The following is a 66,526-nucleotide window of genomic DNA, read 5'->3' on the forward strand; positions in this document are numbered from 1 at the left end:
TCCGGCATCAGAGTCGTGGTCTTGGGATGCCGTGACTCCCAGCGTTAAAACTTGAAACTTGGTTGGAACGGGTTAATTCCACCAAGTCCACTTAATAGTATTGTTTTAACTTGGAGGCTTGGCTTAAAACTGTTTTCAACCCTTTTCTTGCACTGGTTTACAAAATCATAAAAATGCTCTTTTATGCAAGGAGCATCTTAGGAGGCACTAAAATTGATTTCCTATATCCTCGTATAAAGACGAAACAAGTAAATGAGATATCGTATTAGTGACGACTGCTTAACAGGTGTTATAAAGATACGCCACTAATGTCTATTCTGATTGGGATCAAATATAGAACCATCACTGGGTCGTAATATGACACGTCACTGATGATAATAGTGACGAGTCAAGTTGTGATCCGTCACTAATGACTAAGTCATCAGTGACAAGTCGTTCTAAGCCAATCATTAGTGACAGATCAAATTATGACCCGTCACTAATGATAATGTTATTAGTAACAAGTCATCTTAGGCTAGTCATTAGTATCGCGTCAAGTTGTGACCCGTTACTAACGATAAGGTCATCAGTGATGGGTCTCTTAAGCCAGTCATTAGTGATGGGTCACAACCTGACTCATCACTAATGATCTACTCATTAGTGATGGGTTATCCTATGCCAGTTGTTAGTGACAGGTCAACTTGTAATCCATCACTAATGAACAACTCCAGTCACTAATGATGGTATTCACAAATATTTTTTATTTTTACTTATTTTTTTCCTATTTTTCTCACCTCAGCAGCACTAGAATAGGATTCATTGTACATTTCTACTTAAGTTTGATATAAGGTGTGGTGGCTATAGATACAAACGCACATTCCGAAAATGATGCAGAAACTTCTCGGAACGAGAACTCAATCTTTCAAGTCATTTTTGGCCTTGAAAAATTCTCCAGACTCGACAAAGTCAGAGAGAAACGGATGTAACTTTTTTTAGATGTCCATAGAGTTAAAAAAAAGTCTAAATCAGAGTCCGTATGCAAAAGTTATGTCCGTTTTACCGAATGCACTCCGGATCACCTATCAAATTATAACTCTCGACAAAATTTAGCAAAATTAGTCATTAGTGATGGGTCATTGTTATGATATATCACTAATGATCTTCGGCAAAGAAGGTTAAAAGGATAAAATATCTGGTTTCTATCACAATACGCGCGAGTAGGAGATCGTGGGTTCTGTTCCTATGGAACACAAACTTGAAAATAATGTGAAAAAAGTGTGGCTTGTGAGGCATATGGGATGGACCTACGTTGGGATGGCTCGAGTGAAAAATATTTTTTTGACTTTTTTTATCTAAAAATACAAAAAATATTCATCAGTCATTAGTGACGAGTCAAGATTACAACTCGTCACTAATGTTCAGTCAATAGTGACGGGTCACGATTACGACCTTTTACTAATAACTGAATATTAGTGATGGGTCACGATTATGTCCTGTTACTAATAATCACCCGTCACTAATGACCTATCATTAGTGATGCGATAAGAGTGACGGGTACGAGAGCCGTCACTAATGCTGATTATCACCTGTCCCTAATGACTTTTTTTCATTTAGTGAGAGGCATCATAAAAATATTTTCTCCTTCAAATCTCCTCCTCCAACAGATGCCCAATTTATAACTCCCTATATTCTAAAATTGGTCCACATAGGCACCTTCCAAACGTTCCCTTGTGCGCGCCTTCTCCAATTTCGCTGCTGCTCTTGCACGGGCGCTGGCTCAGACGTTCACACCCCTCTGTGCTTGAGTTGTGTGAGTTGTTGGTGGTGTTAGATCCACCAGGAAGCATGCGCCCCCATGCGTCATCGGTTGGGCCAATCTTGATGGGTTGGCGTACCCCTGCGTGCATTGTCGTTGTTGACGAAAGAGCCAATCGTCATTGTTGGTTGATTGCATGTCAAGGTGAAAGATTAGAAAGCTGGCACTCACGATTTAGTATTTCATCACTGCTATTTCCATCATTGCAGTGCTATCCATTCACCCATTCACCTCTTGGTACATGCATCATTCATCCATTCATCCATATAGGAAGGGGGAAGGAGAAAGAGGATGAGGAGGGATGTACCACATGCTGGAACAATGATGACGTGATGTCGAGTGGCAAAGCCGTTGATTCTACTGTCGAGAGGAGAAGCCATCGGTCCTCTTCTCCTCTCCCTCGTGGCATCGCCTCTTTTGCAGCCTTGCGCACCGGTGGCGGAGTCGGCCGGGCGGGGGAGAAGCCGGAGGAGAGCTGATGCTCGAGCGACGATGACGTCGTAGATGGAGGGAAGGTGGTGGAACGACGACGACGTGGTGTTGAGTGGCGAAGCCGCCGGTTCTGCTGCCGAGAGGAGAAGCTGCTGGTCCTCTACTCCTCTCCCTCGTGTCGCTGCCTCTGTTGTAGCCTTGCGCACCGGTGGCGGAGTTGGCCGAGCGGGGGAGAAGCTGGAGGAGGGCTGCTGCTCGAGCAACGGCGGCGTTGTAGATGGAGCGGAGGCAACCTAGGGCGGCGTGGGATGGCAGACGCCGGGCACTGTAGGGCGTGTGGTCTGGCTTGGGACGATGGGCGGGCAGGCTGACGTGGGAAGACGAGCGTGGGAGGGAGGCCGAGTGCAGGATGGCCGAAAATGGAGGATAGGGAGTCGACTCCCCCTTCCCAAAAGTAGCGAGCGGACGAAGATGGATAAGGAGTTGCTAAATATAGGAAGCTAGATACAGAGTGTTAAAGAATGATTTTTGATCTATAAACCTTTAAATTTAGCTCTTGGAGATAGGCTAGATACAGAGTCCGCTAAATAGATAGGTTCTTGAAGATGATCTTTAAAATCCTTATACATCTATCACCCCTTTGATATAGTGTAGGGCAAACTTGCCGAGAACTTAATGTATTCATACTTTACTTTCTTGTTGTTTCAGAGTTCAGACGAGGAAGAGTGGAACTACAACCTTTCCAGTGTTGAAGATGATTAGAAGACCGGGATCATGTTTGCCGACAAGTTGCCAATGGATTAACTTACGCTGTTGTTTCTTCTTTTGTATTTGGCCTTATGGCTTTTGTCTTGGTTTTAATCCTCATTGTTGTAAGCTATGCTCCAATAAAAATAGATGAGTAGTGATATATTCAAACGATCTTCACTGTATATCTTATACGATTAAGATGTTCATAATCGAAGTTGGTCTCCTATCTCCTCCTCTCAATTTTTTTAAAACTTCCCGTCAATTTGGAAACATACAATGACTAGGCTATATTAGCATTAAAAAAATATTAATACACAATTATTTATTTTCATCTATAGAGGTGCATCTTCAATTTTTTCTTTTTCAATTATTATTTTGTTTCTTGAATTTTTTACTCCTATCACAGTATTATTGTTTTCACGTGTGTGAAATACGTAAGTGGTTGCTAATATGAATGATGTATTTATTCTATAGTTTATGTATGAAATGATACTATCGGTAACATTTTGGAGCTAACAGAGGTACAAGACTTGGATTTTAAGGTATGAAATCCGGGTTCGTTACACCTAGGACCTTCTTTGGAATACAGAAATTCCATACGATTCCTGCACAAATTACAAAGTTACTCGTGAAACCCGTAAGGAATTGCGGGCGTTCCAAACAGGCAAGCTTTGCACCGTTGCACGCGGATCATCGATGGGGAGATGAGGCTCTCATGCAATAGCTTCTTCGTACTTAGGCGAGGTGATCAGATGGACCGCTCCAAATCAAAGCCGTTTTTATCCGAGCATATATTTGCAACAGACACGCATACTCTACGGCCAAGGGCCAACCACGACGAACGGCCAATGATGTGCTACGAGAGATCGCAAACCTCGTGCCGAGCAATTGCCGAACACAAGTACAAATCATTTGGTTTGATCATGTGCACGCCTTCGCTTTTTCTGCAGCTCTGCTCGCCCAACAGCCAACTGGGAGGAACAGGAGGGAAAAACTGAGCTCAAATTTTTACTAGACTATCGAAGTACAAGTTACAGTATTTAAACTCATAGCACACATTCATCCACACATATTTTTAAGTGCAAGCTAAGATCTACCATCTATACTTGTACTCGCGTGTCTATCTTAAAAGATGATTTTGGATTGTAACATGCAATACATATGGGAACCCTAATAAGACACCAACGCTGAGCATGCCACCGTACGACTTGCCAAACGAGAGAGAACTCAGAGAAGGCGGACCAAAGGGCCATGGAAAAACTAAGCTCAAATTTACAAATGGCAGGTAGCCTCAAAAAAGCATCAAGATTCTCTGTAGTACTGTAAGGATCTGAGTCCTCCTAGAAGAGAGAGAAGCCGAACCAAACGGCATGTAAAAACAAGAAGCGAAAGCAGAGGGGGATAGATTGTACAACGGGGAAAAGCAGATTTCTCCTTTTTCAGAGATGAAAAACAACCTGGAAACCGGCCTTTAATTGGGAGATTACAATGGATCAAGCAGTCATCAGCAAAGATATTTCAATGAGATACACAGAGAGTAATTTTTGGACCGGAGGTTCCTAGAACTTCAGAGCCAGCAACGTTTATCGAAAGTTTTTTATGCGTGAATTTCACTCTAAATCAGTCACCAGAGTGCGAAATCATCTGACATCATTCCGAAACGAGATGGTGTGTGCGAGTTCAAAATTTAACGAGGAATGATTCCAGGTTGACGATAACCATTCTGAATTTCTGATGCACCCGTCATTCACTGAGATTGCATGGCATGGAGGGCCTTGCCATCTTCAAACAAGAAGAGAACCAAGCTCACCAGCCCCAACACTTGTACCATACCACCATGACACCCAAAGCCGTCCTCAAGAATATCATCAACCTCCCTCAAATAAAAAAAGAATATCATCAACCAATCTCTCCCTCCTCCCTCTCTCTCCCTCCTATAAATAGTCTCCAATGGAGTTGTTGCCCCCTGGTTAGCATTTCCTCTCTCTATCTATCTAGACACAACTACAAGACAACCCACATCTACATGTACGCCCTTGCACAGCACCACTGAACTAGTGTGTGTGTGTGAGAGAGAGAATTGCCTGCCAAGAAACAAAAGAGTGATCAAACCGAGAAGAGAATTCCTTCCCTCCCAGCAAGGAGAGGAGTAGCAAGCAGCTCCTTCAAGGGTGAGATCTAGAGAAAGAGAGAGATGGAGATGAGGCCCGGGTGGGTTGGCGGCCTGGTGGCGGAGAGCTTCTTCGTGGCTTGCCCCGCGCACGAGAGCCGCAAGAAGAACGAGAAGAACATCTTCTGCCTCGGCTGCTGCGCCAGCATCTGCCCCCACTGCGCACCCGCGCACCGCCACCATCCTCTCCTCCAGGTTGCCACCCAATTCTTCCTTCTTTCCTTGCCATGCGTGCCCATCTCACCATGTTTCTTGGTTTCTTGCATGCCGCAGTGCATGATTCTTCCACCTTTGATTTCTATCAGTAACCATTTGGAGCGGAAATTTCTAGTAATTCTTGATGTTGCTCTGCTTGGTTCAATCGCTGGGGCGAAAAGGAGCAGCTTTGGGGGGTCTCGGTTCTTGCGCGCGAATTAATCTGATGAATAAATCAATAATAGTTATTAACAGGGCGCAGAGGCTAGAGGGATGGTGTATCTCGCTTTTGTTTTTGTCCTGTGCTGTCTTTTCAAGCGCTGTTCCTTCCTTGCTCGCTTAGATTTGGTCCGGTTTAGTTTAATCCGCTTCGATTTGATGTGTCCTGTTAGGGGATGATTGCGTCCTGTAACCACCACCTGATTTGCGCAAAACAACGATCCCATGCTTTGTAGCAAGCACATACAGTAGAAATGGTTCTTAGCTACTTTTTGATAGGAAATGATTCTTACTCGGGAGGTAAATGTAACGAATTGTTTAGGTAAATTCGGTGGGTGGAAAGTAGAAATCCTCTTGCATGCAAACCTTTTCGTCCTTTCTTTAGGCTTTGGATTTGGGGATGATTGCGTCCTGTAAGGCTGTAATTCTCACCTAATTTGCACAAGAAAGAACAGTCCCGTACTTAACTTTGTGATGGGATTATTTGGGAGCGAGGTAAATGTGATTAACTTTGTGTGGGTAAGTTCTCTGGGTGGAAGGTAGAAACTCCATCGCATGCAAATCCTCGTCTCCTGTTCTTTCTTTACTTTTTTTCCCTTTTTGCTTCAATTTGCGTGTCTTCTTCCTGCCACTTCTCCATTCTTCTTTCTTGCAACTAATCTGGTCAGTACTTGTTGGTGCTGTGAGTAACTCTGCTGTGAGTGTGTAGAGGCAAAAGTTGCTAGAGTTACTGCCTCTTGGCCTTACACTAGAAATGGCCATAGCCTTGCATGGTGAAAAATTCCACCGCATCATTCATGTTTCCACAAATGCTATGCATGCCTCCTTGTGTTCTTCTTATCCTCTTGCTTGCAGCAGAATTACTTGCTGCAAGTTCACCAAAAAAATCAAAGCTGTAACCAGATGCCATGCTGATGGTAAATTAGATTCACCCTTTGCAAGGTGCTCTTATCCTTTCGTGTGAATTATATCAAGCAATTCGGAGGTTGCTAGAAATTTCTGTTTGTGAGCATTTCCATTAAAAGGCCTGGTTATCCAAACTGTTCTTGACCCCCCCGCCGCGCTGGTGGTAAAAATGGGGTATCTTAGGAATTGTTACTGACAGGGGCAAGCAGATTTACCATATGTGCGCGCATGGTAAATTGGCGCCTTGTCTTTTTTTACCAAGCAGAGCCTCAATACTGTTCCTCCCTTTGGGGGGGCCTCGTACTACTTTCTCAAACGCACACTGAGTTGCCAGTGACAAGGCTCTGTCCTCCGTTGGTTTTACCTTTCTGCCCCCAATCTTGGATCAGATTTTGACGTACTCGCTTCTGTTTTGAACGATCTCAGTGTTTGAGGTGTAATTTGACTATTATTTTTAACTAGAATATATTTATAAAATTTAATAAGTTTAAGTTATTATAAAAATATTTAATTTTAAGATAAATTCATACGTATTATTTTTATGTTACGGAGCTAAATGTTTTAAAAGTTGTTAATGGTTAAATTTTTAATGTTTTAAAAGTTATTAATGGTTAAATTTTTAAAAGTTTGATAGGCGTAGGGTAGAGACATCTCCGATAAGGACAGTATGGTCATTGTACATGGTTTTGGGTTCTCCCACGATAAGATCATGACTAGAGTAGTGCCGCTGCCCGACCGGTCAAAGCATGGGTTTTGACCATTGTTACCCAATCGAGTTGTACTACTGATTACTATCTTAGAACCCAGAATTGTGGCCTAAACATGTTTATCACGAATCTCGATGCACTTACGTGTTTTTTTTTGCTGAAATTAGGTGCGACGCTACGTGTACCATGACGTCGTCCGCCTTGGTGACCTCGAGAAGCTCATTGACTGCTCTTATGTTCAGGTGATTACAAGTTTACAGATAGCCACCCTGCTTAGATAAAGCATTCTTACTTTCATTTCTTAACAAATTAAGCTACTCAGCAGCACTAAAACTATAAAGACTTGTACTCTGATAATATAATGCTTGTAGATTTCTAGTGGTGCTAATGGCATGCTAATTCCCTGCATGCAGTCCTACACGATCAACAGTGCGAAGGTGATCTTCCTGAAGCCGAGGCCTCAGTCCAGGCCGTTCAAGGGCTCCGGCAACGTCTGCTTGACATGTGACCGGATCCTCCAAGAACCCTTCCATTTCTGCTCCCTCTCTTGCAAGGTACTCCCTGGAGCACATTTTGGGAAGCCGGATTGAGCTTGTCACAAGTGTTACATCATCACCCAAATTGTAGCAGCTGGTATCGTGCAGCGGCCATGACATTCTTGATGAATTCCATGTGATTTGCAGGTGGATCATGTGATGATGCAGGGAGGGGACCTGTCCAACATCCTGCAGTACTACGGCGAGCCGGACCAGCTCGCCTTCCCGCGGTTCGAGAACCTCCGCGTCGATGGCTCGGACCTCGACGACGACACCGACGGCGGGCAGGTCACCCCAAACTCAATCCTTGAGGACCCGATGCACCACTACGGCGGCGGCGGTGGGTCGAGCGACAATGGTGACACTAGGGTCAGTGGCGGTGGGCAGCGCGGCGAGGCGGTGGCGGCGGAGAAGAGAAGGAAAGGGGGAGGGTTCTTCCCCAAGATTGTGCTGTCACTGAGCAACAGAAGGAAGGGTGCCCCCCACAGGTCACCTCTGGCCTAAGCTCTACGTCTGCAGTTAGTTATAAGTAGCTAGTAGCAGTTGCAATCAAGGTGGTAGCTTAGCTATTAGCAGTGTGTTATAATAGTCCTATGATTAGTCTTGTAGAGAGATGAGATGAGAGTTTGTTTGGTTGATTGGTTGCTTTGAGAGGGGCCTTGTGATCCATCTAGCTAGGGCCATCTCAAGGCAGTTGGTTGTCTGATGAGACAAAGAAAAGGGCAAAGCAGTTCCCTGTTACAGGCCTAGGTAGGCACTGGCAAGTGGGGCCCACTTTGCAGCCAGGGCTTCCCCACAAGCACAAGGTGGCTACCAATTTTGTATTCTGATGTAACAAGGGTTACTTGCATACACTTCCACAACTATATAATTATAATATCCCCCGGACTATATGTTGTTAGCAATGTACATTGTGTGCCACAGTGATTACTAGTTAGTATTCATGAGTTGAGAACTCTTATGGTTTGTAACATGATGTAGCTGTCTATCCCTGGTAGCAAAAGCATGCATGTGAAGCACACCTCCAGCTCCAGTCCAAACTCTTCAGTCGTGTTGCTGTAACTGTGTTGTTTGATGAGTTGTGCGCTTCACTTTGCAGTGGACTACTGTTTGTGTCCCTAGTCTAGAGAGAGAGAGAAGAGAGATGTGAGGGAGAGGTGGCCAATGCTGGTCCTAAATCACCTGGATACCTGTCATCTGTCCCTGATCAGGCAGAGACAGCTTTACCAAACCTTTCTATCCCCCTTTAACTACTCCAATAGGAGAGAGTGCTTACAAATGCTACTCTCTTTTTGTCAGAATAGATGATATTTTAGATTTTTAAGTTGAAAGTAAGTATTAAGTGGAAGATAAAATGATTATTTTACTTTTTCAATATTATTTATTGCACATATGTGAGAAATGAGATTTGTATTGGAAAGAAAGTTAATCAATAGATAGGGTAAAATTGAAAAACTTAGACTAAAATTATCAAAATCGTATAACATCATATATTTTTTACATTATAAAAGGAACTAAAATATTATCTATTTTGAGACCGAATAAAGTAGAGTAGAATGCTTCATCAGCTATGTATATATGCCTCATGTTAATGATCATAGAACCTGTAATTCTAAGCACTCAAAGTAATCAAGTGCCAGGCTACCGCAACTGTTGTCGTCTTCAAACAGAATGATACGATGGTTCAGCAATCTCAAAAGTCAGAACCTATAATAGAGATCAGTACTCCAACTGTCATTGGGCGCCTCTTTGAGGTTGCTTTGCCTTTGTGAGCCTTGTGACTTTTGAGTGACCCACAGTAGTGGCCTCGGAACTAGGGAATTCTCGATCGGTCCTTTCAGCTGTCACTTCCGAGTAAGATGCTGCTTAAACTGCCTCCAAACTATGATTCCACATCTTTTCAAATAAACTAACTTCTTTAGACATCCAGCTTACGTGTGATAGAGCTTTCGGACATTGATTTACCCGTTTGATAGAGCTTTCAGACATTGATTTACCGAGGGAAGTTATTTTTTAAAAATAATTTTATACTCAAAAGTGATTCTCTAATGTTTTTAGATACACTCTTTATAGATAATGATTTTTTAGATACACCCTATATAGAAAGTGGTTTTACGAGGTGAATCAGTGAAAACTAGTTTTTTTCTTTCTAACATCTAATTTATTTTAGAAAAATATTTCTACAGAATCAACTATGAACTGCCAATTCAGTTGTTTATGGTAGCAGCAGTTGCCAATCTCACTTCCTTCTCTGTTTTCTTTTTATTATTTGGATGAGACATGATCAGCTGCTGGGGTTCTCGCGGCCCAAGAAGCAAGAAAGCAAGCAAGCCTGAAGCTGGCGCGCATCTCCACGTGAAGCCTGACGGCTGCGGCTTTCGCGAGAGGAGGAAGGAAGAAGCTGGAGCTCGCGTCGCGTGGCTGGGTTCAGTCCGTTCAGAAATCAGAGTAGATGATGTTTCTTCTGAATTGCTGACACGAGATTGTGGTTCAGATGCGAATAGGTGATGCATACTTCCATCGAATTTGAGCTAAATTCTAGCCGGAGGGGTCGTGTTGATGTTGTTACGACTCCAGTTAGTTGTGATGCGATTAATCATGCATGCACACTGCAAGTTGCAGCAACTATAATAAGTTTAGTACAGCTGGGAATTCCGAGGCGAGCGATCGGTCGGCAATCACTTGGAAGCGAGGGCTCTGTTGGGGCGGCGATCAGCAAAGCGAGGGGCGACAGCAAACCATGCAAATCCCCCCGGTTCTGGTACTGCATCATAGGGACACATAGCCGCCACAAACCGATGCTATACTTCAGGCATCCCTTTTTTTTCTTCTTTTGTCTTCACGTGACGACATCCGACAGCGCTGTGCTCTTCTTCACCCTCCTGCTCTCTCACATGCCTACTCTCACCGTGTCGGATACCCACCCTCTTCCATCCGGTTCTAACAGCGCTATTGCTGTCACGCTAGTTTCTCTCTGTCGAGCCGTCTCTACTCGTCCCGTTTCGGCATTGCTAATTGAGTCGTCTTTCAACACATAAGACCGACGGTGCCTCTACCGCCTCGCCACTCTACCCATGTGTCCATCTCCTCTGATGGGCTGACTTGCTGCCCGCCGCCTTCCCTCTAAGCCCTACAGCCGACAAATCCCCATCAAGAAGTCACCGCCACCAATCCCAAAGCCATTACCATAACAGCCGTTGTGCATTCACACATATTCACACGGACGTCTGATTGTATCTCCTAAATTCTAGCCATCTGAAAATTAGAAAGTATGTTAACTAATTAGTTACCTGGATTATGCATGCCTCCCTATCAAACCTTCTGTTAAGCAAATATATTGCTCGGGCAGTTTGCAATATTCAGGTCAAGTTTGTGCTAAGCTCTCGCGTGTAATTTTATGATATTATTGTGAAATTCTGAATGTGTTTCCTGAATCTTATTTTGAATTTGGGAGCCCTTTTCTGAACAAGCCAGGGAGGGGCAAGGCAGGCCTAAGTAAGGGCATGGCTGTATAGATGTACAGTCATTTTTTAAATAAAAAATTAAGTACATCATATTTTTCTTAGTCTTATGCTCTTTTGTTGGAATTCTTAATTCCCTATCTAATTTGCAGCACCATTTAATCCGGCAATCAGAGATATTATTTCCATATTAGCTAGTTTTCTTATTAACTAACTGACTTATTAGGAAGGTCATTAATATTAATGTTTCCATATCATTTACTGACCTATTAGAAAGGTTATTAATATTAGTGTTTTCATATCAGCTACTGACCTATTAGGAACGGCATAATCTATATTGAATAGTTGTCATATATATCTCATGCATCGTTAATATGTATATACCTTGCTAATCAATATGATTTATTGCCATATATATCTCATGCCGTACCTAAGTGTTGTAGGGCTTTGAATTCTGATAACATCTGAGTGAGTATATGAAATTCAGAAGGTACTCCAAAATTGATAGTCGAGCTGATCAGGGTAGGAAATTGGAGTAATTAGGATTGGGTTCGCGGTTAAAGAAAGCATGAAGGGCCATCCATCTCTTGCCTCGAGGGGACGCAGCTTATGCATATGCATCTGAATGCATGGCCATCGCTGCTCATCACCTGCGTCCGTACCGACCAGTCTATTTTAAGGTGCCGTAAGCAGATCATCGAGCATAACCTTGAACTCGTAGTCAGTTATAGATCCACGACTACTAAATAGAGGTCCTTTCTATTCTTTTCCCTCCTCCTTTTCTTGTCTTATTATCTCTTTACCATGCAAAAAAAAAAAAGATTGAAAGAGCGGAGCTCCCAGTGCGGCAGGGGCAGAAGGGCTTGAGCCTCCTCTTCCTCTACGGTGTAAAATTCATATCTCTCCTACTTAAAAATCGCCAGTAGATGTATCGTCAGCGTTTTGTTCTACACCCTCTCCCCCAGGATCAGTTTACGCACGATTTTTTTCCTCCGCGTTCGCTCAGTTTTCTTTGGCGCGCTAGCCCGCTGGCCCACATCCTTTCACGTCCTGCATCTCTCGCACCACCCGTCCGTCGCCACCTCCTTCCCTTCCACGCCGCCTCCAAGATCTCCAAGTTGCCTGCCTACTCTCCGCTTGCCCCCACCAACCTCCATTTTCACCCGCTGCCTCCTCACCACCATATCCTTTCACCCGCCACCTCTTCACTGGCTTCACCATCCATGGGCCATGGCTCCACCCCATGACGCCCCGCTCTTTCTCCATTCCTCCCTTCTAGGATGCAGTGAAGAGGCGAACGCAATAGGAGAAAGCCAGCGGCGAGACGGTCCTCCCAAGACACCCTGCCCATCATAGATACGCCCTATCCCATCACCGAGGCAGTCCGCTCCAGCAAATCCTCTGCCTGCCGCTATCTCCGAGCCCGACCGCGTCGCCACCTGTAAAAGGAAGATCGTGCCACCGTGCCTCCGAGAATTCATCGCCGCACCTCCGTGCCCTACCACGTCACCGCTCGTAAAAGGACAGACCCGACTGTGACATCATCCTCTCAGACCCTGACGGCAGGATCCTCGTCAACAAGCCCACGGTCGACATCACCGATAGTGAGATCTTGAGGGACGACCCGGACAACCTAGGTTTGTTCTTTTCCATCACATGGCAATTGCATCATGATCTGCAAAGCTTCTCGTTATCTTGCTCGGTGGTGAGACCTTGAGCTAAGCGAGATTGATCTGTGTTCCGTTTGGAGTAGAGAGTGGGTGAAATGTTGCTTGCTGGTTCATGAATAGTTTGAGCTTTCTGCTTGACGTATCGTAAGCTAAGGGCAGCTATTGGAGACTTGCTTTGAGATTTCCTTCAGTAATTGGATATTTGGTGTAGGGAATTTGAGGTCTGTTGTGCTTATGATCTATAGCGTCTGTCATTTGACAAACAACTTTGTCTTATCGTTGAGTTGTAGGTGTCTAATTCCTTTTTTTAATAGATATGTTGATTCTGATCATATTACTTTTCCTGATTATGACCAATGGCAAACATAGTTATTCAATAATTTATCAAGTTTTAACAATTTTACTACATATCGGTTGCGGCTTAATTTGTGGTGTTGTACACATTACATTAATGCTAATTTTGTGATTTTTTTTAGATGAAATTTTGTGAATTCCAGTGACTGTTCTTTAACTATCAACGATCTCTTGTATTTGTCTTTGTGAAAGCCATAAAATTTACACAAATTATTATGGCATAGTGTACACATGCATTTTGTATTTATAAATTAAAATAATTAAACAAAGCAAGCATATACCATTATCAAACAACTATGTTTGCATTGGTTAGCTTTGGTTTGCATGGTAAGGGAAGAGCTAATATTTGTGCACTGTTTAGGCTTTGCTCTCTTACAAAGTCCTGAGACATATGTGTTCATCTCTTTGCAATCAGTGTTTATTGATCTTTGAAGTAAACACTGATTGCGACAATTAATTGGAAAAAATCATGTTATACAAGTAAAATATTTCACTTCTTGATTCTTGGAAATATTTCAAGATGCATATTTGTTTCAGTTGTGCTTTAGAAAACATAGTTTCACCTTATTGATCCTCACATATTGCTTCGTTATCATTCATCTCTATGCCTTTTTTCATTTAAAAATTGGATTTTCCTCTTTGTTCCTACTTCTGTCTGCTGCTACCACACAACAGATCATTTCATCTTTGTTTGTAATAATTCTGATATTACTTTTACCATGGTTTGGCTGACAGCCACCTCCGAAGGAGACGCCGCCGTTGCGCCTCCCCCGCCGTCCCACGCTTCGATCTTCTAGGTGAGCATGTGAATAGATGAATAAAGTATGGTTGACAACCTGCGATTTCTACAGTTAAATGGATCGATCCATGTTATAAAATAAAATTTCCGCTTATTGATCTTTGAATTGTTGATTGGAGATACACATGATGGTTCACTTTGTATTTTGTAGAAAATTATGCTTCTTTACATGCTGATGTTAACTTCATTTGGCTATCTTTTATTTACAGCAACAAATTTTTGTGATAAGTGAGATGGTAGTCTTGACAGATAAAAAATGACTTTCTAAGTTATTAGCTTGTGTTCAGTTTTGCTGTAGAGTTATCTTGATAGGGCACTTGGGGTTCTATATAAAAAAAAGAAAAGTAAAAGCCTGATTGGTCAACAATCTTACTGGTATGGTAATACCCAATCTTAATGTGTACAAATGGATAGTTTGCTCTGTAAAGCAATTTGTTTTTCAGGCTTCTTGTTTTTTATTGAATCTTTCAGATTATTTTCGTGATAGTTATCTAAGATTGTGAGTTAGAGCACTGAATGCTTGTGTCTTAATCGTGATGGTCAATTGCAGAAATATATTTCAGAAACTGAAGCTATAGTAATAATTTTATATTGAAATTCACTATGTGATGTGGCACTCTTGCAAACTACCGATGCTACGGTAGTGTTGGATTTTCATTCCTTTGGATACTTCTTGGTAGGAAATGAAAAGATTTCCATTATACTCAGAAAACTTCAACCAATATATCTCAGTAGTGTTCTCTCACAGTCAGTTATACGTCGCGCTATCTAGAGCCACCACCAAAACGAACATCAGGATCCTTGTCGTCCCAACTGATGACAAAAAAAAGAAGTGCTCAAAGCAAAGTGGGACATACACAAAAAAATCATCTATAGAGATGTCCTTACGGCATAGGTAATGTATTATTTACTTATTTGCCAATTACTCTTCACTACTCATGCTTTGCTTTTTTGAATTCTATTAGCTCCTTTCTTTCACCTATTATGTCATATTGTGACAATTTTTAAAGAACATAAATTTCAATCCGCTAGACTGTTATATGTATACAATTGTATTGCAATGCAATTCATATCCTTTTCACATTTAAAGACTTTATCATTTCAATCTGATATATTTGACCAATTATATGTAGAAAAGCTCATGTCGAGCTGCAGTAGTAATTGTGGATACAAATCTCAATTAGATGGAGTCGAAACATAGTTAAATGCACGTGTGTTGCAATAAGAATAAAAAATTTCACAAGATAGTACAGATGATAGAAACATATTCTAAAATAACATAATGACGTCCTTGTTCTTTTTGTCTGAATTCACATGCGTTGTGAAACATAGTTAAATACCTGTGCGTTGCAACGAGAATCGAAAATTTTCACGAGATAATATAGATGAGCAAACCATATTCCAAAATAACATAACGATGTCCTTGTTATTTTTCTTTGAATTCACATGAGTAAAACTCCTGCTATAGCATTAAGCCTGCTATTTTACTCCACACAATGTTGTTCCATGAGACCATGACTTTTGTCCTATATGATTAACTATGAACTAGCTATTTTAGTCATATTAGGATTATCCTTTTTAGCTTATAGGGATTAACAGTGTTGTAATTAAACTAGGATGGTTTGATTTTTCTTTTTGCATGGTTCATCCCTGCCTTCTTCACCACGAACAAAACATGAATAGTCATCTGGCTTCATTGGGTTGAGAGCATTATCTATCATTGGGGTTGGTGCTTCTAGACTTTGAAGCTTTGCTATGATAGCATCTGCATCAGATGAGATAGAGCATTGGTTGAAGGCCCTAAGCTATCTCTGGCCTCATGCTGTCATTCTTAGCTCTTATGATCACACATCGTAATTTAAATAAATAGTCATTTTTTTGTCGAACATGGAGTGTATATTATTCAGCTGCTGATGCGTCCTTTTAATATGCTAATATTCTATTTTTTTTCTAGAAAAACATACGAGCATTTTAGCAGAATAAGGTGTGGACATCAAGTTTATCAACAAGTGTGTGCCTCCTAGCCCACTGAACTGGGCACAAACTAAGCATGATAACATTGTCATGCACATTTCATATTCCGGTTGTGCATAGCGAAACACTATTTTTAAAAATATGGGCTGACAGCTTGGTCATTGTTGGTCTTTTCAAGTTTGGGCCTTCAGCGAAGCATTTGATTTAATATTCTTTTCTTAGGGTCATTAGCTAGATTGCTATTTTACGATGATGTGTTGTCCATTTTGAGATAGACCAATGTCAACTTTGACATGGGTGGCTCGACACACACGATGTCCTCCTTGCTCCTTGAACGTTGAAGTTCACTAGTTACTCTACTTCAAACACAAACATCGTGATCTTTCCATAAGAGATTAGTCATATCTGTGCATAGCTCTGGGTCATGACATTTATATTGATATAATCATTCTGTTTGCACATAATCTTACGAGCTCTCTTATTTATCACAGTTATTGTATGACTTTGGACGATATCCGAAATATAAAAGGAAGCTTCATGCCCAATTATTAGCAAAAGCGTTTGATACGTGGCCTGGAATGGAGTACAATATTTCATAGTGCAAGTTGGTACATGTAAGTTGGTATGTTTTATTTCGTTGTTTATTTGTGTCGTGGTTTAGTTTCTCCTAATAGTAGTGACTATTATTTGCAGATTCTATTGCCGACATATCAGCATGAGCATTTCATACTATTTGCTTATGACTATTGTACTGTTTACCATTTTATTTTGCTTATGACTATTGTGCCATTTGTTAAACGTTACCTCAAATGTTGTTTTACCTTAATGTAGTACTTCTCTGGATGTATTAGTCTCAATAATACATTTGATCGTTATATTCAGTCATTATCTCTTAATAACTGTCCTGACAATGAATGACACTAAACATGTGATGCGGAAAGATCGGATCCTTTTAAGTTGTGCTATTTCTATTTATTTATTTACTCCGTCCTTAGTTTATTTACTATAAATGGAAGCTGTCAAGTAAATTTGATTGTCATGCCAAGTCATTGCCTAGGATTTTGTGGAGATTTTATGAGGAAAGAGACCACTCAGAAATTATAATGTGCTATGTCACTTTACTAAATTATAATATGCTATGTCACTTTATATTTTGTATTGATGTCATGTTTGACACAAAATAATTTAATATTTTTGTTTATAATCATGTTGAGAGCAAAATAATTGGGACTATCGCTATGCAATATATTGTGTTTAAACACTAGTATTTTTAGATCACATTCTTTTTCTTTATTTTTATATTATTGTAACAGTAGTGTTTGTATCCTAAACATGAATACTACAGTAAAGCATGGGCACTTACTAGTGTTTAAAAGAGGCTTAGTAATTATGTGCTGCCGTACATGTCAGGAGCGTGCACTCTGTTTACTAGTTTACGGGGGAAGAGGAGAGGAGAAATTAGAGAAAAGGAGAAGAGAAATTACTTAATTTCAGTGCTCCTCTCTCTCTGTACGTTCAGAATTAGTACTTCAGTTTCAAGAGCCACGAACATGAACGAGATTGATTAGTAGCACGTTATGAACTCCCAAATCAGCAACGTAAATACGTTTTTTTTTTAACTGAAGCTCGCATGTATTTCGAATTGTGATTCTGTTAGACTTTCTAGGGCGTGTTCGGTTCCTTACATCTCTTTATCTTGACGTAGCAGATGTGTAGAATACTAAAAATAAATTATATTTAATTACATATATTTACTATTACTATCTAGTTTGATAGTTATAAATATACGATCTTATTTAACCTATTTCACTTAATTTAAGTATACAATACAGCTCCCAAATCCTACTCTGACAAGGGCAGCTCCAGTGAAAATCGTATTACCCGTCAGTATCCCTGCTCACGTTGATTTGCCGCTTGTGATCACCCACAAACCGGCTCTAGTGGAGCCTGTATTTGTCGGTATAGTGATACGGATGGTGTGTTGTGGCTGTAAAATTGTGGATAGATAGTGGAGACCGTAATACTGTTTATAGAGTATGCACGTGAATTTGAAAAGAGGAGGATGATAAAGTAAGATAGAAATAGAGTAGCTGAAGATAGAAAAAATAGTGGATACTGTAATATTATTAAATATACTATAATATTATTATAAAGAATAATTTTTTAAGATATCTAACAAACACACTCCGAATCCAGAATGGTGCTCAGAGTTCAGCTAAGCTAGCAGTAGTAGCTGCTTCGAGACTTTGAGGCAGCTGGTCCCGTAGACTTTGAGGTTCCTATCGGAGGAAAGGGTGAGAAGTGACCAATCCAAGGGCGGCATAGTGCAGGAGGAGAGAGAGAGGGGGGACAGACTGAGCAATTTGTTTGTGGCGCAATGAATGGATGCAAGCTCCTCGAGTCTGGTCATCTGCTGTGGTTGGACCCGAATTGCAGCCCTACGGCCTCTTTGACCCAACTGCGGCGCCAATCCATCACACTGTCCCGTGGGCCCCGCTCGCTGGCCCTTCGTTTCGCTGACCATCTCTTCTTTTTATTTTTCTTTTTCCCGAATCACTTGGGTTTTCTTCTTTTTCCCTCAAAAAAAAGTTGGGTTTTCTTCCTTCCCCCCTAAAAAAAGTAAGGTTTTCTTCCTTTTCCATCTAAAAAAAGTTGGCTTTTCTTCCTTTTCCCTTAAAAAAAATTGGGTTTTCTCCCTTTTCCCTAAAAAAAAGTTGGGGTTTTCCCTTTTCCCTAAAAAAAAGTTGGGTTTCCTTCCTTTTTCCCCAAAAAAAATTTGGGTTTTCTTCCTTTTCCCTAAAAAAAGTTGGGGTTTTCCCCTTTTCTCTAAAAAAAGTTGGGTTTTCTTGTTCCACATACAAGTTGAAAAATGTTACAGACGAATTAAGTAAAGTAGCCTTGAATAGTTTGCTGGAGTTTGATTGATGGGACGAACTAACGGTGAGGATTGAGATCCATATCCAGTATGCATGGTCACGGTACGACACTGATCGACTCGTCGGCTACGCATGGGCACGCGTTGGACCAACTGTTTTAAGCTTTGATTTCAGTCCTATATCTTCGGGTTGTAAAAGGCTATATAAATGGGTTGTACTTATTACAGTTAGACCTAAGCAAATTTTTATATATTTAAATAGAAATTATAAATGTATGCTTCTGTTTTGAAAATTTGTATATCTAGATTATTGTCACCGGTTAGAGGGACGAGTGGGAAAAAAATATTGCATTCTAATATTTTTAAAATTCAAAACACTATCGAAATAATCATGAAAAAAATATGAAAATAATAATAACGAGAATTTCAACTCAACCAATTACTTGTGCAATGAGAAACAAAAAAGACATTGTATAAAGTCATTTTTTTCGAAAATTCTTATAAAGCTAGATAATAGCATTCTCTACACCACATATTTTTCAGAATTTTTCATAACTATTTCTATAGTATTTTAAATTTTAAGAGCATTGGAACATAATATTTTTTATTCTTAAACCTGTCGTCCGGCTAATTTTAGCCTCATCTGAAATATTACATTTAATTATTTTCACATTGGAAAAATGATCAGCCGGCTCAACACGAGCCCAATCTGATTTTTGCTGGCCTGATGGGACTATTGGGCGGGCCTTGGTGCAGATTTTAGGCTAAAAAAAAAAAATCGGGCTTTTTACTGTTCCGGCTTTCAAAATGCCCAGGTCTAATTAGAGCTCACATATAGATAGGTATATTCATTTGAATTTCACACTTATACAGATATATGCTAATGTAATTTCTTGGTTTCCTAATATTAAGTTCATGGAACTCAAATAGTTACCAATCTTTATATTTAATAATTGGTGGCTCCCTCCGAAGCTTCACGATAATTCTTATACGAGACATACAAATCCTAGAAAATCTAAAAAAATATATCCGGCCGTTCACTTTGTAAGCAAAATAGACCTACGATTGATATTCTAGATCGGTAGACTATCTCTTGTTCTCAATTACTCCACAAGGGAACATGGAACACGGAATGCAAGTGTCCTTTTCCTAATTAGTTTTAGATAAGACATATGGATTCAAAATATGTATGTTTGTGCGTGTGTTGTCTCTAGAATCCATTCTAAACCAAATAGGAAAAACAGATCGACATACACGTATGCATGCTGGAGACGCGACCATTAAACCAAATAGAAATAACGAGGAATTCATATCAGAGAATACAAAAGGATTTGATCGATGCTATCCTAGACGCGATCTTTAAAAATATTTTCACATTACCATGCATGAAAATCTGAAAAATAGAAGTAGATTTTTTTGGTAAATCTGAAACAACAACTCCAACAAGATGTAGCATAAAAAATATTCTTTCTTAATAATCAATCTGCTGATGTGTCTAATATCAATCTAGACCCAGATCTACAGGTTCTCTTTGTTTTAGTTTTAGATTTTGAAAAGCTACTTTTAAAAACAAAAGCTAAAACAAATAAGTAGATTATAGAATCTATTTTTTAAAATCTAACTCTCTTTTCTATCATAATTTACAAGCTGCATCTCACTAATTTTTTACAAATTGTGACTTTTAAAAAATATAAGTGCTTACACAAGCGGCAAGCCTCCTGTAATTAGCTAACCATAACATTCATGGTAGACCGAACCGTTCTTTTTGTTTTTGTTCTTTGACTTCGACCTTTCCCGGTTGGTCGACGACGCTACTTGCAACTGCATGCCGATATGATATATGTTGGAGTCGGCGTAAATCGAATGGAGCTGGTGAACCAAATGACCGTCGTATCTCTTTGTTTTTTGACCGGCAATTCTGATGTTACATAAAAAAAAGATGATATACGTACACAGCTCGTATATAATATAAAAGTAGTAGCTAGCTCTCACTTCATTCTCATCTTACTGACGACTACATTCATTCTATGCCGACATGCAGCTTTGTGTACTTTTTTTGGCTTTGCTTGTTGTATCTGTTTCCCTATCCTTTCCCTGCCCCGGTTAAAGATCTGTGTAAGGTGGCAGTGATTGCTGCTGCCACGGCTAGGTAGTGAGCGAGGGTGGTGGTAGACTGGTAGTAGCAGTGGTAGTAATCCTTTTGCCGTGGCAGGTATATTAGACCATTTTAACTTTATTCTTTTTTCAATTCTTTTTCTCATTTCTATTCTCTTTATATTTTTTTTATCTACAACAGCTTCCTTTCGAAGAGATTCGTTAATTAAAAGTAGATAATCCTATTTTGAAGAGAATGAACTTAAGAATCATTTCATAATAGTAACCGTGAAGGAAAATTGATGAAATGCTGAAGTAAACAAAAATCTCTTTATAAATATGAAAATTCTATACCCTTATGAGAATCAGTTAGAGATGATCTTAACTGAACATGCAGTAGCAACTGCATGCTGTCTTCCAGTTCTAGTTTGAGCATTTAGCATGTCTGTGTGCAGAAGTTTTGATAGTTAAAATGCAGTCAGCGTTGCCACGTTTACACGCATCCCTTCACGATTCCTACGCAAATCGACAAGTTCACGGCACTTTTACATGGAGGAACAGCAGCGTACGCAACGATTGTGCGGTGCATCTCTGAACAAGCGCACTCTTTACCAAAGAATCAATCGCATCCATCAATTTTATACAGGATAAAGCAGAGACCAGCCGGAACCCCAAATTAAAATGCAAAGAACTCTGAATAAACAACCTCAGAACATAGGTACTCCAAAACTGTAAGATGATAGATTTAAGGATCAAATTATTATAACCAATTCAAATCCGATGCTAAATGAACTGAAACTGCTAAAACAAGAATCAATCGTAGGAATTGGGTGGATTAACACGGATCAGATTGAGAAATCTGCAAGTTCATTTCATATATGAAAGAAAATATTAAATAGACATAAATATTGAGAAATCAAGTTGAAATGTGTCTTATTTTATATGTGATAGTTATTTACAACTTGGATTTGAGATGATTTTAGTTGGCATGAGCTTATTTGTGTGCAATCTTGTTTATGACTAACCAAAATTTGAATTAGAGTAGACTGTTTCAGAATCTAGAAAATTATGCATCACCGGAACATTCGGTGTATGGATTTTTATGATAGTCTAAAGTGCTTAAACATGTAATTAAGCACTCAGGAGCATCATTAGATCTTAATCAAGGTTTTGAGCCTAAAATTAATGTAATTAAAGATTTAACAAAAGGGTTAGTTTTAATAATAATTGGTGCTCTTTGAAGGAGCTCACAAAATTGCTATGAAACATATGGTTGAGAATAATTTTAGAAATTAGTCCATAACATGTAAAGAATATTAGTGATTTTCTCCAAATTTTTGGGAATTAATTGAAAGCTTAAAAATTGGTTAAAGTTGCAAAAGGTTGCAAATTTGGAGAATTTTAATTTGAAATTGGCTTAGCCATTTTAGACCAAACAAGTTAAAATGGGTTGTACATGAATTATAGAATCCAAAAAAATTTGTTCCACAATTTTTGGGGCCTTAGAAGATCTCTAATTGGATTAGTAAAGAGGTGAGGATATTTTTGCTTGGTGGCTACTGTTCATCACGGCCCATCCCTCTCTTTCTCTCTGCCTCTCTCTAGCTGCCGTTGTTGCTGACTTCAGAGGCCGACAACCGAGTCACGGCAGTCAAGTCACACCCCGAGCGTGTTCCAAAGACATCGACCGCATCTTATCCCCTTCCCTCTCGTCTCTATCTCCCTCCCTCACTTACTCTCTCTCTTTCCTGCTCCCACTCGACCAAGCTTCGCAAGAGCATAGCACAACACACTATCACTACCAACGCCAATCCACCATGCCCGAGCTCCATTCAGCCCTAGGCCACCCGTGTGAAGCCCCATGAAGGCACGCCCGACACTCCTTGCCATGTTTCCCAACCGATTTCGCCCTCTTCCCCACTGGATTTGAGCTCACGTCGCTGTCCTTTTCGTCTTTGGTGGCCTCCTTCCGCACCTCACCATTGAGTCACCGCGTCGCTTCTCCATTTCCCAAACCCGCACCATGGTGAGCTTCCCCACTGCCCTCTCTACCTTCCGCACGTGTTAATTTGGGCTTAGCCCGTGGCAGGCACGCCTCCCGTCATGCGATCGTGCGCCGTTGATCCGTTATACACGCCGTCGTCCGAGCCGTAGCTGGGCTCATCAGCCAGTAGTCACGCCGTTGAGTTCGCTAGCACACATATAAGCTCTAGGTATCCTTGTCCTGCCTGTTTGCGCCTCTCCTCATCACCGGCGTGCTGGAATGCGTCACCGTGGTACAAACACCGCCGTGTGCCGTCTCCGGCCATAAATCCAAAACAGGCTCAGAACAGTGTCAGAACTAGCCGTTACGGTTCTGTTGAATTGCCCGGAGTATCCGGTGAACACTGGAGACTCCGGGTGGCACTTAGTCACCACAAAGAAAAGACCCGGAGACTTGCTGGACTCTCCGGCCTATCCAAGTACCGGAGTATCCGGTGAACACCGGAGACTCCAGAAAATTAAAAATAAATGCTAACCGAGACTCTCTGGCGGAGTCTCACTCGGAGACTCCGATCGAAAACTCCAACTACCGGAGTATCCGGTGAACACCGAAGACTCCGATCATTTTAAAATAAATACTAACCGAAGCTCTCTGCCGGAGACTTTCTCGAAGACTCCGGCCAAAATTCACCAAGCAACGGAGTATCCGGTGAACACCGGAGACTCTGGATAATTAAAAATAAATTAGAACCGAGACTCTCTGGCGGAATCTCACTCGGAGACTCTGACCTAAAACACTGAGTACCGGAGTATCCGGTGAACACCGGAGACTCCGGACTCAGAATACTTTGCCTATTTCCCGGTATCTGTAGGTGAATGTGTCTCTCAACATTTGATTCTAATAGGTTACTTTGAGCATTGAGACACCATCAAAACTAACAATTGCATCTCTCTTGATAGTACGGCTTTCCTAGACTCAATTTTAAAGATAAAATCAAATTAAATGCTATTGAGTACTACAAACTGCTTCTCTTTTCTTTTCGAGGGACGTCAATGTTGTATATCTTCACTAATGAGACTAAAATCTATTCATCGCTTCAATAAACTCATTAGTCTCTTAATCGTTTTGTCATCAATAAGCCAAAACCCACTTAGAGGGCCTAGATGCACTTTCATGAGCATCTATACTTAATTCAAAGCATATCTACCTACAACATCAACCTGCACATAACTGTAAAAGAAACCATCTCATATAATCAATAATCCTCAATAACCAAACCCAACATACCATGTCATATCCCTAAATTCGGAAACTCTACGACCGATGCGGATAGACATAACCGAGAGCACGATAATTGTTGTTACATCCTGCAGGGCGTACAACTTTACCCACACGACGTGCGTCCATCCTCTTGGCCCCGAGACAATTTTTCTCATATCCGGAACTACCCACTTGCACATCCCCTATAGCACCGGGGTTGCCGCAAGCGTGTCCCGGACGCCTCTGACTCCCTGCTACCTTGTTCCTCCGTTATTTTTTTTACGTGTCATAGGGACGCATGACAAGCATCAGCATGATGTATGATATTCGGCTCATTCGTCCATTATTTGAATATGTGGTTGTATGGAAAGTGCTAAAACCAACGGCATCGATAGACAATGCTTAATCAATGCAAGCGGTCTATAGCATATGGGTTCTACTCCCAAACTACTTCTAGCACCGCCCACATCTCGCCTTATTCTCACATCTCATAGATCTCACATCATTCTCATTGTAATTGGGACAATAAGTAAGCCCTAAGCTCGCGAACAACGGTTGAATCATTGCTCGTCTTATACCAAGGACATATTCATTGCTAAGTATTTCGAATAAATCTTAAGTTAGATATCAACAATGTTATCAAGGTTACAGGGATATGAATAATCAATAACTCAATGTAGAGGTAATGAGATCAACATAGGTTCTACCCATATAAGCCTGACAACGACTTGCTAAACATGTAAACATACCTAAACAATGACTTATGATTTTAGACTCCATTCAATTCAACAAAAAGGGTGCAATATGCTTATATGCATGCCTTGCTGCTCTGGCGGTTGCTTGATACTCTCGACACAATACTCACAGAACTCAGATAGATTGGCATCGCTTTCAATCGCTTGGATCGTCGGCGTAACGTTCTCTAAACGAATCAAGAATGCATGCATAAACAAATGAAGGATGGAAAAATTTGTAAACGATACATACTTGGATAATAATAGAGAGCTATGTTTCGAAAACATTTGCAAAAGACCACCAAAAGATTAGGGTTTCGAAGTTTGAAACCCCGGATAAGATAACCTAAGTGCATAAAGCTTTAAGGGATTGCAGGTCAGAACAGCATTGAAGTGGCGGTCAGACCGCCGGCGTGCAGAAGGTTTTAGCCTCTGGCGGTCAGACTATAGGCATGGTGATGGTCAGACCGCCGACCAACGGTCAGACCGCCCTTGTGGCAGTTAGACCTTGACCATGGGGTTGACTGATATTTTTTGACCGTTCTACCGGTGGTCAGACCGCCAGACCCTGCCGGCAGCACCTTTGTGGGGTCGCCAGCAAGAACTTATGTGAAACCTTCAGCAACGAAGGGCACCAAAGTACTCCACAAGACTAAGAAAACGTTTTACGTGGTCATTCAAACAAGATGCATGGCCCGAACACGTAAAACCCCCAAAAACGATATCTAGATCTAGTGTCAGTAGGGTTTTTCGATATAAATCAAAACGGCAATTGCCTAGGGCTACTAAATGACGGGAAAACGGTAGGAGGACGTTTACCTCGGCATAGATGAACTTTCTATTGGATCGAAATCTTTCGGGGGAGCTCCGATCCGTTGATTAGACTCCAAAGAGAGGAAATGAGCTCGCGATGGAAGAAAAACGGCAAAGAATTCCTCCGGTGATAGGAGGAAGGGGAAAGGCTTGGTGAAGCCCTTCAGGAAGTATGAGGAAGTTTCGACCTCTGATCTACAGGCTTTAAATATGACGAACGGCAAGCTCTCTCTCTTCTATGGTTTGGGAGGAGTAAGATAGTGAGAGAGCAAATGTGAGAGAGGGAGAGAGTGAGAGAGTCGATTGCCTTAAGTCAATCCTTTGCTAAGTTTTGTCGGTTATACCATGAGTGATGTCGGTCAGACCACGATAACCCATGTGGCAAATCCACGCGGCTACCACTTGACGATTAGATTGCAGATTAGCCTCGATCAAACCGCGAGAAGGATTCTTTGCTGAATTTTCCTAAGCCCCCCTCTTTGCATACCTCTTCAACTCCAAGGCACTTAGGATTTTTCTAACGAGCTATAAATTATGTCCATGTACTTTTAAAACATATTTAACTCAACTTAATATTCAAATAAGTAAAAACCTAAGTTGATGATGGATAAGAACGCTTAATTACGTGATTAACTTTTTAAGACGTAACAATATAATATTTATTTTGCATGAATATACTACATAGTACTTAATTTATCATATTAAACCTTAATTCAATTTGAAATGTACTAATATGAGTTAATACTTATTAATTATATACTAATACCATTATTAGCTAAGTCAGGTCTGCATTCCATGAGTTTGTTTCTACGTTTCTACTTGGTTCGGCTGAGAAAACCTTTTTATAAGCCAAATTCAAAAGTATATATAGTCAATCAAACATCTTCTACATGCATCCTACTAGGTGGGGATGCAGGAGTGTTAGCTGCTACCTAGATCTGGTCTACTCTTCTGTTTTCTGAGTAGTCCAGTATAGTAGCTAGTCTGTCTTTTCAGTTCCCACTGTCAGTAAATTTATGTAGTAGCTTAGCTTTCTCATCTCTCCCACACACTTGTGCACATCGGTCACTTGGTTATTGCTCAATCCTTTCTCAATACTGAATTAGGAATAATTGCTAACCCCCGATGATTCTAGGTCCATAAAAAACGCCACCATTGCAACTCATTTTAACACGTGTAGCTCGATCTTCTTCGATGTGAAATCCTTCTCGGGCTATTGACTACATGCCTTGGTGGCACTTCAGTGGTTTCTAGCTTCTCTTGGAGCATTTGGTTAAGACCCAACGCTCCACTAATTATTTGCACGCATGAGCATGAATTCACCACAGTGTGGCTGTAGTCTAAACCTAGTGTAGGGATGTTAATGGGGAATTCTTCATCAGGGAATGGCTCCCCATCTCCATCTCCGCACGAAGGAAAAATCCATATTCCCGTCCCCGCTTCCGCTTGCGGGGACTATTTTCTCCCCATCCCCGTCCCCGCGCGGGGAATGGAGACCCGATAGGGAACTCGTCCCCGCCCACCTGGGCCGAGGTCATCCACTGAGCCGACCCGCACCATACCACGACGCCAGGCCGTGCCTGGCTGGGCTGCACGCTAGCGCCCGCTTGGGCCGCGCATCTGGCTCCCGCCTGGGCCGGTCGCGCACGCCTGGGCCACCATCGATGGGCCGAAACGGGTCCCCGCGGGAAAACGGGGATAGGGAATGCTTCCCCATACCTGTTCCCGTTAGATTCGACGGGGATATAATTTGTACCATTTATATCCCCACGGGTGACGAAATCTCCCCATCCTCGTCCCCTAATAGGGGAATTCCCCGCGGGAAATTAGGGATCAGGTCCCCATTGACATCCCTACCCTAGTGGCCTATCTGGGAAAATGCAGTTCTCACTCCCGTTTCGAGTTTGCGTGAGTTTTTTTTTTTAAAAAATCATAAAACTATAACTATTTATACTGTTGTAACACATAACTAGAAATATTAAAGTATATTTATGAAACTATAACTATTTCGATTTTTGGTAAAAAAAACTAACAACTTTTTAATCTGATTCTCCCGTGGAGATAATGGCACAATATCTTCCCTCGATCGAATCGAGATATCGATGCATTTCCTAACAAAAAAAGTTATATACCGGAGCAACAAAGGACAAAAAGGCACAGGTCGTAGATCACTCTTACTTACAAACGCTAGCTGAAAAAGCACACTGAGTGACACCGAAAATACCACTCTGCGATAGTGACCGACGCGACGCTATACCAGAGGGACCCCTACAGGGAAGAAGGGTAGGGAAGAAGGGTATAGATAGGATGTTAGTCTCTTTCGAAAAAACCTTGATTTTTTTGGATTGACATTTCATGATTATCTCAATCATAAAATATGACTCAGTTCGAGCGTTCCCCCAAACCCCCTTACCATCCTATTTGTAGACTTGCCATCTATCTAAATTGTTCATGCTACTCCCTTATTTGACATACATATGAAGCCAAGGGAGTGATGCAGAATTGTAGACGGCAACGATATAAGTCACACTATCAATAGCCCATCGACAGTTCTTCATTGATCTCAGTTAGTTTGACCAGCCGGCGGGTCGTCGATCGCCAGCGTGTCAAGGCGAAATGAAACGAAAGGAAAGAGGTACAATTAACGAGCACAGAATGCACCAATTCATGTCCAGCAGCCGGTGTGGACCGGGAATCATGAGCTAGCTTCTGCATGCATGTCGGCCTCGGATTCGAGCATGTGCAATGCGCGTCTGGGCTCTGGACCGATGATCGCGTCTCGTGCCGCACTCCCGTGCGCACGTGGGGCGCGACCAACCGACTGAGCCGCCCCTTATTTTTCTGGGGCCATGGACGAAGGAGAGGGAGAAGAAAAGTGAGATAGAGTAGAAGAAGAAAAGGAGGGAGGAGAGAAAGAAGGAAAAAAAAGAGGTGGATGAGCTAACATCATCTCTAATTGATTTTCTTTAGGGTCTAAAATCTTTTTACGAAGGGATTTTCGTTTTCTTTAGTGCTTTAACGGTTTCTTTTTATGGTTCTTGTTACGAAAGAATTCATAAGGTCATTCCCTTCAGGACGGGATTCTATCACATTTCCCTTCACGAATCCCTTCGAATGAAAGCTGTTAGAGATGAGAGAAAATAAAGGGAATGTAAACGGGGAGAGGAATCCCGTCTTGAAGGGAATTTCGTTGTCTTCCTTATTCCCCTCTCCATTCCCATTTCTGATTTCCCCTTTGAAACCTCCTTTGCAATTTCGTTCCCTTCCTGATTCTCCTCATTTCGTTCCCTTCTCGATTCCTCTTTCCGTTCTCATTCTCTTTATTTTCTCTCATCTTTAACAACTTTCGTTCGAAGGGATTCGTAAAGGGAAAGGAGAGAAAATCCCGTCATGAAGGAAATAACCTTAAAAATCCCTTCGTGATAGGAACCGTGAAAGAAAATCATTTTAACGCTAAAAAGAACAAAAATTCCTTCATAAATTTTTTTTATCCCTAACAGAAATCCTTTAAAGATGATCTAATCTCTCTACTAGCTATCCTAGATCCGCTACTGCAAGTAACCATACAAATTAGGTGCAACTCTCCCTTCGTTTCCCAAATTTAATTTTAGGCTTGGGCCCGTGTTATATGCCCACAGTTATATGCTCTAGGCTCACATGTCAATGACATATCTCAAATTAGCATAATAACATATGTAGATATACACCCATGATCATGTGTAAAGTATAACATACACACTAATGATAACACTGTTTATATTGGCGGTACGGTGTAACGGTATAGCGTTGGTCAGAGGACAATCTTCTAATGTACTTATAGACCAACTAATCGTCGGTACAATATGGCGATGTTGCATTGTTCTCTGCCGAAGTCGGTAGCTCTTGAAACTCTCAAGGGCATGGTTGCGTTTTATATTTCTAGAGGGATTTTTCTGTAAAGTGTGTTTTAATTCTAGAATTCTTGTTTTTTTTCTATAAATTAATAGAGCACTAGACCCTTCGACATCAATTTCCTTAGTAAAAATGTGTCTTTGGTGACACGACTAATGTAGCAACCATCTTGTGTACCTTGCAAAGAAAATAACCAACATATACAGTAGCAACGCAAACAAGTTAAATACTCTACTACTGGGTCTTTAAAAAAGGAACTAGTGCAAATGAGTTGGAGCCAAATTCATGCTAGGTCTGCCCATCGTAAAAAAAAATCACGTTAGGTCTCATCACTCTACAATGGCTGGTACTGCACACTCTCTTCCCTCCAAACGATGGGAGATCATGGTGGCCCAACCCCGATCTGTGGATCGGTCAAAGTCATTCTTGTAATGTGGCCACACATCATCAGTGCACACCTATGGTGCCCTGTTACTCCCTTAGGGCAATGTGGCCCTCATAGGGTTTTTTGTCTGCCTTTTTTGTGTGACCGCATTCAGCGAACGTTCGAATACTGTTGTACAGGTAACCGTTAGATCTGCTATTGTATTTGTCGTCACACGTGCGACAATCCATCTGTGCTAGGAACACCGTTAAAAGATCGTAGGGATAATAGGCTCACGCAGTCGTACTGATAGGTCGAATGCATCGATATGTTACAGGGTTTGCTCACTTTGTTGTGTGCGCAGAAGATCATGGATTGAAAAAAATTATATTATTGCAATTGCAAATACCTTTGTTTCCATTTTAATACGAATTTCTTTTATTCTTTAGCGATCGGAACATGAACTTTTGGCGTGGGAGGAAGGGAACAAGTTATTTAAAAAAATTAAGAATATTTTAGTTGCTCAGTTGAATCATGTCTTTGAATTTAGTGATCTCATGGTGTTATGAAACCTTGACAAACATGATTTATGTGTTTGGTTGGCCACACAGTGTATTGTGAGGTGTTCCTTTTTTTTGCCATTCTTGGAGAAGCAGCGATAACCAAAATACCTGCAATATCAAAGCAACCTTTGTTCCTCCAATGATTGCCGTGTTGTGCTGCTGCTACACCTCTCCTCGTGGAGGGACCTGAAACCTGCGGAATCTTACACAATGCAACACCCAGAACCACCACCTGTCCATGCTGCTCTGATGGTCTCATCCGTCTCTTCTCCTAATCTTTTGCTACACCGCATGTCAGCTTTGCCACATGCAACCTAAACCAACCGATGAACAAAGCCAGCAGGTACTGTACAATCCCCTCTCTCTCTCTCATCATATATGCTAGGTTTACGTGGAACTCCTTCGGTATTCATGTGAAATTCTTGCATCCCGAACGAAACGACATATAATTCTTTGTTTGAATGTATATAGTTTATAATTTTAAAATATATCATCCTGATTCCTGAATGCCTAAATCCGTAACTTAGTAATGTCACGTTCGGAACTTAAGAATGTCATGGAACGACCTAGCTAAATGGACAGAATGGAGGGAATAAGAAACGAGCTCGTGATACCAGCCCAAATTCAAGCCCTATTTGGTAGGGTTTCACCGGTTCTACGTTAGATTTTAAATTTAAAGGTTAAAAGTAAGATAGTTTAAATCTCTATTTTAAATTAAAATACAAACAAAATAACTCACACAAACATCCTCAGTCATATAGCGACCTAGCTAAATGGATAGAATAGAGGGAATAAGAAACAAACTCGTGATATCAGCCAAAATTCAGTCCCTATTTGACAGGACTTCAGCTCCAAACTCCACACTAGATGTTGATTTTATAGGCTAAAATAAGGTGATTTAAATCTTTATTTTTAAATTAAAATGAAAACAAAATGACTTATACAAACACTCTCGATGTACCCATAATTTTAATTTTACAAATTTTTGGAGCTAATAATATATAGCTTTAAGAATTCTTAGGTATAGAGATCTGCCAAACAAGTCTTCAGTTTTGGTGGTGATCTGATCCGATCCGTGGCATTGAAGTGAGCCCGGGCCAAACGAACAGGTCCCTGCAGGCTTTCCGATGCGCATATATAGCTAACAATGTGGCCACACCACATTCCACAGGTGGCGTGAGAAGTAATTGACCCAGGAAATGGATGGACCCTCTCAAACTGACGCTGTTTTTTCGGCGCAGTGCACAGCCATGTCTCCCCTGCCACCATGCACTCGATCGGTCATATTCAGTCGTCACCCATTTACCACCTACAACAAGTCTTCCTCACAAATGAATTTGTTGCCTATGATGCACCAAACAGAACATGCAGTACTGTGCTGTGGCTGAAAACCCATGCACATCCTTGGAAAGTAAATCTCTCCATGGGTGTATCATATTGCCAGTCTCCTTCGTACTACCTTCGTTTTTAAATAATTGACATTGTTGACTTCACACATCAATATTTGATCATCAATTTTTCACAAATACATACGTAAATCATTCTAAATATACAACATTCTTAAACTACTTTTGATGGCAAATCTAACAATACTATTTTCATTTTACTTATTTAAATATTTTAAAAATTATTATTGGTCAAAGTTAAAGTTATAACAATATCGGTGTCAGTTATTTGAAAACGAAGGTAGTAATATAATAGCAGCAAGGATAAATCTCTCTCTGCAATTAGTAGAGTTTGGATAGTACACGTACAAAGAGTTAGAGAGACGTGAACAGCGTGTGCGTCGTCCTTGTAATCAAGAAAAAAAAATTATCAATTTTTTATTTGCAGAGAGAACAAATGTGTGTTGTTTTTGTGATGCAGAGAGAGGCCCAATGACGGAGGAGAAAGCTGGGGGAGCAGATGGTGGGGGTCCAATCGCAACGGGCGTTTCCCCGCGCTGCTGCTGCTCGGCAGGAGAAAGGGAGGCAGCAGCCCCCATCTCATCTGCGCCTCTTCAGATTTCAGGATCCCCACACCTCCATCATTGTACGTCATTTTGACAATTGGTCTCCTCCAACTCCCATCACCCACCTAATAAGGTCATACTTGTTTTTTTATTTTAATTATAGATTCTAGTCCTAAAAATAAAAATAAAAATAAAAACAAATAATTATTATATAAAAGCTGATTCTCATAGTTAATGAGCTAAGTTATACTTATAAAATCTTACAATTTATAATCTAATGGAAAAATTCTTTTATAAATTTTACGGACTGAACTAGATTATCACCATTTAAAGCTAAATACCTAATGTAGCGCCTACATGGCGCGCATCTCAGCATACATGGGTACTGCTCGTCTACCATTTGAGTATACTGTCACAGTGAGACTCCACCTAGAAGTTCGGAATTCAGAAAAAAAAAACAGTTGAACCTCTTAAAAATTCCCGTGAAATTTGTACATTTGTTTCCAAGCTAGTTTCGAGGTTATGATACATGGAATGCACAACGGGCGCAATTATGCGACGAGCTTTATTTGGTCCAGCTAACAGAGTTTCACCCCCAACAATTTCAGCCTGGTCTACCAGAATCAGAAACTTTCACCAGAGAACTCTACAATCAAAACAACTACTCGACCACCGTAAGATGCTGACCAGAACATCAACATGACATACCCAAACAATTTGCAGCTTCGTTCTACATTTGAAGTGAAGGCCAACGATCCGTTGAACATAAGCAGCCTCAGCATGTCAGCTTCAGACCATCTCCAACCATATTCCCTTCATTTCGTTCCCTTCCCGATTCCCTTCCCCGTTCTCATTCCCTTTATTTCCTCTCATCTCCAACAGCTTCCCCTCGAGGGGAATCGCGAAGGGAATGGAGAGAGAATCCCATCCTGAAGGGAATGACCCTGGGAATCCCGTCGTGACGGGAACCGTGAAGGGAAACCGTTGGAGCGCTGAAGGGAACGAAAATCCCGTCGTGAAGGGATTCTGGCCCCTGAAGGGAAACCGTTGGAGATGGTCTCATGACGAAGAATAAGGGGAAGCACTAAGGAACGGTTCCAGTGCTGCCAGATGATGTCTCAAGAAGCCATACACAGACTCCGTGCTCACTGCGGCCACCCCAGGAACCATGCCAGCTCCCTGTGGCAAGAAATGATAGATGTTGGTGTTTCGTAGAGCCAAAACTGCGCAAAATAGCTATTATTGTAGAACAACAAGAAGCTGGAGTAGCAGCGAACGGTGCAACCAAATGGACTGCAAGAGGCAACGAGTGGGAGGTCTTTGGGGGCGTTGAGGTTGTGATCTCATTGCATATCGGCTTCCACCGGATGCAGGAGGGCACAGTTGCGCAGACATCAGCTTTCTTACTTCGTCTTGCAACTGTTCTTGTATGTGCTTCAGCTTTGGCCTTCAAAGGAAAGAATGTGATAAATCATGATCAACAACATCGTTCAAATCCTGGCAGCAAGGCGTCACATCGTCCAGCAATATCATTTGTTCCGGAAAGATCAGACAGATCCTAGACTAGCCCCTTGCATATGCTAAATACTAATGCTTCTTCAGAATACAGCAGTGAATTAGTAGTTGACATACTACACAGTAACAATGCAAAAAGGTCTGGACAGGAAATAGGCACTTATAGCATGCAACACTGTTAGATTTGCATAGGACTATAATGATAATTGGAAAACAAATAATGGCTTCAAGACTGAACTGATTCATGCAAATTCATCAGTGCAGTGCTGTCTGAAACTCATTCAAGTTATAAATTTTTAGTTTGCAAATTGAGTTGAACAGAGCACTAAGGGAAATGTGTATGACCCGATGACCTTACCCCAGTAATACAACCATTGCGATCGCATTGTATTCCTGCATCCGCTCAGCAATACTACAATTTGAGCCCTGTTCCAACAGAACCTGATCATGCATAAAAAGGTTTAAGATGACGATATCTTAAGAATCACAAACAATCTGAACAGAGATGGACTGACCTAATAAAGAACATCCATGGAGGACAAGGGCAAGGGTTTTCACCAAGTCAATAAAGAGAAGCTGATCTCTGATCTCCCAAGAAAATATGGTTGGCACTCTTGTAGAAGTTGAAATCTCATTTTTCTCCACTCTCATAATGGCCACTTGTAAACCAATCCACGATTACCAAGTTTGAATTGGCAAAGACTTGAAACACTTGCTTTTGGTAGTATCAAGCGGTTGAGAAGCAGGTGACAGGGTCTGGAATAACAACAAGCAGGGCATCTTCTCCAACTCTCGCCTACTGCATGTAATAAATGTTCAATTATGGATTTTTCCTGTTTTGAGGCTGAAGTATGTGATTAAGAAACTGGGGTCCTCTCCTATATCAATCTCCTTTGCAGAAGCATTACCTCTAGAAACTGCTCAGAACATTTAGAGCCCACAGCCTTGTACACCTACACAAGGGCATGCATATCAGGAAATAAACAACAGATTTGAAGAAAACTAGTGTTTCAGTTGACATATTAGCGATGGAACATGTTGCACAAATATTTGAATATCAGGAAATGGACAACAGATTTGAAGGAAACTGGCTTCAGTAGGCATTTCCAATGATGGAACTCGTTAATGGATGACTACAGAGGCACAATAGTAATTCAGCTAAAGGATTTCGTAAAGCTGGAAAGGCTGGAGAAGGCTCCAAAATTAGCTAAGATCAGAGCTAAACAATTGTAGCAAGATAACGTTATAATGTAGCTAATTTATATGTTGAAGTGAAAAAACAAGGTTCACGGTAGTGAAAAAACCATTTGAGTTATACCAAACCTATAGCAGATCTCCTAAATTTAGAGAGTTTAGAGCATCTCCAAGAGTCTCCTAATCCTACTCTCAATAGTTAAATTTAAGGAATTTCACCCCAAACTTAGCTCCAACAGCTTCCCAATCTCACCCCCAATATTTACCAACCCACAAAATCCTCCCTCTCGCTAGCTAAATATGGGGAATGCCCCCTTGCTCCCAAAAACAACCTACCGCCCTGGGCCCACCCGCTCGTCCCGTCCGCCGGGAGCTTGGCTCCGCCTCACTGTTCTCTAGCTCTGCCTACTACGCCGTCGCCGCGTGCAATGCAACTGCACCGTCCTCCTCGCGGTGCCCGCCGCCGCCGCCGCCGGGGAGCTCTCCTGTCCCGACTGCCATGGCGCGCCGAGGAGCTTGCAAGCGGCGACGCAAAGCACCGGGGGGGGGGGGGGGGCTTGGGGGCGCCCGGGAGGACGGTGTGGCACATGGCGGAGCGGATGCTCTCTGGCGGGAGCATAGGCATCGCGGTGTCGAGCTCGAACTCCACCTCGGCGATCAAGGAGCCCAGTAGCGGCGCAGGTTGAAGGAAGAGGATGCGACAGGTCTGGTGGAGGAGGCCTGGACGGGGAGCAAGCGGTGGGATTTGGAGCCATTGGAGCGGAGCGTCGGGAGGGGGAGGGAGAGGAAGAGGGAGGAGAGAGCCATGGAGATGGAGGATTGGAGTCCGGATGTGGTTCTGCAACGGGCTCATCGCGCTCTACCTCACGTGTGGCGAGCACGTGGCCGGCGAGTTTGCCAAGGCGCTGGCTTTGTTCTGGGAGATGCAGCAGGCAGGGGTGCGCTCGAATGATGCGATGTTCGTGGCCGTCCTAGGTGCGTGCCGTCGACGAGAATCCAACCGAGCGCACGGTGAGATATGACAGCTAGGGTCCACCCGTCAGTGACACAAGAGAGGGAAGAGACTCCGGTCTGTTGAAATATAGGGAATGGGGTATTAAGAGTCTGCTGGAGAGAGAAAATTTAGAGAGTGAATTTTATTAGGAAGACTCCCTATATGGAGATATAGAGAGTACGTTTTAGAGAGTCTTTTAGAGATGCTCTTATATCCTGGTTTCTAGTGTTGAACATTGTGAGGAACAGGATCTGCCATAAGCAGCAGACAGATTTGTCCAAGCAGTGCATTTTGCTAAGTCACAATGCCGGTTTTAGTGAGCAATGGAGGTACCAGTAGGATTTGGCTTATCATACACTCGAGGCAGCACGCACTGCAAAGCGTATTTACAATTGGTAAGTTGCTAAACAGTGCAGATTAGCAGCAGGTAGGCAGGCAGACCTTAGTGGAGGCCTGCGTGGTGATCGCCGCCGTGCAGCCGTCGCCGACGCTCACTGTGTACGAGATCGTGTCCCCCTGCAAAGGCGCGCGCAGCACGCAGGAACCGTCGTCAGGTCACAGCGATCTCCTCAGTCACAAGCATGTGCAGTACCGTAAGGGCGCCGGGGGAGAGGGGAAGGGAGGGCTCAGACTCACGAGACGATACCGCCGCCGTAGGTGAGGGCGTAGAGCCAGACGGCGCCACGTGAGGCGCGCCCCACCTTGGAGGGGGCGATGAGCTTGAGCGGGTACCTGGCGAAGCACCGGGACACCGCCGACCTCCCCCGCACCTTCTCCACCCACACCGCCCTCGTCGCCGCCGCCTCCGCCATCGCTGGCTGAGCAAGCCCAATCCAGGCTTTACCATGCAATCCGGCCCACACCACGGCACCGAGCCACATTTTTTATTTTAAAATTTCAAATTTAGTAAGATTGGTGAAGAAAAAAAAAATCTGGTCCTAGAGAAAATGAATTTAAAAGTCCCTTTAACAGAAATCGTAAAGAGAAAGTGTTGTAGCGCGCTAAAGTGATTTTAGTCCGTAAAAAGAATTCCTTAGAAATCTAAATATGTAATTTTTGAAAACAGATATGTATATTTACAATTTTTTATTTAAAAATAGAAAAATAAATAAAATTCCTCCGAGTGGTGTGGGCTGTGGTGGCGCACCGGGTCGGCTCGTGCGTGCCACGTTTCGTGGCCGGATCAGCGCCACCGGCCAGGCCACGTTCCGTGGTCGGCGCGCAGCCCACCGCTCTCCGATCCCATCACAATTCAGTTCAGAGCAGGCAGCCACCTTATCCGGAAGGAAATTCTGTGAAACTTAGTCTCACAGAAAGATTCACATCTACGTGATACGTATCCTGTACTTCTCTTATATATATTCAATCAGATCGTTGGATCCAGAACGAACGATATAGATTAGGATCTCACGGAGACCTTTCTGCAGAGGGTCTCATATAATTTTTTTCCACCTTATCCCCCCCTCTCTGTCTGCCACTGTCCAGTCACCACGCGACACTCCGCTCGCCACTCCCGGCGTCATGGCCACGACCGCGTCCACCGCCGCCACGCTGCTCCCCAGGCCTGTCGCTGGCTCGCCGCGTCCCGGCTCCGCCTCCTCCTCCCCGTCTCACAGGAGGCGCCTCCTCACCGTCAGGTACGCACGCACGGAGCTCACCTCCTCGCTCCCCGGCCCCAGGTGCCCCGACCCTCGAGTCGCGTGGACGCCCACCAGGTGTTCGACCCCCGCTCCCCGGCACCATGCGAGCGAGCCGCAATTCAAGCGTGCACTCGAGCGTGATGGGCAGCTGAATTCACGAGTTCTTGTTGGTAGGATAATCACTAGTAGGCTGATCGGTTCGTGGCTGGCCCGGCCTGTTGCGCCGGCGGAGTCGGTGCAGGTGCCAGTCGATCAGCGTGGACAAGCAGCAGCCCAAGGCGAAGCGGAGCCTGCTCGACAACGCCAGCAACATGCTAACCAACCTTCTCAGCGGCGGCAGCCTCGGGGACATGCCCGTCGCCGAGGGCGCTGTCACAGATCTCTTCGGCAAGCCCCTCTTCTTCTCGCTCTATGATTGGTTCCTCGAGGTGTGCGCAAACCTTCCAGTCCTACGCCTACTCTCCCACGCATTATCATCAATGCAATTTTAATGCCATATATCCTCTGTTCTCCACTTCACTGAAACCATACAGCCATACAGGAAATTCAAGTAAAAAGTGTGGGGACAGCTTGTGCAATACTTACATACTATTATTATGATTTCGTCGCAGCATGGCTCTGTCTACAAGCTTGCTTTTGGACCCAAATCATTCGTTGTCATCTCTGACCCAATTGTTGCTAGACACATCCTCCGGGAAAATGCTTTCTGTTACGATAAGGTATGCTGTCTAACATATACTATTGGCTCCATAGATTGTTACAAACCCGAGATGTTCCGAACACAATTTCCTGACATGTTGTGGATAACTGACATTGCTTCTGAATAACTAGTTTAGTTTTTATCTTTCTTACGCAGCATTTCTGTACTTGAAATCAGGGAGTTCTCGCTGAAATTTTAAAACCAATAATGGGGAAAGGTCTTATACCTGCTGACCTTGATACTTGGAAGCAAAGGAGAAAAGGTTAGAAAGGTTGGATATTAAATCATATTTTGTGTACTTCTAATTTTGTGTTGCGTGCAGCCAACCATACTTCATTTTTCTGTGCTATAAGGCCATAGCCCATTCTTTTAGTCAGAAGTAGCAGGTTGACCAGTGACCAGTGCTTTGAATTAATTTCTCGTTAATTTTGTTTTTCAATCCTGAAAGTTTTTCAATCTTAACTGTATATGCTTAAGATGGGACCTCCAGGCATGTAAATTGAGCCTAGGGTTTCTTTGAATTCTGAATTAATTAGCATGCCTTTTGCTACATTTTTAAACACCATCATTAATAGTAGTTGCCTTTTGACAAGGCAATTGATCAATATAGGCGCTTGCATTTCACACAATATTTGCTGATGGTGCATCTTATCCAATCCCTCTTTTGTGCAGTTATAACGCCTGGATTCCATGCCTTATTCATAGAAGCTATGGTGAGAATATTTACCAAATGTTCAGAGAGAACGATATTAAAGCTTGAGGAACTTACTGAAAGTGAAAACCGTGAACAAAAATCAGCCATAGTTGACCTTGAAGCCGAGTTCTCCAATTTAGCACTCGATATAATTGGCTTGGGTGTGTTCAATTATGATTTTGACTCAGTTACTAAGGAATCTCCTGTAATCAAGGTTAGTGTAATATCATATATGTAGTCGAATATCTGATTATTATTTATGCATAGGATGTGGTATAGATGCTAGTATAGAGAAATTGAGTAGAAATACAGAAAAATGTATATGTTGCATGTCTATCATGAGTAGATACTATCTATGCTTTTCTGATATTGTTCTCTTCCCTTCTTTGAGGGTTTGTTTTTCTTTTGTGCAGGCAGTATATGGAACTCTTTTCGAAGCTGAGCACCGATCCACATTTTACATCCCCTATTGGAATCTTCCTTTGGCTAAATGGATAGTTCCAAGGCAGCGCAAGTTCCATAGTGACCTCAAGGTCATCAATGACTGCCTTGATAATCTTATAAAAAATGCAAAAGAGACAAGACAGGTTTGTGCCAACAGAACATCTATTCATACACCATGGTAGCATTAGGGAACTTGAAGTAGTTTTGATGTTGTTGCGACACAGGAAGCTGATGTGGAAAAGCTCCAGCAAAGGGACTACTCATCTTTGAAGGTTGGTTGCTAATCCTCTTTTTCTTGGTTCATTCTGGTACCACTAGTTTGCCTTTGTGAACCTCAGGTGACTTTTCGTGAATAATAGCTCGCATCTGTGCCATAATGCTTATAGGATGTCAGCTTGCTGAGGTTCCTTGTTGACATGCGAGGAGCTGATGTTGATGATCGCCAGGTAAATTGCCAAGTATTTTGTCGCGAGAACAGGGAAAATTAAGTTGATAAATTTCATGGTTTGTGACAGCTTCGGGATGATCTTATGACGATGCTTATAGCTGGACATGAAACAACTGCTGCTGTTCTGACCTGGTCTGTTTTTCTACTGGCTCAGGTACACAAATGTTGTCATAGAATTCACAACTTAATTATATAGATATAAATGTTTCTAGTTGGTTTCAATGTCATGTGGTCATACCGTACTGTGATGCAGAACCCTACCAAGATGAGCAAAGCCCAGGCAGAGATTGATTCTGTACTCAGCAATGGGGCAATTACCGTGGAATGCCTCAAGAAAATGGAGTACGTTATCAATGTTACCATTCTTTTGAATTGAGCTATGCTTTGATTCTTCTATATGCTATTTCTTGAGAGATAGTTGTACGGTGCTAAACATTTTCATCATATTATTTGCAATGTCATATCATATTCATGCAAGATCAGCAACTTGTTCCAACCTTTTATGTCATCTCAATATGGTAATTGTCCCCACTCCACAACTACATTTAGATCAAAGCCTTGATCCAGCTTTATTAGAAAGCCAAAAAAAATATTGCTTCTCCTATTTAGCATGGTTAGTGGTTACTACCATAGTACCATGGCGTCCAAGTTCTCTAGAATTACTAACTATATTTATGCATCACATGTGTTTTTCTTTTTCACGTGCAACCTTTACATTATCCTCTAGGTACATAAAATCGATCATTGTTGAGTCTCTTCGCTTGTATCCTCAGCCACCATTGTTAATCAGGCGTTCTCTCCGACCAGACAAATTGCCAGGTACTATCTTCTTTGTAATGTCTATTGTTCTCTCCCCAACAATCCAATAGGTGTTTAATGGTTACTGGGCAATCAGGCAGCCACATGACAAATATTGTGAAGGACATGTCATCAACACAGGAATACAGATTAAATAATACTTATATTTTTCTTCCATAAAGGAAGCTGACAATATAACATTCAACTTATGAAAAGTGTAGACCTGAAACTTTCCACTTATTGTTAACCTTGTCACTGTTGTTACTCATCTTTCAAAAATGTATTGGCATAAGTTTGTGGGCTTGCAGTTCTACTCGAAATTTCTTTGTGTGGAAGTAGTATTAGATTCATTTTGTGTTTGGATGGCACAACGTAGGTAGGCCAAGGTGACCACATTTTTTTTTATCTGCGCGCTTCTCTTTATATGGCATGCTTTGTAGTCAGTTCTCAAACTCTGCACTGATTATTAGCATCTCCCCTTTCACCAGATATGTCTGACTAGTATTATACTTTTTGCAACTTCCTGTTTTTTTTTCCAACGAACTAGTTTAGTGGCAGGAAGGGTACCTTGCCTTCATTGATGTGTGCCCTGCAATTCCCCACTGACCATCTTTAGTCTATTTTTCCAGGTGGGTACAATGGAGCAAAAGAGGGATATGAAATACCAGCTGGGACTGACATATTTGTTTCGGTGAGTTGGGAATTTTTTTTCTAATAATATCTGTAGTATGGATACTTACATAAATGGACAATAGGCAAAAACTGTCAAGGTTTGTGTAACATAAATGGCTATAAATTTTATTCTGTTATCTATGGTTCAATCCATTTCATTGCCCTGTCTGTGGTACATTCTGGCACTGCAGATATACAACCTCCACAGATCCCCATATTTTTGGGATCGGCCAAATGAGTTTGAACCAGAGAGATTTTCAGTTCCAAAGAACGATGAGGGCATAGAAGGGTGGGCCGGTTTTGATCCCGGCCGGAGTCCTGGTGCAATGTACCCCAATGAGGTCTGCTCGAACAATACTCTCATCATTCTATCCATTACTGTATAAATTTGTTTCCAGTAAGGAATTAGGAACATATCAAGTTGCTCTTTTCCCAGATTATAGCGGATTTTGCTTTCCTTCCATTCGGCGGAGGGCCCCGTAAATGCGTGGGAGACCAATTTGCACTCCTGGAGTCGACGGTGGCTTTGGCCCTGCTGCTGCGGAAGTTTGATGTGGAGCTGCGAGGGTCGCCCGATGAAGTAGAGATGGTGACAGGGGCCACGATTCACACAAAGAACGGGTTGTGGTGCAGACTGAGGAGAAGGACTTGATCAAACATAGCTTTGCACCTAAAAAGTAGCTCTCTCTCTCTTGACTTCTGTTACTACGCTTTAGCTACGCAGAACAGCTCCATGAACAGCGAATGAGAATTATGTACATGGTAACGTCTATTGCAGCATCAGGGGCACCAAATCCACACTCATATCTACCTGTTTGACATCTTGGTGCATGCATGCACCTGCCCAAACCTGTACACAACACTTCATGCCAACCAAACTGATGATAGCGTAAGCCGCCGTATGTCTCAGCCGAGGTGTCCGGTTTCTTCTAAACTCAGGTAACCTGATCTGTGCTGTGGCAGCATTCCATTCGACACCTCTCTGAGCATGGAAGGAAGTTAGGTTCCAGTCATGTGTCTGCTTGGCAGGTAGTAGTACTAGCATCTTGTTTGATTCTCACATGAGTTGTTTTTGTGTGTAGCTGTGCCGTGTTGCAGCGGGTTGCATGCAGCGCAGGGAACAAGAAGCCCAGGAATAAACCACAAATCTGACGGTGCAGACAGCGATGGGTAAGTAGGTTGTTAACCCTGAATTCTTTTCCACGGAAGTCGTAATGTCCTACGTGCTCTAATTATTGCATGTGTATGCTCCTTTGACGGAGAAAAATCGTTGGGGTTGAACTGGAAGTTTGCTTGATTATTAGTGCTTGATTTCGAGCCAAAGCCGCACGTTTATGCGACCTTTTGCGGTCAGCAAATTCGCTGTCGCACGAGCTGTATATGGCAAGGATGATCGAGTCCATTTGAACAAATCTACATGGACAACGAAAGCCTAGTCATCTTTTCTCACTCAGGTAAAAACGAGATGCTCTCAGAAAAAAAGAAGAGAAGGAGATGTCATCTTTCCAAGCACGTCATCGTATGGCTAAACCCTGCAACTCTAGAATCAACCTAGCTATGGTAAGAAACAGCCAAGTTCTTTTGTAATCGGTCTCGAATGTTTGTGTTCGTAAAACTCTCTTTCGTGCTCAACTGAATGGTAGAGCTCCTGTACTAATTTTCGGAGGAAAAAAAAAGGTTTAGTTTCTTTGGCCTTTGTTGTTTTTACCTCTTTTTGCGAGGTTTGACCTGTATATGCATGGTGCTAGTCGTCGCCTAATCAAGGATCCTTCGACCCATGAGAGATACTTCTAGAAAGAGGATAAACCTCTCGATCCACAATATATGTATGATCGAATCGTGGAAATTCGTACTGCCGCCCTAGAATGACTTGAATTTTCGACAGCATATGACACGTTGAATTTCCTTTTGAACTCGTAGGATATGACGTATTATAGAAATTTGGTTCACTGTCGACTCTAAAGTAACATTCATTGCCGGTTTTACAGTCAGTAGTGAGCAACAGATAGTAATAGTTTTTAACTATTACTGCCACCGGGGACTTATAGTGAAGATTAAAGACTTTAGCTGACAGTGATAGTTTTGGTTTGAATTTATATTTTCTGCCAAAAAAAAGGTTTTTTTTCCTGACCAAACACTCCGCGCCATCGCAAGTCCTAAGTCACATAATTTTTCACGCATGCAGTTGTTGAGAATAAAACCCAAAACTTGTCCCGTTGCCCGAGTCTGTCTTACCATCCCACCATAGAGTATTTGCTGATGGTAATAGTATATGTTTTCTTTTTATTCCTTATTTATTGGAACTTTAAACGATTATTTGGACATCTAAATGACTTTGTATGAAAAAGTTTTTAACTACAAAGCTATAAATCTTCCCGAGGGTTATAATTTTCATATAAAATTTATTTTTTTAAAAAAAAAACTATCATCCATTATCATCTCTCTACCGATCACATTCAAATACTAGACACTAAACCATGTTTATTGCTTTCTGTTTGAAATTTTAAACGATTATTTGGACATCTAAATGACTTCAAATAAAAATATTTTTAACTATAAAGTTGTGTTCTCGTTAAGAGCTATAATTTTTATATAAATTTTGTCAACATCCGACTTTGTATGAAAAAATTAAATTTTTAAGATAAGATATCATTCATTACCATTGCCGATTTGTGGGCGGTTTGTGACTAGAACTGACAGTGATAGTCAGCTTATCACTATTAGTTTATGGTTAGAATTGACAGTGATAATTAATTATTATTTTTAGTTATTTTTTATTGGATTTTTATTGCCAGTTCGTAAGGAGCTGAAAGTAATGAGACGGTATATAAGATATATTCTGTAAGTAGTATGGGGCTCTTTAGAGTTTGGAGGGAGCTGTTCAACTTTAAGAAGTGCACATGTTATATATGATGGAAAAATATTTCTCCAAGGGTAATATAGAGTATATATTTTTCATTTTATGAATTTGATTTGATACTACTAGTTATCTGAAGGCTTTTTTTGCGCAAAATATCGATTTGCATGCGACCTTTTTGTATGGTTGAAGGATTCATAATCCTCGACATCTATTAAGTGTAGAAATGGCAAAGCCACTTGATAAGGATGTGATCTTGACTTGCCTATGCGACTGAGGATCATCGTACACAGAGATGAAAGCTGGCAATTGACTAGGGAAGGTGAAAACAATAGGAAAGTTCCTAGTAAACCAATTGACTTGTGTATGAAGTTGACAACACAAAAGTAAAACTTTTAAGTTTTAGCAGAGCATAATGTTCTTGTGACTCCTTACCGACTAATTCTACCATTTAAAGTTGATGAGTTGCTAGGGCAAGTTTAAATAAGACCATGGCCAAGGGTTTTCCTTCATGACTCAATTCCCATCGTGAAGAGATTTTCGTTTCCTTCAGCGTTCTGATTTCTCTTCACGGTTTTCGTCACAAAAAGATTCTCAAGGTCATTCCTTTCAGGACGGGATTATCTCTCCTTTTCTTTTGCGACTCCTCTCAAAGAGAAGTCGTTGAAGTTGAGAGAAAATAAAGGGAATAAGAACGAGAAAAAAAAATTAGAAAGAAAACGAAATAAAGAGAATATAGTTGAAGATGGTTTAAAGGCTGGGTCGTGACTACTTTTCCTGCCGAGTTGAGTGTTCACTTGTGAGTGAAGCAATGGTTCTGTTAGAAACGATCGCATGAGGTATACATTACTATCTTGTGAAAATCACGAGAATGCTTGGGGAACTAGGTGATTTTTTAATGAGAAAAATACGTTCAAATTTGATTCAAGAGGACTTGAGGCTGTTTGGTTGGGTGTACACCCACGCTTCATATTGGATAAAAGAGCATTTTTAAATTTAATTTAATTCATAGATAAATCATGAACTGTCGGTGAATCAGGAACCAGGAGTCTCCGAATCCCGAGGCTAGGCCAACATTCCGTCACGTGGCGCCCTCCCGCGGGGTCATCTCCGCGAGGTAAAAAAACTAAGTCCCGGGAGAGGGTGCTCGGGGCCACAATCAGTGGCCCCCGAGTACCCGGGTTCCCCGATGACCTGTGAAGACTAAGTGACCGGGAAGAAAGTACTCGGGGAAGTGAACAGTGACCCTCGAGCACCTAAGTCCTCCGACGACCAGGAGAACCGAGTGCCGGAAAGGGTGTGCCCGGGGCTGCGAGCAGTGGCCCCCCGGGCACCCAAGTACCCCGAGGACCCAAGGAAGGTAGTTCCGAGAGAGTGCTCGGGGTTGCGAGCAGCGGCCCCCAACACTCTGTTCCCCGAGGATCCGTACAGTCAAGCCCGAGAGAGAGTGTTCGGACCATGAACAGTGGCCCCCGAGCACTCGGTTCCCCAAGGACCAAGAAAGGGCGTTCTCGGGAGAGAGTGCTCGGAGAGGTGAACAGTGACCCCCGAGCACTCGTTTCCCCGACGATTCAGGAAGCCCCCCCCGGTCAGTGGCCCCCACAGGGGTCCAACGATGAGGTGTTAGCCAGTGAAAGGCCCGATGCCACATTTAAGAGTGTGTGTGGCCTGTCACCTCCAACTGCTCCCGCCACGCTCGGTGTCAGTTCCTGCCATATTCTAGCAGAAGGGCGTGGGGACATTTAATGCACGGGTCCCATCCCGTGCCATCCGACGCGCCTCGAGATAGCATCGCGAGGCCCGAGGCGTTCCGTTTACCGCACTGCTGTGGCAGGCGAACAAGACCGGGCGAGCACGCCGGGCTGCTCTACGGCTACCCGGTGGGCCCTCTCCACGGCGCCCGTTGCCAGCGCCATCATGACGACTGAAGACCGGGCACGTTTTCAACCCCCGTCACTTCGTGCAGAGGCCATGACGACGCCCTTTCCATTTATCGCGCCTTGGAACTCGTGCCCTCCCTTTCGGGGCACGCTATCGCCGACGGGTATTTAAAGCAGCCGGCAGCATGGAGAGAGAGAGAGAGAGAGAGAGAGAGAGAGAGAGAGAGAGAGAGAGAAGAGAAGGGAAGTCTACGGTGAATCCAAGCTCAGACAAGCGCACACAGAGCCAACTGAGTCCAAGAGAGATCGAAGAACACCTTCGTACGAGCATAGAAACCGAAAAATAAGGAGCCCAAAGCTCTAGGATAGACAGACATTCTTGTAACTAGCACATTCCTGAGAGATATTCTCAGGGCATTTATAGCATCCACACAGGAGTAAGGTGTTACGTGCAGTGCGGTCCGAACCTGTCTAAAAATCCCCTAGTGTATTTACTCTTTTCTGCATTAGATCATTCCACCCCACCTGCCATCGCATTTACATCCATTTATTTCTTCAGCAAACATATTCAGAATTATCCCCCGACCGAATCTCTAAAAAGGGGTCCCTCAGGATCCCTGCGATAGGAGTTAACCCTCCGATATGAACACAAACCGAAAAATTAGCATAATATATAATAGAAGTATATCCTAGACATATATGTAACATAGCTACGCATATATCTCTCTAACATACTTGATGACAGAAACAATAGAATACTAAGCATGACAGATACGTGAAAATAAGATCTGATTACAGTGAACATATGGATCGACAGCAAGAGACAATGATGAAGAGGATGTAGAGGAAGCAGAATACTAAGTATTGACGATGCAGAAGACAATGATGAAGAGGACGTAGATGAAGCAGATGATGAGCATTCGTGTTTAACGCTTTCTAAAAATCTTATTTGTCATCTCCTGTTGCAAGATTTCAAGGGTGATGGGTTCCGAAGACCTACTTTCTCGATCATCAGTGCACGATGGTGCAACAATGATGGCATATTCTATCTGTGGTGGCGCAACAGAGAAGAAGAGGCAAAAACCTTAACTCGTGTGTTGCTTTGTGGTGGTGGCAGGTATGTATATATAGAGAAAACTATGTGGTGTAGACATTCCACAATTGAACTCTTAATCGACGCGATCTATATATCTCATAACAGTATTGACCATTTTCCCATGTAGTAAAAAAAATAAAAACTACAAAAGAAGGTTGCACATGTGTAAGCTATTAGACCTGATTTTGACGGATCATTCACGCAGGTGTCGTGCACCCACATCCTTTGCCTCTGCCCCGATCCGGCTCAGCCCGACGAGACGAGTGAGCATATGTGTTCTTGTAGCCCTTCTATCCACATGAGCTAATGAGGTGGAAGATAAATACTTTTAAGTTGGTCTCACTCCACCAAAACTAGCAAGGTGTGACTAAAAACTACACTCTCCCTTCATATGTTAGACCTTTGAGATTTATTATGAATGATTCTCAAATATATTGGGCCAAGCCATATATTGTAACACTTGCCACCATTTGAGCCCGTCTATTTCTTGAACTTTGGTTGTTCAGTCAGGCGTGTTGGTACAATATCAATTCATGTTTTACCAAACATGAGTTCCTACCAACAATATATGGAGAGGAAAACCTTTTAAACACAAGGCTAACTACGAAGCCAAACCACGAGAGACAAGTGAAGGCGAACGCACATGGTAAAATCCTTGTAAGGCCTCATTTGGATTGTAGGATTTTATATGAATTTTAGAGATTTTAGTTCTTACGATTTTTTTCTACAAGGATCCTTTGGAACAAAGTACTGTACTTGTTAAAATCTGATGATATTCCTATAGAATAGCTTGTTCCGTAAGAATTTTGTTGAATTTCTAACATGAGGTCTAATCTCATGAAAAATTATTTGTGTCTATCTCTCATCTAATTCCAATGCTTTTTCTATGCTCCATCTAAACGGTCGTTCCTGTAATTGTCTTGTGTTTTTCCATTACATAGGATTAAAGGAGCTAAGGCATTCTAGTCCAGAGTATTTCGTATTACTGGCTTTTTTAAAATGCTACTTTCCAAAAGGCTATAAATGAAAGAACAACCGTACCCAAACCTGAAACCTTTTAGGATAACATGCATGTGTGTCCCCATGGGTTGCACCACTCACTGTAGCTACTAAAAATTACTTTCAATATGAAACTCAAAATTCTTCACCTCTTAAACAATCGAATAAGGGTAAAACAGGAAAAACTGGGTAAATTGTGTCTCAAAAATATAAAACAACTTATATTTACGTATAGTGTAGAAGTGTAAAACAACTTATATTTTAGATAGGAGGGAGTACCTTGAAGGGTGGTGTAAAGGCAAAATAGCGTTGAACAGTTAGGCTCGATTCTTAGATCATCTCTAACTGTTTTACGTCGTGGCCCAAAAAATTTTCACGAACGGAATTTTGTTCCTTTCAGCGCTTCAACGGTTTCTTTTCACGATTCCCGTCATGAATGAATTTCTAAGGTTCCTTTCAGGATAGGATTCACTTTCCTTTCTCTTCACGAATTCTTTCAGAAAAAATTTATTAGAGATAAGAGAAAATAAAGAGAATGGTAACGAAAAATGGAATTGGAAAAAGAATGAAATGAATTCTCCTTTTTTTTCATTTCATAAATCCCTTTGAATAAAAGCTGCTGGAGAGAGAAAATAAAGAGAATAAGAAAAAAAATTTAAAAAAAATAAAATGAAAGAAATAGGGTTAGAGATTGTTTTAGATAGAAGTCCATCGGCCAATTCCCTGCTTCCTTCCCTCCAATCAGCCGTTGAAAGGTCGACGTCTTGGTGGGGCCCTGTCCACACCAAATCCCAACCAAACCCTATCCTTTCTTCGTCGATCCTTTGTTTTTCTTTTGCGTTATCCTATACTTAACTCACATGTGGTAAAATAGTGATCATGACAGGTAGTACTACTCTATTGCCAAGACTAACAGGTCATTTTCTTACCCTGAGCACCAGAGGTGAAAGTAAGGTCATTCTTTTAAGTATTACTAAAAAGTCATTTTCTTAGCCTGAATAGTAGATGGAACTAGTTATTTTTATTTAGTATTTGGAAACACCAGAACCTAGTAGCTCATTAGTTGTTGCCTCGGAGGCGGCTTACCCATACTTTCCAGTAATTTTCTGGTCAATAAGAAAAATTACCACCCAAGTTTCCAATTAGGAGTATAAAATATATTTTTACGTTTTAAATGTGAAATATAATTATGAATGATTCTTATATATTACCTTTGTTCTCAAACAGATGTCGTACTAAGAATACATGTAAGTCAAATTTTGAAAATTTTGACCACTAATATATACAAAACTATTAAGATTTAACATATAAAAATGATAATAGTGAATTTCTCGTGAAAAATATTTTAACATCATCTAATTTTTATCAATTTTTATTAAGGTTAGTTGTTAAAAGTAATAATTAAACGTGTTTGTTGAAAACCATATTAATGTCTTAAATGATAAGTAAAAGAGAATAAAGATGTTAAAAATTACGACCAAATTTCCAATTAGAATAGAGGGGGTGTAGGTGGTCCATATATGAGATATTGATTAGCGGGAAGCATAGGAGGGGTAGAGAAGGAACAGAATATCCAGTCAACCCTTTGACTCGTGTACCAACGTCAGCTCACACGTCACCGCTTCGTCCGCACCTGCGGCTGGGCCCGCTGCCAAGCCGAGCCGAGCTGCTCCCTAATCACAGATCGATCGCTCGAGCCCTGCAACCGCTGATCGCTTTTTTTTTCATGGACGAAGTAAGCTTTATTCCAATACGATGTAACTTCTGTTATCTACCCCAAATGGGTAGATACAGCCATTACAAAAGAAAAAAAGAAAAAAAGAGAGAAAAGACTGAAACTCAGAATGCACAAAGCAATATTAAATTAAAAAAAAGATCTTCAACTTTTAACCAATTTACACAAGACTACTTGGACGCCGACGATCACATGGTGCCGAAGGAAGCCAGAAGGAGGACATGACAGGCGAAGGTGACCACTCCCACAACAATGCCCGTCGCGACGTAATCTTTGGTGGTATATTGGCACCATCACAAAGATCTAGACTATATCTGATAAGAAATAATTAATTAATAATTATATATATATAATAAAAATATGGTATATCCTCTGAACCAGTATCTATCGTACACATATCATCAACCTGATACGATAACGTCATAATCGTTATAAGGTAAATAAGATATATGCTGATATTTAAAGCAGTTTATTATATTGTGTACGAAAACCATTCCTATATAAGAAAATGAGGGGATAAATTTGGAGGCATTGAAGAAGAAGCTGGACAAGCTAGATAGAGTCAGACTAGTCGGATAATAGCAATATTAAGATCTACAATAGAGTCATATCACAACAATATTTATCAATAAGAGTTTCAAGATTCAGAACACGAGAGAATTCATTGAGATCCGACATATTCCTCGTCGCCGCTGTCTTTTCTCGATCTTAATCAAGACGAAATATAATATAGTGTTATTATTCACAAAGAGGTTTAAAATTATGTAAAATATTATATACCATTAATGACTAAGTATCTTTACTTTAAATAAGTATATACATAACCAATTTTATTCATAGTCGACTGTGTAGGCGTAAATTGGCCATCACCGTATCCGTCGCTGCATCCGACATTGCCATCTCCCCTGACCATGACCAGATCGGGATGCGAAAGGTCAGAAGGGAGAAAAGAGTTGGGGAGAGAGCCACGACGGGGACCTTCGGATCTGCCACAGGCTGTTGCCGCTGCAGCCGGCCGGCTACGGTCGCCGGCGGCGTGGTCAGGTGGAGGGCTGCCCCAGGAGTAACGCCGAGGGGTGAGGGTGTACTCTTCTCGGATCCAAAATCTAGATGAAAAGACGCTGATCGCTAAGCTTGGCTTGTGAATATCTATGCGCTGGAGTGCAAATTTGCCATTCGATTTTTCTAATCATAATTTAACTGAAAGAAATCGTGGCCACGGATACATAGAGATGTTTTATAGTGTCAACTCGATCAAAGATGTTAAATACTATAATCCGTGCATATAAACAGGAGGTAATCGTCGTCCTAGGTGTGGTCACGATCATGTTGAATTCACCAACCAACGGGATAGTCCAGTATGTCCCATTTGACCTCCAACTAGTCAGAGCCGTGCAAACTCAACCAAACAAATAAAGTTGGCAGATGGATGGCGACTGCAGATTGCTTAGTTTAGAGGCTGCAATTTTGGATGGACAAAAATCCTTTGACCAATGCAGGCAGGCAAAAATTCTCCCAGCCCAGCCATCATCGATTTCTCACACAAGCATACATGACTGGCTCTGGATCGATTGCCTACCTCCGTGCTCAATTGTTAGCCTAGGAACTAAGTTTGTGCTGGTATATATATCTTTCGAGCATGCAATACACAACTAATCACTCATATTAGAGCATGCAATGCACAACTGATCACTCGTATTAGAGCATGCGCACGTGCTGGTGAAGAAGAAGAAGAAGATGAGATGTCGATTTTGCATGGACATGTTGTGGAAGCTTCCTGGTCTCTGCTTGCATGCTTTGTCTCATCTCGTCGCGTTCACATGTGTGTGAAAACGAATGAACGCACGCCCGCGCCCCGACCGCATGTTGTGAAAAGCGTAGGCAGCTGACGGAACGCAAGAGTTGCTGCCGGCGGCGATGCCTGTGGAGCTCGCTCGCTCTCATCAGTGCAAGTTGGCCGATCTCTGCCACTCGATTAATTGGCATTTGCAATTCCATGCGTGATCGAGTAATTGATGGTTCCGTGAATTAATTTGTGCAAATTTACGTGTAACTCCATGCATAGAAACAAAAAAAAGGGAATTACGATGGCTTTAGAAGAGCGAGTGTTTAATCCTCTGGTCTCTGGATTTGTTCGTAGGCGGGTTGTGAACTAGATGCACGAGGGCAGCTCCGGCAGCCGCGACGGTCCGACAATGCCGCGCCAGTGTGGTCATGCCCTACTCTAATTTAAATAAATTAATAATTTGTTATTTAAAAGATTGAATTTTTTATTATGACGTCACTCAACCTAACCAGTTGCAGACGGCCGGTACCACACCAATTTTTTCTTTTTTTTCTTTTTTTTCGGTTAGAAAAGAAGTGCGACAAGTTAACAGCAATGCGCGCGCCATCGCCGCAGCACACTGGCGCGGGCCCCCCACCGCAGCGACCGGTCAACCTGTGGGCCCCGCCGCCACCTCGCCCCCGCGCCTCGGCGCTTCGCGGAACCATGCCCGCGTGGGCCAGCCACCTTCCAGAAGGCGACGTTGCGCGCATCACCACCGTCCGTTGCTGATCCTACGGTTGAAGGGCCCACGGGGCAACCCGTTTGACTCTCGCCGGTCCGCTATAAGTAGCCGCCCTCCCCGTCCGGCCCTAACACTCTACTACGCCGACGACGACGGCGAGTAGCACGCTCGCCATGGGTGACACGAGCGCGAATATGGCCCACTGGACCCGGATCTACGGCGGGGCGCCGGCGACGGAGGCGACCGTCGTGTCGTCCGCTGCGGCGACCGCGGGGACGGTGTCGAGCCCGACGTCCGGCGGGTCCGGAGGTAGCCCGACGCGCCTGGGCGGCGTCCATCCGGGCGTCGAGGGCGGGCGGGTCGGGAAGCCGTCGCGGCGGCGGTCCAGGGCCTCGCGCCGGGCGCCCGTCACGCTGCTCAACACCGACACCTCCAACTTCCGCGCCATGGTGCAGCAGTTCACCGGCATCCCGCCCGGCCCCTACGGCGCCGCCGGCGCGGGCGGCCCCGTGATCAGCTTCGGCGCCGGGGGCGCCGAGTACGGCGCCGTGCCGGTGCGCCCGTCGCCGACGTCGGCCGTGACGTCGTTCGATCACCGGGCGGCGACGTCCCTGCAGGGCCAGCTGTTCCGCCAGCACCAGCACCAGCACCAGCACCAGCACTACGGCGGCGACGTCGGCTACGGCGACATGTCGTTCTTGCACGGGTTCGAATCCTCGGCGGAGGACCGGCTGCTGCTGCAGAGCATCCAGGCAGCGCAGATGATGCCGAGGCCAGCTTCGACTAACAACAGTAATGGCTACAACTTTGGCTAGCTAACCACTCACCCTCTTGATCACACACAGAGAAAGAGCCATCAGACATGGTTGCTGTCTAGAAGAAACAAGCACGTACGCATGCTTGCTTGCTTCCTCTCCTAGCTCCATCGATTTGTGATCACGATGGTGACGATGACGACGATGATGTTGTTGCTAGCTGCTGTTTAAGCATTATTTTGTTCTCTTTTTTTTGTTAATTTTGTTAGCCTTGTGAAGAGATCAGATCAGAAGGCTAATTAAGGTTTAGTATATACAGTGATTAGCAGTAGCTAGCAAGTTGGAATTTGTGCTTTAGAAGAAGTTAAGCTAGCTAGGTGTGAAAAGAAAACAGAAGGAAGGAAAGGAAAAGGCATGAGCAGCATCAGCTTAAATGATAGCGAGGAATCTTTCTAGATAGACTGCCTTGTCTCGGAAGCAAAGTCCGCGAGTGCTACGGCCCTCTGCTTGTACTAATCAGTTGTAATTAAGCGGCACCGCTAATTAATCACATGTCAGTTCCTACCTCAGATCGATAAATGTGCTTTCTTCTTCTCCTTATTACAAGGTGACTCTCACAGGCACACATCAGTATGAACGTACCCCTATATACGTATTGATAATATCGCCGAAAGCACACACATATACGTAAATTACACTAAGATTTAAATTTTAATGTATGATTCGTATTCTCATGTCTTCATCGTCACACCAAAAGTGATTCCTCTTATCGTATTACATCTTAAAAGATGCACACACATATAAATTTATGCTCCTCATTTTGCTATGCATTCAGAGAGATTCTTTTAATGAGTTTTAAGCTGAAAAACAAATGTTAACCTCATAAAATTGACAAAATTCATTCCCCATGTCTTACCACACAGGACCTGTAAACTCCGATACCACATAATTGAGTTTGCGTGTGTCAGCCAGCAAACTACCTGTCCGGTTTAATCCTGTAAAAAAGATTGGTCTGGGTCTCCATCATGGATCGACCCTGCATCATCAAGGCGACCTGCAATATACTCTTAATCAACCGATTTGACTGCCTGGTTGGCGCTATTGTTCATCAACTCAATTATGTGGGCTCCACGACGAACACACGATGCCAAGTCAAAGTCATGACTGTCATGCTAGGCACCTCTCTCGATTATTATATTATTAGTTCAACACCCAGCACAGTAAAAAATTTTAAAAGAGTAAAAGTTGCGAGTACACACGCTACTTACACCACACTCACATCCATATCCTGTAGAACTTAATCAAACTAGGAGTACTTAATTAAGATCATCATGCAATGTACAGGTTTCGGGAGACCAAATGAAAGCTTTTTTTGTTTCTTTCTACACGTCCGTACCTCACATGCCCTTTTTTTATCAAGTAGTCAAGGCTTTCACACGGGAACGAACGGTGTAGATTAAGATTAGAATCAGGCAGAATCTTTTTTAATTAAGCCAAAAAGAAATAGAGATCGTTAGTGTACATCATATCGATTGTTTCTGAATGGGAAATGCAATTCCACGAGCACCTGTAATGTATGACCTATCTTATTCGTTTATTCTAACCTATTGATATTTATATATCTGTTAATTTCTTTATCTATCTTATATTTTTTTAACTATCATTTATAATAAATCTTAATACAAATAAACAAATCTAATAATAGATGCGTCTATATAGGCTAGGGAAAATTTCCGTTCCATCTGGGCAGCTAATCACATGGAGCAGTTACAGTTTGCTTGTGGAGGGAGGACTCTGGCGTGTCAATTAGTAAGCCCGGCAACACGTGTGCTTGTTTGCTCCCGTCCCGTGGACTGATAGATCACTTCTGATAATCGAAAGAGAGAGATGAATGCACTGATGGGATGCACAAAACAACGGGTAGGCACGCCAAATGATGACCCCGCAGCACACAGAAAGAAACCCAATTCTTTGCCAAGTACGATTAGCTCAAGCATGTTACAAGGGCCTCCTTGTTTCAGAATTTCCTAATTAAATTAAGCTCTAAAACCATTTCTACCCACAACAGACCAGTCCCTACTATGACAGTGGGCCATGGCTTTATCTTTACTTGGTCAACTGGCGCGCGGGTCCCGCTTGTTGGCCGCACATAGCCGGAGCACAGCCATGGCGGCTCTGGCTGCGCTCGCTGGCGGTGAACCGTTGGCCGGCGTGACAATTGACCTGCACTGAAGGCGGCAACGCGCGATGGTGAACTTACCAGCAGGCCCAGCTTTCAATGGGCATGGCTGAACTTGGTCGGTGGCAAGCACCGAAGGACAGTGACGCTAGCCTTCCGTGGACAGCCGTGCCATCGTTAGTCTTGAAGGAAGCTAAAGTGTGCGTGAGCAAAAACACATTGCAGAGGAGCCCAACAAGGTGTTGGTTGAGGCGGAGAAGCTCATGAGCGGTCCAACGGCAGACCTTGGCGGCGAGGGAAAATTGGCGGTGCGGCTCAGTCGTCATCCAGCACTAGAGGGAAGCCAGAGAGAGAGAGAGAGAGAGAGAGAGAGAGAGAGAGAGAGAGAGAGAGAGAGAGAGAGAGAGAGAGAGAGAGAGGTAGCATGTGGAGGAGCTCATCTTCTTGGACTAGAGGTCAATGGCATGGCTAGTGCATTTGCCCGTGCGGCTCACACAGAGGAAGAGAGGGAGCGAGATTGGAGGGGAGAGAGAGGCGCCGACAGTGGAGAGAAGGCTGGAGCAGAGGGAGGGAGCTCATCGGCGAAGGAGATGGCCGGTCGGAAGTGGAAGGTGGCCGATCGGAGGAGAGAGCGTGGCGGCGGACTACTTGGCTGTGGCAGGCCGCACAGGGGCGGCGACGAAGCGGCTGCACAGGCGCGACGCGGTGGCATGGGCAACGGTGACTGGTGGCAGTGGGCCGGCGGGGAGGCGACTCCCTTCCTCCTTGGGCGAAAGGGAGGGACGATGAGCGTGGAGGCACATCGGCGCGGATGTGGGGAGAGAGAGGCGAGTCGGGGAGAGAGATGAGAAAAATGGTTTGTTGGGAGATTGTAATAGCACTGGTTGGTAAATACCACCGGACCTCTATGGGTATTTTGGTCTTTTAACAAAGCAAAAGCTGAGGAATGTTGCTCTCCACCAAATTGGGAGATTGTGACAATTCAGAAAGCATATTATGAAATTCGGATCCTAAAAACTGTTTGTTTGTTTCCACTTCAGCTCATAAAAGCCGTCTCATGTATTGGCAAGTAAATTAACTCGATGACCTCCCGCGGTAGCGGTTATGACCGGAACATTAGGCTCTACCCTGACGGCGACAGGACAGAGGATAGAGCTGCTGATGTGGCGATCTTCTTGTGTTTTCTTGAGGGATTCAAGCATCTCAGTGCAAGCTGCCCATTGGTTATAAAGGAGATTTCAGACAATCGCCTCGGCCAGATTTTTTTTTCATAAAGAAAGTTTTATTAACTCATACTGTTATAATAAAGTGATTACATCCAATGTAAACCATTTCTGATCTTTATGTATTGAAGATGTACAAAATCAAAAAACAAGAAAGGAAACCAAAAGGGAAAAAATCCTGAGAGACAGAAGCAGACACAATGTAGATCATAGGCAGCCCATGAGATTATTAATTCCGAATTCGAAGTCTAGAACCTCAGCCAAGACTGGTGAAGAACTTGACTACTTACTCCAGTCGCTGGCATGCCGTAGAAGTAAGCTGTTGAGATTTTCAACGAAGCAGCACAGACTAAATATGGAGCTAATACGTACATGTAAAAATAATCCGCAAAAAACCTGAAGGTTTCTTGTTATTGAAAATAAAGTCGTTCTGACAATACTATATTGATCAATACAAGGCTACCATCCAATAATTATATTAGTTTTAAGGCATTTACTAAGACCTCATAACTAACTTCCCATAAAATGGGCCGCACTTCGAGGTTGGTAAAGGCTTACAACTACTTGGATAATGAGTCAAACGAAACGAGCTAATTAACATAAAAAAGAGATGCTTAATTGTTTCATCTTTATGATAAAAACAACATTTTTGACCGTCTTCCCATCTTCTTTTCTTTAGATTATCCTTCATGAGTAATACCCCTTGCCGAAGGTACCAAATGGATATCATAATTTTAGAGGGTACTTTCAACTTCCACATATGTTTATTTTGTGTGGCGTATTGACTTCTTCCAGCATTTTATACAATGAGTTCATCGAGAATTGACCATTCTCGATCAAAATCCAATGAAACTCATCTCGTTTATTAGTGATATTGATATTATTTAGGATAGTCACCGTCTCATGTAAAGCTATCAACCAAGGACCTTTCGTGTTCCATCGGAAAGAGAGGTTCTCCTAGGGATATTGGATCATTCCGGCTACAGTTTTTTCTTTATATCTAGCTATGTTATACATACTGGAATATTGGTCACACAGAGGTGAGTTTCTTAGCTACGTGTCTTCTCAAAATCTAGTTTGCGATCCGTCTTTTATGGCAAAAGTGTCGTAACAGAACAATAGAGCCCAGCCCAAAAATAAGAGTCTCCCGGTTTCCATCTATCATGAGATAAAGCCTTTTTCCCTAAGTAATTATTTATTATCAACTCTTGCCATTTTTCTTCCTCCTTAAGAAGTTTAAAAAGACATTTGCAGAATAGAGATATGTTTTGCACCTCGAGATTGTAAACCGCTAAACCCCCTCATCTTTGGATTGTCATATGAGCCTCGGCCAGAATTGAGTAGCCTCGTAAGGAGTCCAGGCAGATAATGCTCAAGGTCTAAAAAAAGCTAGATGGTGCTGAGTTTTACTTCTTGTAGTCGAACTCTTTTGAGCCTCGAATATGAATTGTTCGGTGCAATCGCTGCGACAGAACTCCTTTTCAAAGAACGTGTGTCCGACACATTGGCACTATAAAGTTCTAAAATAGCTTGAGAAGGTTCAGTAACCTCTACTATATAAAACATGATTTATTTCCACGAATTCTTTTTTTCTACTTTACTCCCATCTAATAAAAACTTTTAAAATTTGAATAATTGATCAATTTTTGCCATCCGCTCTCATTCTCTAACCTCGCTGTCTCGTTATTGTCTATAAATATGTAACCTATTTTACTAATGAAAAATAAATAAACAAATTAAAAAGAAAGCTAACGAATAATCTTCTTCTTTTTTAAAATCTCATCTATAATAAAACTATGACATCGCTCATGATGTATTCGTTCGGCGATACTTACATAACATATCCATATCTTTATACTTAAGTTTACGATTGATATTACTGCGTCTAATATTTATATTTTTGTTGCAATGCACGGTCATTTAGCAAGTGTTTTTTTTTTATTTTGTAGTTTTGTTCTTTTTTTTGTGAAAATGAAGTTTTGTTCGTGGATGCTTCTCTCTCTATCCAGCTCCTCCTGTGGAAGCAACAAAAGTTGAGTGCTGACTATTCTGACAAGAAGCAGGCCCGAGGAAGTCGGCTAAAAAGTTGAATGGGCCAAGAAGCTAAGCCCATCTCAGATAACATTAATGGGCCAAGACCACTGCTCTTCCTCTCCAAAAAAAAGGAAGGAAAAAAAGCACTCTTTGCGCAATCTGGCGGGAAAGCCGCAACGCAGACCTTCTTCCCCATTCCTCGATCGCATCCCCAGACGATTGACCACATGGCCATGGAGCAGGAGCACACACCATGGCGACGAAGAGGGCAAGAACTCCCTCTCCTCCGCAAGGCCAGTCCGCCGATGACGCGGCGGACCGGCTCAGCGCACTCGACGACGCCACCCTCGCCTGCCTGCTGCTCCTCAGCGACGCGGCGGCCACCGCCACGCTTCACCCGCATGCTCCTCCATCCCGCCACCTTCAAGCCGCGAGTTCCCCGACGAGGGCGAAGAGGAATACTGCGAGGACGCCCGCCGCTAGATGGACGCCCTCGATCGCGTCCTGGATGAGCTTCTGTGGGAGTGGCGGACTCCTGGAGCTCAGTGTTAAACCAAATCCTTTCGGTTACGCCTGTAGGCTGTAGCTTGTCCGTCAACGGCGCGTTCGGCAATCTCGCCCTGATTGCTCGCTTGCCTACCAGCGTCTTCACATGCCTAACAACGATGCTACTCCCTCTGATTGTAAATATATGTTGTTTTAGCCTTCTCAACTGTTCTCTAAATATAAGTTATTCTCAAACTTCTATGTATTTTTTTTCTCTTTTGTTCTCGTCTTGCCCTTATTTAATAAATGCTATCACTCTCACAAATAAATAAGTTATCTTTTCCAATGCAGAATAAATAAGGGGCAACAAAGTCATTTGATCTACTTTCTTAATCCTTGTGTATAAGTCTAAAACGACCTATATTTGTAATCGGAGGGAGTATATTTTAGGCAATGTACAACTCAGATCAGATAGCTATGTTTCCTTTGTAAACGCTATCCTTATCTCTTTGTACCCCTAGGCAACGTACAACTTAGAACCGAAAAGATAGTTGCTTATATTAATTAGAAAGATGAATCTGATAGACGAATTTTACAAAAAAGAGTCCCCTAGACAAAAAAAAAAAAATCCATATTCTAGCCGTATCTGGCAGCCTGTCGTTGCCATTTGTTCTCAACGTTAGTTCTGAAATCCACTTGCCATTGTCGTACCTGAATCTAGCGAGAAGTTGAAGGGTGAGTATGTATGCGATCATGTATGTTTAGAAGTGAAGAGAACGATATGTTTCAGTTGTTGTGGCTCACCCAACAACCCAGAAATCGTATTCATCCAGGTGCTAGGACTGCAACTCGTTCTCGTTGTTCTGGAACATGAACTCAATGAACTCGTGCAGGTTAAGCCTGACCATCGACGTGTCAGGGTTGAAGAAAGAGACATTGTTCACTGCACACCGCATCTGCCTAGCGATCGCAGGAGCGGAGTTGGCAAACACCAGCGTCCTCGGCGTCGGGATCGCGCTGTAATGGAATGACCCCTGTGGATTGGACCGTGCCACGCTAGCCGTCGGGTTCCACTTGAACAACCTCGCTTGGTTCATGGACCAGTCAAACTGCCCCGGCAGACCTACTGGCAACGCGTGGGGCGCGGCTTGCCCTCCTTGGCTCCTCCCCTAAAGGCTACAGCTGCCCCGAGCCCCTAACCGATCGAACGGATTTGGAGCCGCCACCAAATTCTGAGATCTCGCAGTCGCAACCTCACTACCTTTATCTTGTCGTCGCTGCTGAGGGTGGGGGTTGGTGCCACCGGCCACCTTGAGTGGCCGGCCGACCTCGCCCTAGTGGTGGATCTACCCCTAGTCTTTCTGCATTGGGGGCAGCAAAATTCACATATGGTAAGGATGGTAGTGGGTCAGGTTGGATCGGGTCCCCGTGGGATTTAGACCAGGCATGGGTGGGTTCAGGTGGAGAAATAGCCCCGCGGGGCCATCGGGTTGGGGGGGGGGGGGGCGACACGAGTCGGGTTTGGGTTAATCTTTGCACCCACAGGTGCCTCCACAGGCCACGATATCTAAGGCCCTTCACCCCAACGGACCATTACCATGCAGTAGTCTGCCGTTGGGCTGTGTTAGCCTCTGCTCCCCTCACCATTACCATGTGTACCATCTCGGCTCACCAACTATAGTTGCCCAATCGATTACATGACGCCAAGCACTCACGAACCCTAAGGTCTAGGCGACGACGGCTCCTGTGCGATGCGCATCCCCCTCCCGCGCTCCCCTGCTTAGCTGCTCCCCTATACGGCGGTGGCTCCTATGCGGTGCTGAAAGGACAACGATGTAGACTAGAGGAGGGGTGAATAGGCATATCAGGGGTTAATCCTTGACAATGATTCCAGGATGTACCGATCAATGGGCGCGTGAACGACGCTTGTGGTGTGCGTGAGTCTGTGATGAACTCAAGAACATAGGGATTATCCAAGTTTATGCCTTCCTAAGGATAACAGTCCTACGTCATGTGTATTTTGTTATCAGGGTTTGTAAATTGGTTACAAATGAGTTTTCTTGCCTCCTGCTTCTTCCCCCTTAAATACCAGGTCCTCCTCTCTTTATATACTAGAAAGAAGGAGAATTTACAAGTGGACTCTGCTTATCAGACTCATGCATGGATAGATATTCTACTCTTAGATCATTATCATGGAGAACCGGATGAAAGGATTGAGATGTCGCCTAGAGGGGGATGAATAGGCGATTCCTTGCAATTTAAATAAACTTACAGTAGATTAGTTAAAAGCGGACTCCCACATTTCTGCGGAGTCTCCGCACTTTTACTGACCTTCCGCAAAAATAGAGGAAGCTCGAATATAAACTACATCTATTGAGTTCTAGCTCAAACCAAACTTGGTATATGCATCTGGAGGTGTCCACTAGCAGATCCATAAAACACCTGCACTCATAAGTACGCACAACCAAGTAGATCTAGTGGAAAGCACAAATCAAAGCAAGAATTCCAAAGTAAACAAACTGAAGTGGAGACACAAAGATTTGTTTCCCGAATTTCGGATTCACCATCGTGAATCCTACATCTGCGTTGAGGGAGCTCCAATGAGCTGGGTCTCTTTCAACCATTTTTCTCGATCCACTAGCTTGATCTCTTTACTTGCGGAAGCGAGATAGACCTTCACAAACTTTTCCGTGGCTCACCACAAGCATGGGAGCTCGCCGAGCGACGCCTAGCCGTCTAGGAGGCTTCACCTCGAAGAGTAACAAATGCTTCAAGAATTGCTTGATGAAGCCCACAAGTGCTCAAGATGGATTGCTCTCTCTTGTGCTCCCAACTACCAATCTCTCAATCCAACTCTTAGAATTTCTCATAAATCACGCACACACCTCACAAAGAGGGGTTAGAAAGAGCTTTACAAGCTTTTGCCTTAGTTGTGGATGTGAGGAACACCAGCACTAGCACCAACATCCCCTCCAAATAAAGGGAAGGGGGTATAAATACCACACACAAGAACTAACCGTTACAGTCAGCAAGGTGCGAAGTCTCCGCAAAAATTTGCGGACACTCCGGACTTTAACACAACTAGCTGTTGTTTTAAAAAACTAGCTGTTAGACCTAGAATTTGCGAACCCTCCACAAAAAGGTGCGGACAATCCGCAAAAATGTGGTCTATCCGCAAAAAATTGCGGATACTCCGTAGCTTAACAAAACAGCCTAGGTTAACGTAGTGAAAATGCTATAACTTTTTGCTACGAACTCCGATTTTAATGATCTTAGACTCTACGGAAAGCTTATTCGGAGGGCTATCCATCCCAACCAAAAACAAGCTCCAAGACCACCAGGTGCAAGTGTTGTGATATGTATTTCTCTCAAGTTAGTACTTGTATTTGGTTAGTTTGAGCACCGAGACTTATTAAACTATTCTATGTTGCATCCTTCTTAATAGAGCAGCATACCTATACTCAAGGTCAAATATAAAATCTATTTCAACCTCTTGATTCTGGTCAACTTCAACTTGCCACTTCTTTTCAATTTCACTTTATGAGGGTGCAACCTTTTCTTATCGCTTCTTCTTGAGCACATCCTCCATGAGCTTGTGACTTGGGATTCTTAAATACATATGGTCAAGAATCAACTCGACATCCTCAAGCCACCTTAATCCTTATAATTCAACAACGATTTGATACTTGACAACATATGACTTCTTATAGCCTTGATTGGTCCCTCGGCATTAGGCCAATACTTGCTCCTTCTCCATCGCATGGGTTCCTCGACACCAAGCCATTTGCTTGCTCTTATCCACTCGCATGGTCCTTTGTAGCCAAGCCATTTGCCACCACTTCACCATCTTGCCATCTTGAGTCACATATAGGCTCACATCAACAATATGCGTTCATTGAATTCTATTTCTTCAGTAATATGATCCTTGCTTGAATATTTACTTTTATATATCAGTCTTGTGATCAAACAAGCTTCCATGTTGATTTTCCCAGAATTGCTAAGCCCTTGATCAACTTTCTTCTTTCCTGATTAAGAATACCATCCATGTGATCAATCAACCTATCATTGCAATTCTCTTTGATTTACCATCGCTCTTGATCACATATCTCATATCTCTTCATCATCAATATGCACTCATGTATTCTATTTCTTCAATTTAATCTTCATTTAAATATTTTTTTTATATTGATGTTGTAACCAAGAAAGCTTCCATATAAACTCTTCTTGATCAACTAAGCCTTTGATCACTTGTCTTCTTTCTTGATCAAGATACCAATTTTGCGACCAAGCAAGCTCTCAACTAAATCTTCCTTGATTTGCAAAACTCTTGAAATACTAAACACTTGATCACCTTTCTTCTTAGTGTTGCAATCTTGATCAATTTTTATGCACTTTCAATTTTCTTTTGATTATACAAGCAAACAACCAATGAGACCATATAATTGCACTTGCCTCCTTATCTCTTTTGCCCTTTTTAATCTTTCCTCATCATTTCTTTACTTTTGCATATTTCATATGACATGAGCTTAACTTTGTCAATTGCAAGTAAAAACATATTCAAGCTCAACAAACTTATTCGTCTTTTAATTGTTTTGTCATTCGATCACCAAAACCCATTAGAAGGCCCAGATGCACTTTCACCAGGTGAACCCAACTTGCCCTGAGAGCTCTGCCTACACGTCTCATCCGTGGAACGCCGCCGCACCTGCCTCCCCCGATCGCCCGACCTGTCCCATCGCCGTGCGCCACAAGTTCGTCGGCAAAGTCATCCTGTTCTTCAGCAAAGTCATCTTGTCCCTACGCTCTATGAGTCTACCTGCAAAATCATCCACTTGCTGATCGTTCTGCATATCCTGTCCTATTCGTCGTGTGGTGCAACTCGGTCCGCAATACCTTACTCTGTAGCAATTAATGCTACAGGACAGGGCATTGCCTATCTGCACCGGCTACGACTTTGTTCGCTGGAGGAGGTGCTTCGGGAAGAAAAATACTTGAGTAGACACCAATAAATGCTCTTGCTAGTCGCATGACTATATTATATAGCAAGGAGGCTAGTCGCGCAAGACTTACGCTGTTCGTGCAAGCCAAAGGCTGGTCGCTCAATAGACTAAGGTTCAGAAAAAATCCCCCACTGGTTGTCACATTTCTCATAGGGCCCGTTAGCCTGAATGCCCTCTTACTCAATACTTCGACAAGGCGTTTATGAAAACTTCGTCCCCTTGTTCAATGGTTATTCTAAATTTGCAGCAGAAATAAACTAACGGATTTTTCACAAGTGAAAAACCTAAATATGCTAAGCTCAACTAATGCACGATCACCTTAAACAAATGTGAAAGTTACAACCCTAGGGTCACAAAGACTATTCAATTCTAGCAAGATATGCAAGAAACTCTAATTGGAAGGTCCAACACTATTCATCAAATGTTTCGATTTTACTATTTATCAGATGTCCCGAACTGTTTATCGGATGTTCCGATATATTTAAAAATAGCTAGATTGAATCTCGCGAAATTAACTCAATACGCATACAAATAAGCATATAAGCAATAAAATCAATGTAATGCACAAGAGTACGAAAATACGAAGACAAATGATTTGTTACCGAAGTTAGGATATCCACTGATACCTTACATTTCCATTGAGGAAGCTCAGTCACACTTGAGCCGAGTTTCTTTCAACCATTTTCCTCACGAGGTTGCACACATGCACTCCTTGTCCCCACTATACCTAACTCTTCCTTCACTCCAAATATAATGAGTTCCGTAACCACTTTCGGGCCTCCTCGAGCAACGCTTTCAACAACCCCTCTTAATAGTACGGCTATCGATCCTATAATGAGGTTGCACACATGCACTCCTCGTCCACACTATAGCCAACTCTTCCTTCACTCCAAAGATAGTGAGTTCCACAACTACTTTCGAGCCTCCTTGAGCAGCGCTTTCGACAACCCCTCTTAATAGTACGGCTATCAATCCGATAACCTGATCTCCCACTAAACTCCTTGAGACCAGCAAAACTAGAAAGCATATTCTAGTTATACATTTACCTTGAGCAATCTCATCGGACTTGACGAACACATGATCCAAGTCCAAACACTTTTCGTAGCTCTTCAAGGCTCACCATCAACTCCTCTTCTCTTAAGGACGATGATCATCACTGTTTTCATCTTTATCTTCACTCGATCTCCAGAAGCTTAATGAAACTCTCTTGATATCTTCTCACACATAAAGCATAGGAGACTTCACTCTTCATGTCTTCTTCATTTGGTTCACCATCAAAGCATAAACCACAAGCATCAAGCATATTAGTTGTCCACTAAGATTGTCTTGATCTTGCTCTTCCAACTTAACATATTAAATATCTTAATTCAACTCATACCTTCTTATGGAACCTAACCCCAATTTGCTCTAAAGCACAAAACACGTAGGTTAATCCATAAAACATAAATGACAACTTTATATCTTAAATCACTTGATCTTCGCAAGTAACTTGATCTTCACTTCTTAATCTTTATATAGAACCTAACCCCACACACTCTCAAGCATATAACACATAGGTTAGTCTATAAAACCTAATTGACAATCTCATACATTGTCACTTAATTTCCATAGTGATTTAGCCTTCATGCTTATGTCAATCTTCTTAAGCTTATCCTTTATCTCATAAGCATCACCTAGAGCTCATTAATCTTGATGCATCTCTCTTAATCACACGATATTTTTCAATGAATCCATGCTCAATCCTCCATGCATCACCTATGAAACAACTACTAACAATTCTCAATACAATTGTTAGTACATATATATTGTCATTAATTACTAAAACCACACTTAGGGGCTAGATAGGCCTTCAAGTGCACCGGTGCGTCGCCGACGAGGGAGGGCACTAGGAAGGCACCAAGCCGGCTGTGGTGACGAAGGAGGCAAGACCGCCCTCCCCGATCTCCCCTAATCCGACCAGACCAGTAGCCTCGACTCAGAGCAGAGCAAGTGAGGTAGAGATGCGCATATAGCGCTGCGAGCCCGCGATGAGGCAGATGGGCACTCCTCAGATCGATTGAGATCCCCCCAACCACAAGGTCTAATCCTTCTCTCCATCCTTTTACCAATGACCCTATTTCAATTAGATCCCCATGTCAGGAGGTAAGGATGGCAGACGACAATGTTGTTGTGTGAT

The 66,526-nt window shown here is 42.6% G+C and overlaps 4 protein-coding genes and 1 pseudogene across 7 annotated transcripts in view; 4 read left to right on the forward strand and 1 right to left on the reverse strand.

The window, feature by feature from the left end:
- The window catches only part of LOC133917375 (uncharacterized), a 6,159-nt gene extending 2,962 nt beyond the window's left edge, over positions 1 to 3,197 (forward strand). For both annotated transcript variants that reach the window (XR_009909656.1, XM_062361279.1), the window contains one exon: positions 2,936 to 3,197. Coding sequence is in view for 1 of the 2 variants with exons in the window: in XM_062361279.1 (XP_062217263.1) it covers positions 2,936 to 2,979 (44 nt within the window). In the remaining variant the exon portion in view is untranslated. The remainder of the gene's footprint in view (positions 1 to 2,935) is intronic.
- Positions 3,198 to 4,799: 1,602 nt separating this feature from the next.
- Positions 4,800 to 8,590, forward strand: LOC133918447 (protein RGF1 INDUCIBLE TRANSCRIPTION FACTOR 1-like). The gene is made up of 4 exons (XM_062362330.1): positions 4,800 to 5,342; positions 7,342 to 7,416; positions 7,588 to 7,728; positions 7,858 to 8,590. Exons 1-4 carry the CDS (start codon positions 5,172 to 5,174, stop codon positions 8,212 to 8,214), a joined length of 744 nt encoding a protein of 247 aa, XP_062218314.1. The 5' UTR covers positions 4,800 to 5,171; the 3' UTR covers positions 8,215 to 8,590.
- A 24,375-nt stretch (positions 8,591 to 32,965) lies between these two features.
- LOC133917328 (urease accessory protein D-like) lies at positions 32,966 to 37,723 on the reverse strand (annotated as a pseudogene).
- Positions 37,654 to 43,292, forward strand: LOC133918448 (cytochrome P450 97B2, chloroplastic-like). Of its 3 annotated transcripts, XR_009909764.1 has the most exons (16): positions 37,654 to 37,837; positions 38,082 to 38,268; positions 38,452 to 38,559; positions 38,718 to 38,802; positions 39,213 to 39,448; positions 39,648 to 39,821; positions 39,903 to 39,950; positions 40,065 to 40,124; positions 40,194 to 40,280; positions 40,380 to 40,468; positions 40,854 to 40,945; positions 41,554 to 41,615; positions 41,788 to 41,937; positions 42,033 to 42,273; positions 42,375 to 42,535; positions 42,679 to 43,292. XR_009909764.1 is itself a non-coding variant. In XM_062362331.1 (14 exons), exons 1-14 carry the CDS (start codon positions 37,722 to 37,724, stop codon positions 42,246 to 42,248), a joined length of 1,710 nt encoding a protein of 569 aa, XP_062218315.1. In that variant the 5' UTR covers positions 37,654 to 37,721; the 3' UTR covers positions 42,249 to 42,400. The 3 variants fall into 3 exon arrangements, 2 of the variants coding, with proteins under 2 accessions (XP_062218315.1, XP_062218316.1); XM_062362331.1 differs by lacking the exon at positions 42,679 to 43,292 and having other exon boundaries at positions 42,033 to 42,400; XM_062362332.1 differs by lacking the exon at positions 42,679 to 43,292 and having other exon boundaries at positions 37,699 to 37,837; positions 38,015 to 38,268; positions 42,033 to 42,400.
- Positions 43,293 to 52,791: 9,499 nt separating this feature from the next.
- LOC133918449 (uncharacterized) lies at positions 52,792 to 53,997 on the forward strand. The gene has a single exon (XM_062362334.1). It carries the CDS (start codon positions 52,847 to 52,849, stop codon positions 53,486 to 53,488), a length of 642 nt encoding a protein of 213 aa, XP_062218318.1. The 5' UTR covers positions 52,792 to 52,846; the 3' UTR covers positions 53,489 to 53,997.
- The last annotated feature ends 12,529 nt before the right edge of the window (positions 53,998 to 66,526 follow it).

The sequence above is a fragment of the Phragmites australis genome, chromosome 5, assembly GCF_958298935.1.
Source record: "Phragmites australis chromosome 5, lpPhrAust1.1, whole genome shotgun sequence".
NCBI classification, from domain to species: Eukaryota; Viridiplantae; Streptophyta; class Magnoliopsida; order Poales; family Poaceae; genus Phragmites; species Phragmites australis.

Excerpts from the sequence above, each read along its gene's own strand:
- LOC133918448 (XM_062362331.1), top strand. The coding sequence starts at position 37,722 with ATGGCCACGACCGCGTCCACCGCCGCCACGCTGCTCCCCAGGCCTGTC. Across the intron at positions 38,560-38,717 it reads ATGCTTTCTGTTACGATAAG|GGAGTTCTCGCTGAAATTTT; the intron begins GTATGCTGTCTA and ends ACTTGAAATCAG. Across the intron at positions 40,469-40,853 it reads GAATGCCTCAAGAAAATGGA|GTACATAAAATCGATCATTG; the intron begins GTACGTTATCAA and ends ATTATCCTCTAG.
- LOC133918447 (XM_062362330.1), top strand. The coding sequence starts at position 5,172 with ATGGAGATGAGGCCCGGGTGGGTTGGCGGCCTGGTGGCGGAGAGCTTC. Across the intron at positions 7,417-7,587 it reads TTGACTGCTCTTATGTTCAG|TCCTACACGATCAACAGTGC; the intron begins GTGATTACAAGT and ends CCCTGCATGCAG. Across the intron at positions 7,729-7,857 it reads TCTGCTCCCTCTCTTGCAAG|GTGGATCATGTGATGATGCA; the intron begins GTACTCCCTGGA and ends TGTGATTTGCAG.
- LOC133918449 (XM_062362334.1), top strand. The coding sequence starts at position 52,847 with ATGGGTGACACGAGCGCGAATATGGCCCACTGGACCCGGATCTACGGC.